Source organism: Scleropages formosus, chromosome 4 (genome assembly GCF_900964775.1).
Source record: "Scleropages formosus chromosome 4, fSclFor1.1, whole genome shotgun sequence".
Taxonomy (NCBI): domain Eukaryota; kingdom Metazoa; phylum Chordata; class Actinopteri; order Osteoglossiformes; family Osteoglossidae; genus Scleropages; species Scleropages formosus.
The window spans coordinates 4,678,182-4,750,270 of record NC_041809.1 but is presented as its reverse complement, the minus strand read 5'-3'; the positions used below and the strand labels follow the sequence as shown (position 1 = coordinate 4,750,270).

The following is a 72,089-nucleotide window of genomic DNA, read 5'->3' as shown; positions in this document are numbered from 1 at the left end:
GTTCCCGCATTGTCTCGTAGCCGTCGGGCAAGTCGACTTTCGGCGCACCGTTCCGTTGATTCTTTTCGTAGTTAACGCTCCGCTTGTGTCGGCGGCTGCGCGCCGCGCCGAGCTGCCTGCGAGCCACATGAAAGATCTACATTTTCCCTTTTTGCTTCTTTCTAAGTGACAGCATTACAAAACTGGAAGAAAAGCGAAGCGCACCTTGAAAAGAAGCATCGCAGGTCGCTGTCATTGCAGAGAGCTGAAAAACACTAATGGCAGGGTGAATGGAGTAAAAATTACCCAGCTGGTGTACAAACCTGGTACTGTAAGCGGCTTTGGAAAGAGGCATGACAGATATTCGTGCTTAATAATAAGCGACAACTCAAACTGTGCATTTTGTCCGGCGCAAAGCGTTCGGGTGATGGATTAATTAGAACTACTGCCTGCCCGGCCCTCAGTGGACCCGGGTTCGAATCCGACCTCCTGCTGCGGTACCCTTGAGCGAGGTACTTACCCTGAAGTGAGAGTGTAAAAATGACTCAGCTCTGAAAACAGGGAAATTTCTGTGAGATGGTTGGGGCGAGCAGGGGGGCGCGGTGGTGCAGTGGGTTGGACCGGGTCCTGCTTTCTGGTGGGTCTGGGGTTCGAGTCCCGCTTGGGGTGCCTTGCGATGGACTGGCGTTCCGTCCTGGGTGCGTCCCCTCCCCCTCTGGCCTTATGCCCTGTGTTGCCGGGTTAGGCTCTGGCTCCCTGCGACCCGGTATGGGACAAGCGGTTCAGAAAATGTGTGTGTGTGTGTGTGTGTGTGTGTGTGTGTGTGTGTGTGTGTGTGTGTGTGTGTGTGTGTGTGTGTGGTTGGGGCGAAGCAAATAAAATAAATATAGACAAGTAGAATAAAATAAATCCATGAAAATACATGAAATAATTTCGTTACGGTTCATGAGTTTCGAAAGGAGTAGCATCACGTGAGAAAATATCGGGGTGGCAAACCACAAATAACTCAAAAGTCACACTGTCGGTTAGTGACCGAACGCTCACTTACTCATGCGTGCCTAAAGCACTCGGAGCGTGTGTATGCTGATTGCTCAGATAACGCACTCACGCACACGCGCACACGCACACACATAAGTGCAGAATCAGGATGTCGTAACACAGGGCTCAACTCGTGAGACGGTCCAGGCCGATGCCCCACGCGGTCGCGCTCGGAGAGCCGTGCTCTTAAGAGCAGGAGCGGAACGCGGGCCCATTAGGGACGCAGCGGCACCTTTCGCTCCGTTTCTCACGACGAGGGGTGGAAAACACACGAGAGTCGCCGTGTGCGGCCCTGCTGCTGACCTCCCGCCGAGCGGTGGAAAGTTCCACCCAAGTCTAGGCAGCTCGGCGCTCGCCCCTGATGTCCGCTAGCGCCGGGGCCCCGGAGAGGCTCGTTCACGCTCACACACACAGATTCGCAGCTGACAAACACACCGACGCCGTGTGCGCCGTTGGGATGCTGGTGTCACGCGGTCAAAGGGCTTCCGCTTTATCGGTGCTCTGACCCGATTCTGGTGCGGTTGGCACCGGGGATGGGAAGTGATGTCGGGGAGGGACGTGGGGATGACGCTGAGGGACAATGAGGGACAATGAGGGACATCTCACGCTGATCCTGGAATAAATGTGCGAGATCTAGATTCAGAACTTTTGGCTTGGTCGCGCTCAGAGGTCTCATCGAGGGTCTTGAAAGTCGGTTTCCTGCTTGCTCACTTTTCCCTCTGCTGAACCTCATCTCTACCTCGACACAGCGGTTTTGACCCAACACAACTGTCCCACTGGCTTAATGCTGCGGTACAATTTACCGTTACTCGTTTAACAGACACTTGCCTCCAAAATGGCTGGGTGTGAAGCTGCTTACACTGATTTACCTATTTAAACAACTGGGTCATTTTGACTGTATCAGTTACAGGTTAGTACCTTAATCAAGGGCACTACGGCAGGATGTGGGATTCAAACCTGGCTCTTTCGGGTTCAAGGCAGTAGCTCAACCCACTGTGCTGCCAATTGCTTAATTTTGATCACTTGGACACGAGGGTTTAGAGCTGTTGCCTTGAGATCAGACACAGTACCATAGTACATCATAGTATCCTTGAACGAGGCACTTACCCTGCTTTACACCGGTGAAACCCCCCCGGTGTGAACATGTGTAACTTATTTTAAGTTCCTGACACTTATTCATTTAGCCGATGCTTTTCTCCAGAACAGCTCACAGCATTAAGCTACTGACAATTACTTGCCTATTTACACAGCTGGGAAATTTTCTTTACCCCAGCAATTTATAGTAAATACCTTCGCTGAAGGGAACTACAACTGCAGGTGGGATTTAAACCTGTGACCTTTGGGTCTAAAGGCAGCAGGGCAAATCATCGTACTACCAGCTGCCCCTTTGACCACTGCCCTTTGGAGAAAGCATCAACTGTATGAAATAATAATAATAATAATAATAATAATAATAATAATAATAATAATAATAATAATTCAGCAGTGATTGTGCATTTCGAAAGAATGGTTACTGTCCAGTCCAACTTACCTTAGAATCTATTGGAGGGATAAGACCTGCTGTTGGACCCCCCCAGCGGGACACGTCTGGTGTCACAAAGGTCACATTTACTTGACACTGAGAGCCTGTGTCCTTTGACGGCCCGATAGCAGTTGTAACCACTACGCCCCCTGCTGTATGCGCTAGGTTAGTAGGCGTTCGTACACCTTGCACGTGACCGAGTGCCCTAGTAATTCCAACCCGAAACTTTTGCACGATCCCAAGGAAAGCCCGCCATCAGGAGAGCACCCACCCGTTACTCCAATGCGAGAGGAATAATGCAGAGGAGCACGGCAGATAACCCGACGAGACGGATGATCCTCACATTCCGCTCGCCACAGATTTTTCCATAATAAAGACTCCCGGCCGGCGCACTCAGGGCGACGCATTATCGGCCCCCCAGGAAGTCCCACTGCTGATAAGCACCTGAACAGTTTCAGCACAGCAGTTTCTGTTTAGTTACTCGGGGGGGGCAGAAGAGGGGATTTGCATAGGATCAGGAACACCCAGGTCAGGAGTCCAGGCTCCCTGCTGTTCCAGCTGCCTCCCCCTCAACCGCCCCGTCCACAGGACCGCGGGGACGGTCAGCTAGCGCCTGCGGTCTTCGAGGCGGGTTCGCCGGCCCGCTTTGAACGGGCAGCGGGGCTCCATTCAAATTCGGAGACTGCTCCCGCCGAGGGACGGATCCGGGGAGCGGCTGTTGGGTGTCTCCAATTTCCCGCAAATGGAAAAACATGATCGATTCAGCCCCCTCCCCCCCCCCCCCCCCCCAGTCAGTCAGTTATGTCCAAGGGCCCTGCACAGAGTGCGGAACCCAGGTTTGTTTACTCTATTCTGTTTTTTCCATTCATCTCTTTCATTTTCCCTTTGATCTACAGCGGGGGGTTTCTGAGACAAATCCCCACTCTGCGCAACGAGTGTTACTGTGGCCGGATACTCATGATTTTTCCATCTGCTTTGTTTCCTTCAAAATCTCCCGAACCCCCCCCCCCCCCCCCCCCCCCCAAAAGCCGTGCCCGCAGACCCCCATCCCCATCCACAGACAGTGAAAGAACGGGACCCACGCTGCCCAAAATCCCTGCTCATGGCTTTTATTCAAGGTGCCTCTACCTGCGGAGTCGCTGAAGGAGATGCACTCGAAGGAGCTGCTCTTGTACCCTTGAGAAAGGTCCTTACCCTGAATTGCTCCAGTGACAAACCTGGCTGTACTAATGAGTAACTAAATCATTGGAAGTAGTTTAGTACACAAACCTATCACTCTAAGTGGCTTTGGAGAAAAGTGCCAAATAAAGGAGCAAATAATTGCAGTAGTAATAGCATGTTAACGCACGTGATGAAGGCGATACCGTCTTTGCCATGTTCCTGTCAATAAAAACTCGATCGTATTTATTGTTCGCAGTATGGTAAATGACAGGTCGAAAATTCTGATGGGCCATCGGATCTTCTACGCTTATAGTTCAAACTCTTAGGTGCTGGCAGCCCTTAGTTATACATGAGAAGACATCTAGCGAACGGCAGAAATACGACTAGAAACTTGTGTCAAGCCGTGGAGAGGCTGTAGAGTGATGCAACCTGTGGCTGTTTGTTCGTACAAAGCAGTTGATGAGTGCGGTGTTCTGTTGCTTGGCTGTTCGTTCTGAGGACCTTTCTGCTCGAACCGTGTCCACGGTCCCTCTGATGTGCGTTCGAATGTTTCACCTGGGGGGCGGGGGAGAGCTGCTGTCGGAGCAGGAGACACATCCATCCGTGGTGCCACATGGTCCAGTCCTTGGACCCTTAAAGATTTAAGAAAAGCCTGTCTGAAGGGGTGGGGGAGGAATCGATAACAAATAGGTGGTAATGTTCGTGAAAGTGTGACCAAGCCCTACTTAACCTCACACACACACACACGCACACACACGCACACACACGCTCACACACGCTCACACACGCTCACACACGCTCACACACGCTCACACACGCTCACACACTACAATGCTCCTCTTTATACTGGGTTCGAGCCGCTTCTCATTGCGTATCACTTTGCTCTGACCGATGTGCTGTTTGCCCCCATTCCTCCTGAGTGTTTGGTGCTCATTTTGAAAGACCGGGTTGTAAAAGACATCTTTATTTCCCCCCGTCTTCGATTGGATAACTGACTCGGATCGGTGACACGCCTCCGGGGAGCCTTTTCATCACGCCAGGGCCACCTGAGGTGAATCCACAAGTCGTAGCCCCTGGCACTGCCTGCGCCAGCCTTGTTTTTTTACACTCAACAACACACGGATGGCAACCCGATTTAGCTGGAAGTTATAATTACCAAAGCCTAAAAATAGTACACACCTCCCCCGACAAACCCCGGCTTCTCCACAGTGAGCTCCGCAGTTCAAACCCTGAGCCAGGCGGCTGTTGTAACAGTTGTTTGCAGCTGAGCGCCGCTACGCGGTAAAGGGGCCGGCGTGTCGATAGCCTGCAGTCACAATCCGGCGGGCAGGTGAACACGGCGTCCTTGCCGGACGCTCCCAAACTTTAGTCACACAGAGGAGACATTGTTGAAGGCTCTGGCTTCGTCGTGGTGGAACGACCTCCCCCTCTCGCTCAGAACTGCTGAATCTCTGGCCGCATTTAAAATAGGTCTTAAAACTCACCTCTTCCAGACTCACTTTGCCCATCATCTCTGAAACTGATGTAAGGTGGGTGTGCAGCAAGTAGCGCTGCTGTCTTACAGCGCCTGGGTGGTGTGAGAGGGCATGGATTTGATCCCCGCTCGGTCTGTGTGGAGTCTGCATGTTCTCCCCGTGTCTACGTGGGTTTCCTCTGGGTGCTCTGGTTTCCTCCCACAGTCCAAAGACATGCTGTTCAGATTCACCCATAGTGTGTGAGTGACAGAGAGTGTGTGTGTGTTCCACTGACGTATGGATGAGTGACCCAGTGTAAGTAGTGTATCTAGCAGTGTAAGTCACCACGGTGAATAAGGTGTGTGGCCTGGTAGCACTACATAGAGTTCACTGGAAGTTGCTTTGGAGAAAAGCATCTGCTAAATAAATAAATGTAAATGTTCATGCACTAGAACTTTAAGATGATGCCCAGATAAACCTTTATACAGCTACTCTTGTAATGTAAATGTTTATATGCATTTAAAAAAAAAAAAAAAAGATTACTAGGAAGGTGATTAGTAACTGTCGATATCTGGATCAAGTTTTACGCAGCTACTCGTGTGATGAACACTGGTTCATATGGTGGAAAGAAACAAACTGCACTTAAGAACCACACGTCTGCATCTGAGTCTCTCTTTCTACTAGTGTAATGAACACATCGTATTTTCTATGATCTGTACGTCGCTTTGGAGAAAAACATCTGCTAAATAAATACATCTAAATGTCTCACACGCGTACAATCGTAACCCTACCACGGTACTAATTATTACTGACCATATCAAAGCTTGAACTTCAAAGGCAAGATAAGATCTTGTTTCTATGAACACATCTAGTTCCTTGGGCTGAGGTGAGAGAATCTATATCTCCACTTCACACTTTTTGTTTCCATTCACTTATTTTTCCTTTAAAGGAAACTAATTACATTCTCTCATTTACCTCACACTTCTCTGCAAAGCACTTTACACTTATTTACCCCTTTATACAGCTGGTTTATTTTTACAGCTTTTGGGTAAGGACCTTACTGGGTGCTATGCTATTGGGGGGATGTGAACCTATAACCTTTGGGTCCAGCAACAGCAGCACTAACCACTATACTAGCAGCTGCCTCCCCACTTGCATAACACTGTAAACATGGTCAAACACTGCTTTTTGAACATCTCTGTGCATGAAGAAATCATCGGGGAAAAATTTCTGCAATATACTGTTTCCCAGATTATTTAATTTCTTTTTATGCTTTAAAACAGAGGAGTCATAATAACAGAACCAGTAAGCAGAGAAAAGCAAATGCATTCAGATACAGGTAAACAGCACGAGGGGAAGAGGTTAAAATGTTCAGTAGGAATGTAGCCCTGTTGAAGAAATTAGAAAATGGTGACAAAATCTTGCAAAAATTCATTATGGATTCATTATTCACTCATTATTCATTTTTCGTCATGATGCAGGTCAAATGCTCGCTTTTCTAATGGAAAAAAAAAAAAAGTTAAACTTGTGTCAACCACACATTTGTAGAAGGAACTTCTGGTGTGAACCATACAAGTAAAATACATTTCCACGGCCAGCGTGTAAGAACGATTGACATCAGTTCTTTAACTTTAGCAAAAATTAAATTTGTATTGTGGTTTGACAGCATTTTTTTTTTTTCTTAAAGGTCTTTTGAATGGTTTACTGAAAGCCATTCCAAAACACTGAAAATGCACATTCCTCGAAATACCCTACAAAGACATACTGGAGTGTGGTAAACTCTGTGAATTATTTTAAAATTATTATCATCATCTCTGAAAGGCAAGGATTATTCTTATAAATAGCACTGGTCATATACACTGCATTCTGTGGGAGAAGGTCATTCTCCAAGCTTGGAACATCGGTCTGTTCCTCTGCGTTCCTTTAAATCGAGCCTTAAGACCAACATGTTTAGACACATGCGGATTGACACAGTTCAGTGCTTTTCCTGCTCTCGCATTATCTGTTTTACTATTATTTTCCCTTTGTATAACTTTGTTTTGTTTGTTCTTTAATTCTGTTGATGTTTTATTATTGTCATTTTTATTGTATGTTTGTCCTTGTCACTTTATTATTGCACCATATATGTATGTATATGTATATGCATATGTATATGGTATATATATATATATATACATATATATCTTTCTTTTTTACTGTAAAGGGTTTTACGAAATGGCTTTAAAATAAAGTTTGTCAAAAATTAATAAAAAGGTTAATACACTATAATAAGAAAGGCCCCTATTTTATTATTTATTTAGCTGACACTTCCTCCAAAGCAAATCACAGTGTGAGGTTTGCACACTATTCTTGTAACTGTTATACAGCAGGATAATTTCTATCAGTTCAGGGTAAATACCCTGAACAAGAGTACCGCAGGATTTAGGATTTGAACGCGGATCCTTCAGGCGTGGGAGAGCAGCTCTAACCGTGACGGAGGCCCCCGGCCCTTTGGAAATTCACCCCTGCGTGTAAGAAGAGCGAACGAAAGCGACACGCGATAAGGCAACAACAGCACGTCTCTGCTTATCATCAGACTGCCCCCGGTTTTGAACAAGCCATGCAGATGCTCATGTTCCCGCTGGCCCAGACTGGGACGGCGTCACGCTCGTTGTGACCGCGCTCGTATTTTTAGACAGAAACCACGGCGTAAAGCAGCCGCACTGCTTTTCCACGTGTGTCGCCCAGTCAGGGAGAGGATCCGCGCTGTAAACACGGGGCCGCGACCCACATCGGGGGACTTTGGTGCGCCTGTGGGAGACCAGGACGCTCTCCGGGCGAACGTCAGGACGAGGACCCGTGGGGGGGTGCGGGACGTGTCCTAGGCTGCGAAGAGGACCAGGGCGGCCAGCAGCTCTTTGGACGCAAGGTGGTGATACTCACATTCGGGGTCCTGTGGCTGCGTGTTGTGGTGTTTTACCATGCAAGTGAGGATGCTGCATTTCTACTACCCTACACGTCTGCGCCAGAGATGTCCCACCCCCCCAGCGTTAAAGCGTTAAGTCAGTCCTTGCGACGTCTTGTGATTTACATACCTGTCCGCCCTGCCATTCCAACAGAAGCGACCTTAGATGGGCACGCAGGGGTCAGCCAGTCTGTTATCCTCACTCCTCAGGGGTCCGTTTTAAGGAAAGTCCCTTCCCCCCCACTGGGAGGAAAGTGTGTGTGTGTGTGTGTGTGGGGGGGGGGGGGGGTCGCATGTGAGTGTGAGTTTTCTCAGCGCACCTCCAAGCGCCTGGGGTCACGCTGCCATTGTGGGCCCATCATTCCTGTCAATACTGGGCTGCAGAGCAGAAGCCGACTTCATGGGAACCCGGCGGAGGGTGTGTGGGGTGTGTGTGGGGCCATTAGGTGAGTCACAGTCTATTCAGACCCCCACCCACCCCCTGCTGACCAGCGATCCTCCCCCCGCACACACACACACACACACACACACACACACACACACACACACACACACACACACACACCGGCTGAGTTCAGGAGGAGTACAGGTCCTGACAGGCTGGAGTTGTGTCTCACTTTGGGACTCAGTGCACCCCCCACCCCCAGGGTGGGGTGACCTGTTTGCACGGCGTGCTCGGCTCCTCGGCGGTCGTCTTTTCATCTCCTCTTTCAACAGCCGGCGTCATCACGGTGATGGACAGAGAGCAAAACTCGGGGAAAGGAGAAGAGAACGGAGGGAGGACGAGGGGAGGAGGACGGCGGGCAGGATGCCAACGCTGCTGGGGATGGGGGCAGGGGGTCACCCACAATGGCAACCTCCCAGGGACCTGCAGCTCACACACCGTCTCGTGATAAACCACTCGCTCCGGCGGTTACACGGATTTGATCGTGGTAAATGTATGCCGCTGGGTTCGAAAAAGGAACATTTAGTGGGCGACGAGAACTGAAGAGGAACGAAGGCAGCAGGTGGAGCAGAGACTGAGGACGAGAATATGGGACCTGCACTAAATATGAGATATGACACCTGAATATGAATAGTCCAAAGGGCTGAACTCAAAGGAGCTCAGCTGGAATCCCCGCTCCTGCTGTTGTACCCTTGATTGCAGTAGCTACCCTGAATTGACAGAGTAAAAGTTACCCAGCTACATTAACAGGTAAATCATTGTAAGTAGCTTAACGATGTAAGTTGATTTGAAGGAAAGCGTCAAATAAAGTAAAAAAAATAAGGTGTAGTGTCTCCAGGTCTTTACCTACAGTTGTCCCACATGTAGAAGGGGGTAAAAACAAAAGTCATGGGTGTGCGGACGAAAAAAGTGCAGCATTCGTTCCATCATTCATTCATCCATCCATCCATCGTTAGTGAACGCGAGGTTCAATGGAGGGTCACGGTGATCCAGAGCCTATCCTGGAAGCATGGTGTGTGAGGCAGGGGACATCCTGGACCATCTCGAGGCAAACACGCTCTCTCGCACATACGTAGGTAATGCAGAGTCACCGGTCCACTTGAAATACATCTCTTTGGACTGTGGGAGGAAACCAGAGCACCCGCAGGAAAACACGCAGACTGAGCTGGAGCGGTGCCCACGCCGAACACGCAACCCAGGAGTCGTGAGGCGCTGGTGCTACCGGCCGTGCCTCCGTCTCATAGAGGTCAAAGCGGGGATGTTATGGCTGTGATTTTCACCGAATCGCTCGGACTGAGAGGCGTGCAACGGGGGAACTCTGACCAGCAGAAACAAACATTCCCCTGCCTTTGAGCCCAGAGCGCAAACACCACGCAGATGCTGTGAGCACAAGCGAGTTCCTTATTCCCTCTGTCCTGCGTGTTAACTTTAACACGGGAGTTTGAAACACAAGTGCCCCCCAAGTCCCGACACAGAGAGAGGTTTACAACAGCTCTGGGAACAGAGAGCGAGGCGCGGCCGTGGAAAGGGTCTCTCTCGCTGGGACTTCAGCACCATGTGGATGCCGGACAGTTCCCCCCTCGAGCGGCCGCCACCAGCTCACGCACTCACCCACACACACGTTCACACACGTATACACTGATGGGGCAGAGAGGGGCAGCGGAGCGGGAGAAGAGCGCCGCCCTGCTGGACAGGCCAAATACCACGGCGGTCAAAGGGGAGCCAAGGTTGCGTTCTCGGAGAGCGAGGGTCGCAACGCGGGTGAGGGAGCGCCCGTGTCGGCCAGGGCCAGGATGCAAGTTCCCTCGTTTTACGCTGGAGGTGTAGGTGTCAGGATGGTGCCACTGACAGCGCGAGGCAGACCAGGGGTTCGAACATGTTGCGACAATGAGTCCCAGACAACGAGGTTCCCGGAGGCCTTTCCGGGGGGTCGTGGGAGCGCGCTGGAGGATCGGGTGGGGCTCCACGCCAGGGCTGCGCTCGGCTCCGGCGTCTGGGCTCAGCCGAGATCCCGGTGAGGGGCTGGTGACTCATGACACCTCGTCTCATCTAGAAGACAAGACACGATCCCTCTGCAAACAGCGCAGAAACAATGCATCCCTGTGGAAAAGCCATAAATGCCCCAAGCAACAAGGCACTGAGTGATTCTTTTGTGTGTGTGTGTGTGTGTGTGTGTGTGTGTGTGTGTGTGTGTGTGTGTGTGTGTGTGTGTCCCTCCAGAGGTGAAAAAGAAATCTTTATAAAATTCATGCTCCAAGACAGTTTTGGGACACTCTTCTGTGAGAAACCACTAGATGGCGTTGTGCTCTCTGCTCGCTCTCATAGGCCCGATGATCCTCCACAGCACAAGTCCTAGCTCTTTCATTCACTCTGCTTTTACTCATTTTTACTCTCTGGGACTTGCACTATTTATAGAGTTAAACTGCCGACAATCTCCCGCGCCACACAGCTCAACTCTTTTTCGTACTTCTGTCCCACCTCCAGCTGTGGTACCCTGGAGAAAGCCGCTTACCCTAAAATACACCAGTAAAAAAAGCTGCATAAATGGCTAAATCAGCGTAAGCATCTGAACGCTGCAAGTCGCTTCGGAGAAAAGCGTCGCCGAAATGAATAAATGCAAATGTGCTGCACGTGTTTAGTGACTTTAGGTAAGTTCTCCTTTCATTGCTAATAAAAGCAGCCTTGAAGAGTCCCTGCTTTATCAGAGCATAAGACATATTGCATTTTCCACATGAGCCTGGATTACTTCCTCTGCGCTGCTGCAGGAAAGGAAGGCCCGCCGAAGATAATCATTAAAAGTCACAAATAGATCACAAGATCAATTTGCCTGTTGAACAAAGACATAAACTGAGAACAGATGTGTGGACAGTGACCCAGAAGGTCATTTACAGCCACTGTTCCACCCCACCGCTCTTTATAGTTCCCCCGTGGACACGGAGAGGCCTCCGCAGGCGACCGTCTTGCCCTTTCGGGGGCCGTTTCATGTCCTCTCATCTCCTGCAGCGGCGGCTGGTTCTTCTCCCTCCGTCCGGCGAAAAAAAAATCAATGCAGAAGTCGGTAAAAAGAGCCGGCGGAGTCGAGTCGGGCTCCCCGGCAGCTGCGAACAGGACGAGACCCGCTTGCTCGGAGTTTGGTGGGCAAACAAAGCGGTTCGTCCGCATACAGGGACCCGGCCGAGCTACGACGCGGTTCGGGTCTCGTCGTGGTGGGAGGAAACCAGAGCGCCCCTCAGAACACGTAAACTCCACGCAGATTGGGTTCGGATCCAAATCCGAGTCTAGTCCCACAGAAGAGGAGCAGCGAGGCACCGGCTCTACCCTCTGAGCCACCGAGATGCCCAGCAGGGACTTGAATAAAAAACTGAGCAGAGACAGTGCTGGTGTTGGGAGTAAAACCCCCCTGTTCGATCACTTTGAGGGGTGTTTCTTCAGTGTGGAAAAGGGATATCAGTGTCAGCCGTCCCCCCACAACGGCCACCCGATGGCGGTTTGACACAACTGCGCAGAGGAACCTCAGAGGCGCGCTGCGCTCACGCTCCTATTTGCAGAAGCGGGACGAGAACATGTAACAAGACTCCACTACAGATGGTAAACAAGATCAGTCCTCAGTTTACACTGGTCATTTCTTCCTCCTTGTGGGTTCTGAGAAAATCCCCCGAGCGTGCCGGCACCTTCTGTGGCGTAGCGAGCCGCCCCCCCCCACCCCCCCCCCCCCCCAATCCATGTCAGTGAGAGATGCCCCCGGAGGAGCCATGCGGGCTCCCCCTCCCCCGTCCCAGAGGAACTGCACGTTGCTAAAAATTATCTCACCATCTAGTCGCGAGCCAAGCCATGGGCGTGTGCTTCGGAGCGGAGTCACTTCAGGTTTACGTCATCTCCGCCGGGTGGGGGGTCGGGGGGGGGGAGTCGGACTGGATGTCGACCAGTTTCATCACCTTCCGAGGCACCTCTTACGAGCCCCGTACACCAGTCGATTAGGGGGTTCCGCCACGGTATGCAGGCCCACCTCAGAGCCCCATCGGGGGTAAAACTGAGCCCCAGAACAACCACCTCTCCGTGGCACCCTGGTCCACGACGCTCTGACCTCAGTCCATACGCTGCGTCTTGCACATCGCCGAAGCCGTGCCATTTGGAGGCGACCAGGAGGATCACGCTGACTTCGGAACCTGCGAGAAGACAATCCTCCCCCCCGGCTCCCATTACTTACAACGTCAAGGTAAATACAGTTATTTACCCATTTACACAGCTGGGTAATTTTATCGAGCGATCCCCGCCCCCTACCCCCCCGAGACTGCTTTTAAGAATGGATGGGTTCATTTCAGGTACATTGTCAAGAGCTTTCGCTTCATACTCGGTTCTTGGAAGCTTTCGTGTTAAAATTTGCCTCAAGTTGTGTTGGTTCGTGACCTTTGATTCTGAGAGGTCGCAAAAGTCTAATAGCTGTCGGTCATTACGGAAAACGCCATAGTTTTAATTGTTGGGTTACTATTTAAGGATCATGGGAAGGAGGAACAAAAGAAGGGACAAAAGGAAGAAATCCACCCACCAATGCTCCCCGCTTGGTCGCTCCTGAACCCGACATGGCCCGGCCGGTCACGCTCACTGCAGGCTGGTGTCACCCAGCTAGTGGACACCCTCATCCTGAAGGACAGCCCTGACTCGGGAATTAGAAGAAGGAAAGACTCCGGAAGCAACTGAGAAGCTGCTGCGTCTCGGGCTGGGGGTGTGGGAGTTGGAGGAGAAACAAGTAAGAGCTTCATCGGTCTGGAAGCAGATGGTTCAGGGTTCGCTACCAAGTGCTGGGAAGCTAGAAGGTGGAACAGCCAAACCAAGAGCTCCGGCCAGTAAAGACGACACATCTGGCTTCATTTATTGCTCATATTGTCTTTTTGTGGTAACATGTTTAACCCTTTTGGAGCTTCCTGTCACTACCCCCCCCCACCCCCGCCCCCCCACTTTTTTTGGTCTGAAACGCTGAAGGAAGTTGTGGTCTTGATTAACGTCAGAGACATTAAGCCAGCTTTGAGCGTCTTTGCCACATGAACACACACAATGCCGTCTGTTATCCCTCAAGCACCGATGCTCGGCTTCCCCTACACAGGTAACTTGTTTTGAGTTAACCAGCGAGAAAAAAAAAAACTGTACATATCACAGTTTGTTGGGGGAAGTCTTGCTGTTTGCTTTGAGATTTCGAGAACCACCATATCTGATTCCTGGTACATCCTGACCTATATCATAACTGACTGGCATTCAGCTCGTTGTGCTGAGACTAACAGCTGTAACCATCATTCCAACGGATGCCCTGAATTGAGATGCGGGATGTTTAAAATCACGAGCTTTCAGTCCAGGACCTGAACATCCAAAGCACTGAGAAAGCGAGACTGTAGCTCTTTGTTGGTTTGTTCTCGTCCCAGGCAGAACCTCCAAGCACACGGCAGCAAACGTTGGGTGAGATGCAAGAGGACATTGCGTTTTTTCATCCGTTCCACGTAGAACCTAGACCTGGAACCACCACGTTGCAGGTTGCGCTCTCAAGCTCCTGCTCCCTTTGGAGAAGTCTTTAACCCGCAATGTTCAAAATCCTGAGCCGTGACAAGAGGTGAAGCTGCGGTATGTAAATCGTCCCTGGTTGAGGACATCTGCCAAGCAAATGAGGAGTCAATCTCCTCATTGACTCAACGTGTGCTGTCAAACGCTCCCGTGAAAGTCCACGTTGAAGAAGACAACGGTGAGGGTTCAAAGCCAAATGGGCATATTTCTAAATATGACTTTATTGGGCAAATCTTACGAGGTGTAAAATCATTTAACAGCTAGTACGTGCAGACTGCCCAAGACAAAGGTGAAAATGTCAAATCTGATGAGGCCGAGGCACATTTACCAAATATGTCGATGTCTGTGGGAGTCGAGTGTAACTTCAACTGCTTTTGTAGGAGGAGGTTTCAGAACATGACACATGACAGCAAATAAACCAAATAAACCCCCACGAGAAGAAAGAGGTACTGAGTTTCCTCCACCGTCACACTTTTAAGAGCTTCGGGACACATGTCAAATTGGTCTTTCTCAGGTGGATTACGGTGCCTTGAATCTTCGAGCAAAGGCTCACAGGCAAGTGGTGGAATTCAGAGAGCACCTACCTACACACACACACACACTGTTCCTCAACCTGGCACTTCTCACGCATCTCACACTCCATGTCACACACAGCTTTCACCAACTCTTGAGCGTAAAGTCAGCACTTTAAAGCGTGGTCTCACCCATGCTTTTGTAAAGTTAACACCCGCAAGTTGCGACAATTTCATTAACATGTGCCACTTTCTCCAGCGCCGCGTCCTCAGCATGGACTCCATTTTTTTTTCAGAAATCATGCACCCTGTTTATGAAAACAAGACAGGACAGTGTACCGGGTAAAAACGAGAAGACTGCAAAATTTAAACTCCTATCAAAGCGTTTGGCAGACACTAATATCTGGAGATATGATGCAACTGATTTTAGATTTTGCAAGAAGGTGATATGAATGCAGTCAGAAATTTAACAACTAATACAGTTTTTCTAATGTGGTTTTCGACTGGCTCCAAATGAGATGTCGGCTGAGTCAACTCTCGCCGAGTAAAATATTGCACAAGCTCCTTTAGACCTCGACATTAAAAAAAAAAAATACACAAATACGTGTGAAACCTCTGCTTGTCATCAATGGTTGTTCAGAGCTTTTGCCACTATTAATAATTCAATAATTTTATTACCTTTGGTCTTTTTTTTATCTCAGAAAGGTCACATTTTGCTTTGCTTCTCAGTGACTGAGATGCTCATCACACGTGAATAGTAATTTCGCATGGTATGTATGACTCTGTTGACCTCATGTTTGGGACCTGGGCGTATCACAGATGATGGGCAGAGACAGGAGTGAGAGAGTGCAGCCGTTGTTTACCCCAACAGGAGTGTGACACCTCCAGGTTTCGAACACCTACTCTTTCTCATTATCTGCAAGACAAAGTGCTGCAGCCTGGAGGCTCCATTGATTCATGTCTGCAAGAGATCTTTCATCTCAATCACATTAAAAGGCCAGCGATGATAATCCGAATTCACAACTATGATCTAAAAGGAAATGTGTTGTTCTGGACAGGCGTGTTTTTAGTAAAATATCAGAGAATAATAAAATGACACGGAAGGCAGACTCAGAATGTCCAAAGGAAGGATCTTGAGAATAATTCGGAATTTTCAGGACCCATATAATATTTCCCCAGGGGAAATATGCAAATATGAGGTGTTTATTGAATTGTGTTCTGCTCTTTTTCAGCAGCAGGCCCTCCGCACTTTCAGCGTCGCAAACGCAACACCTTCCACTCAAAACGTTATCTGTTCATCTATCTATCAAATTCTGAGAAATAAGTTTCAAAGTGAAAACGACTTCATAACTGAGACTTTAGTGACCCTGAGACGGATTAACACCCTGAGGGCTATCCTACATTAAACGGATTTATGATGGACTAATCCGTTATTATTTATACATATAAATAATGAATCCATTATAGGGAAATTCAATCGATCATGTAACTTCTATTTTTGTGTTTTCTTGAGAGACAAAAACTCAGCATTTCATCATTGCTACAACTTGAGAGACATTAATTATATAGTAAACTTTGTTTTTCTTTTATTAAATATACTTTGAACCCGGCAACGCCGGACAAAGTGTGACATCACTGAATGAACGTAATACACTCATACAGTCGTTCGCTTTTTTATTGTTGGTGAAAAAAAAACAACTAATAATAATAAAAGGCTGTTTGTCTGGCACTTCACCCAAAGTGACGCATAGCGATAGACGCACGCGAACAACGGGGTATTTTACTGGAGTAATTTAGGGTAAATGCCTCGATCAGGAGTACTGCAGCAGGCGCGCGCTCCGCGGCGGCGGTAACTTCGCGTATCGATTAAATAACGCGGATCGCGCAGCTCGGTTCACTCCTCCGTCGGCCGCGCGCGGCGCGACGACGGTCACGTGGCCGGCGCGCAGGGGAGGCGCGGTGGGAGGGCCATAAGCGGGGGAGGGCGCGCGGGAGGTGGTGCGCAGCTATACGCTGCAGTCGGCCGCTCGCGCGCTCACACTTGTGAAGACGCTCGGACTGCGCGAGAGGTTCTGTGTGCGAGGACGCCGCGTGCGCGTGTTGGGATTACTCGCGCTGCGCTGCGCTGCGCCGCGCCGTGCCGCGCCGCGCACAGACGGCTCCTGGCTTGCGCGCTTTTTTTTACTCGGGCTCCAGCTGAAGAGGAGAATCGCGGGTTTTCGAGAACACCCACACGGTTTCAGTGCGCAGCCGGGGGTGTTTGTAAGACAGCGGCGCAGCCTGGCATTTGCATCAACTCTTTTTCTTTTATTATTCTGTCATTTCTGAAACGGATGAGTCCCCCTGAAATATAAGGATCATCTTCGGATATGTCCCAACGGTAAGAGCACGCGCACTGTCATCATAGCGCAGGGAAGCGCACCGCCGCCACGCACGAGATTACGGCAAATGTAATCGCTCAGCATTATGTGATGTAATAACGATATAGTATGCAGACATCGGGCACATAGCGGTGACTCAAAAAGCGGAGTTGCACCCACATGCGAGCGCGAGTTTTTTTTTTTTTCCATTTTTATTTCTTAATTCCCCCGATTTTATTATAAATGCAAAACCATGCCGCATGCGCTTCGCTTGTTGTTATGAGCTTTGCCGTGTTCGTATTTTTGGCCTTTTAATGCAGTTCAAGTCTGGATTTTTAGCAAGTTTTTTTTTTTTTTATTACAGTCCTGACTGCCGTTCTCTATTAAAGTATAACGGGCCGCAGCTGTTTATTCGCGTTATTGCCGCAAAGCGCGGAAAAGTTTCTCAGATCCCCCTCCAGAAACCTCTACTACTTCATCCTTAGTAACAATATAAAAAAATGGCTTTGTGAAATTACTGTGAGCGTGCGGTTATTTAACTTTTTCTGTCCGGCGGAAAACTTTTTTTTTTCGTGTGTGACAGACTGCAAAAAAAAAAAAAAAAACGCAGTGAAATGCAGTAAAATCCGGGTAGCCACACGTGAGCCGTTTCTAGTGTGTTTGTGTACAGGACAGGGTGCCGTTTCTGACGGCTCTGTAATGTAATTTTCTCGGCGGAGGCGCCAGTCCAGTTGTGGCCTGTAGGGGGCATCGCAGAGCTGAGTGAACACTGGTCCGAAGGATTTTTTTTTTGGACGAGTTTCATTTGGCGAACGAAGTGCCAATCAGAGGCGCGCAGATCCAGCCCACCGAGCCCGGAGCGCGTCCCCGTCGCCTCTGAAGTTTCAGGAACACATGAAGTTTTTTTTTTTTTTTTTTTCTTTTTTTTTTTCATAACGCACTCAGCCGGGCCGACATGTGGGCAGCGAGGGGGCGACGGTCGCGAGGACTTTCTGACACACCATAATCAATATTTGGCAGGGCGTCCAATGACAGGACGTTGATTTTAATGGAGAGTCAGAACTGCGCTTGATTTGAAAGAGTAAGTATAAATACAGCAGGTAACGGGCTCGATTTAATAAACAATGCCGAGAAAAAGGCAAAACAATGAGCGGTGTTATTACCCCTCCCCCCTCCCCCCCCAGTTTTCATAACTTGCACAGAAATATTTGGGGAAAAAACTGACAGGTATTTATTTTTAGAGCCATGATCGGAATGGTTTCGCGTTGTGCGATTGCTCATCGGTGCAGATGGTGTCAGTGCGCGCGAGTGTTAACCCTTTGGGCAGAGGCGCGCTGCGGCGCGCGCGTTCAGGTGGACTTGGCGTGTGACGCACTTACTACGACTCGCACCCCGCGCCAGCGCCTTTGTTCGCGCGCAGAAAGTGCTGCAGTCAGCAGTTCGCGGCGGACAATGGAAGCGAGGTGGAGTGGAGTGGAGTGGAGTGGGGTGGGGGGGAGCAAGGATCGGGGGGCGCGGCGGTCCAACAGGAGGACACCGCGCACACAAAAGCTGCGCCTTTGGGGGCCGATTTCGACCCGGCAGCGCGTGGCTGCTCACTTTACTCACTCCGCACATGTAGACTCCGCATGATAAACAAAAGTTCAGTGACACATTTTGGCAGGAAGGGGGGGGAAGGAAAAAAAAAAAAAAAACATGCTGCATGGGATGAATTAAAGAGCATTAACGATCCCTGCTTTATCTGTTCCGCAGAGGACAAACTCGAGCCAATGGCCCGACCACCCTAAGTGAGAGCGGCGAAGGCAGAGAGGCGCAGCCCGGCCGGGGGGACCAGGCGCGCGCCGTGGTCGTGCCGTCAGATAGCCGCGCGGGCGCGCAGGCCCGCGCGCCGCGATTTAGCGCGCTGTCCACGTCTTCCAGCGGATATCACTCTCTCGACTACGATTCCCTGCCCAGCTCTCCACTCATGACTGATAACAAGGCGACCCAGACTCCCAGTCCGTCTAGCCAAGCCATTGCCCACGCGCAGGAGCGCATATCCCGCGCGCACGACGCCCTGCCGGATGATGGTAAGAGCTCCGCTGCGGTCCGGTCGCGCGCGCTGTTGTGCATGGCGCTGCGGGTGTGCCGCTGTACCGAAGTGTGTGGGAACGTGATGCCCGGCGTGCCGTAGTCCGCTGCGTGCGCTAACGCGGCGCTGCCCGACACGCGGAGTCGCGCGCACACGCGTAAACACACGTGCCTGACCTGTGGATCGCGGTCCCGGAAAAAGTGCGCGCTTCTTGTTGCGGTTTGTGCGCGCGGAGACCCCCCAGTGCCGCCTCCCTCCCGGACCCCGTCCTCCGCTCCGTGCCGTTTTTGTTTTGCCGGGTTCCCGCTCGCGCCCTTTGCTTACTGCTCCTTTCTATTTTTAACCGGCGCCTGCGTCACTCGTCCGCGTGCCGCGTTTGTTTGTTTATGTTTTGTTTTCAGTTTGTTCCTTGAACATTTATTTGAACAGGACGCATGCTTCGCATTCGCATTCGTCATTTTCTCGATGTTGCGATTTATGCATTTATTTTTATTTTTTCTATTTATTTACTTTTTTCTTCTTCTTTTTTTTTGGTGTGTGTATGGTTGCTCGCCGGGTCGTGGGCGCGTGCGCGCCGCAGCGTTTCTCTCGCGGCGCGGTGGCGCGCTCCGAGGAAGTGCACCCCACCTCGTTCTGCTCCGCTGAGTGTGTGTGAGTGTGTGAGAGTGTGTGAAGCACCAGCGACCCAGGGTCCTGGATGGAGCTCGTCTGATGCCATGGGGGGCGTCACACGCACAGTTCCAAACAAAAAGCTGCCTGCAGACAAACGTTTATGAAAAGATTTTTAATAAAATAAATAAATAAACAAACAGCGATCAGCTTTCGCTGTCCACATAAAGCGCTCAGAGAGATTTGTGATGGGAGAACTATTGCCATTTAATTATCATTATGGCACATTGAGCTGTGATGCTCTACCTGGTCCCACCTGGCACCTGTTCTCCTTCCTTGCGCCTTTCTTAGGTGGAGATGCATGGCTGCTGCTTCATTAATGTGCAGACCCCGACCACATGCCCCCCCCCCCCCCCCTCCCCAAAATGGGGCGAGGACGCGCGTGCTTTGGCCACGGCGATCTGCCCCAGAGGACGTGCCCAGTGCCACGCTGCCGGATGTTTGGCGCTTCCCCGCATAATAGATGTGATGGAGCCTGCTGATCTTCACGTTTCCTTTTATTTGCGCTCGCCGCTGCAAAGGTCACGCAGAGTGATTCATGGCGTGGAAGCGCACGCCGCAGTCAAAATAAAGATGGGTTTCTTTTGTATGCGGGAGCCAGAGGTACCGGGCGAGAGCCTCCTCTCCATTGGCTGCCTGATGAGCAGCGCTGATAAACCTGTTGCGCTACACCTAGACACGCACCTCCGAGGCTTTGGGGATGTGGAGGAGGACAGAGGTATACTCCCCAGGGTTTGCCGGACCCGGGGTGCGGGGCAAACGTGTCCGTTCGTCGCACCAAAAGCCTGGCTGTCGCCTTGGTGAGGCAGTGCCTCGGGTGGGAGTCCACAGTCACCTGTCTGTTGCTCCGTCATGAATATTCAATGAACACGTTCATGAATATTCAAATTTCCCCCAATGTTAAATGTTAAAAGTGAGGCTTTTTTTAAAATTTATTCGAGAAACTGGGAATCTGAGAATCCATGTGCCAAAATTGTATATCTATAACATAAACAGACGACTGTTGGTGGTGTTATTTCTACAGGCAGCCGCACTGTAAGTCCTAAAGGTGTGCCTAGAAAATGCAGCAGGGGCATAGTGGTTACAGCTGTCAGCCCTTGGTCAACACACCCAAGTTTAAATCCTTCCCTCTCTTTGATACACTCGATCAGAGTACTTAACCTGAACTGATGCGGTAAAAATTACCCTGCTGTGTAACTGGGTCAACTGTCGTAAGCAGCTTGTGGTAGAAACCTAACGTTGTACACCACCTTGGAGAAAGGAGTCAGGTTAAGGAATGAATAGAAATTTTTACTAATGAGAAAGTATTATAATAATAATAATGGTCATAGAATTATTATTATTAAGAATAACGTTAATGTTTTATTTTCCGCAGGCTTGCTACAGGTCTTCGATTGTCTGAAAAAATTAGTGTGAATTTCTTTCTCACTCTTAGTGGTGGCATAGACCCATGTGTAGTACAAAGTGTGTTTTGCCATCGTGGTGCAATGTGTGTGTGTGTTAGAGTGTGTTTGTGTGTCCCGTGCCCAGTTTTAACATCGGCCGCCCCGTCACCGCATTACCGTCCCGGAGCGCTGCGGGCCCCGCCGCTATCGTGCGCCGCGGTGTCCGGAAGAGGTCCCGCAGCATGGAAAGTGTCGCGGCAGATTATACGAAAGCTCAATATCATGGAATGGAGACGAGAGAAGCAGAAAAAAAAAACAAAACAGTAAAATCAGTTTCTCACATGACTCATAGCTGGAGACGAGAAGGGTGCGCGTTAGCGCGTCGCTCAGGCTAGCACGGATAGCATTAGTCGCTAACCTCAAGAGTTTCTAGGCTCCGCACACCGTTGTGACTCTTTCTAGAAACCAGAGGCGCTTTGGGCTGCAATCGCATTTCTGCACTAGAGACGCACGTCGACTGAGGAACCTGGAAGGGTTAGGATGTGAAGGGTACGCGCACTGCCGTCACGCTCCAGTCCCGGTTCTGCGGTGCAAGGGTTTGGTCCAACCAACCGTGTGGAGCACATTCGTTCTGTGGAACGGGACCGAAGAAGGGTTAGATTTTGTAGCACCGATCAGTGTGGAATAAGGAACCTGTCCTGCTCCGCGTTGCCCGTAGAACCGTGGTCCCTCAGCCTGCGAATGGAGCTGCTGAGATCTTCGGGCGCTCGCTCGTGTTGCGACGAAACGCCGCCGTCTGTCCAGGTGACGCGTGACTGACGCGCTTCTGGTCTGTCCTTTGTTTCCCTCCAGAAATGCAACCGGCCCTTAACCGCTTCAGACCGCGGTCGCTGTCGATGCCGGTGGACATGCGGCCAGAGGTGCTGGTTGCGCAGGAACTGCGGCGCATCGGCGACGAGTTGAACAACCTGTACATTGGGGTGAGTATTGTTGCCGTGGCGACAGCTGTCGTGTCGGCTGTTTAACCGAACGAACCGCAGCTCCTCGAAATCCTTCGGAGAGTAAACGGGTGGAGTAGTGGTTCGAGTCTCATCGCCTTGCAACCGCAAGGTCCTGGGCTCCCCCCCATAGTACTTTCAATCAAGGAACTTACCATGAATCGATGGAGTAAAGTTTACCCCGTAGTATTAAATGAGTAAATCGTTGTAAGTAGCTTAGTGTACAAACCTAATACGGTAAGTCAGTTTGAGAAAAGGTGAAAAAATACATGTGAAGTTAAGGGCCAGCTGGCAGTGTAGTAGTTAGAGCTGCTGCCCTTGGACCCAAAGGTCAAAGGTTCACATCCCACCCCTGACCATAGTAGCCTGGAATAAGGCGCTTACCCTAAATTGCTCCAGTAAAATTACCCAGTTGTACAAAGGGGTAAATAACTGCAGGGAAAAGGGATTGACTTAAAGTAACTGATGCGTCTGAACGACGCTCTACTTGGCGTTGCCTCAATTCCACTTTCGGCATTTTGTTCTCCAAAGATCTCATTGCATCTTCATCGTCGTCACACTCTGTGCGGATTTCCTTTGTGCGTCGGAAAACCAAAAGAAAAGTTCTCGGCTGCACCTCCGCGGAAGTTCTTAACGGCGCATTGTTGAAGCGACGGATGATTTTTGTCTCAATATTTGTTTGCAGTCCCTTAATTTCTCAGCGTTGCATCACCTCTCAGCGCGGAAATATGTACGCGCCTCGTTTCTTCAAGGTAAAGCACGAGGGCTGGAGCGAGCGTGGCGGTTAAGGTGTGCCGTGTAACGTTCAGGTGTAAGTCGCTCAGCTAAGTGCACCAGCGCCGTGACTAAGGCAGGCGATGGCAGAAACGCGTCGCTTTACGTAATCGATGAGCGGCAGCGACGAGCCGCAGTGGAATCCCATACCAGGAGTCACCCGCTGAAAATGGAACAGAGCCTGAATTTATTTTAAAAGTGAATCAAGTCTGTTTTAGTCACCTGAATTGTACCGATGCCGTGAAGCTGAAACGCTCATCGGGAGGACGGCCCCGCTTCTCCGTGGCTCGCTGTCATGTTTCGCTTGTTTGGCCGCGCTTATTCTGGAGCGTCTTCCATGTTTCGGCGTCGCCGCGACCTTGCGCAACCTTCTAGAACATTCTCTTGGGGAGGTTAGGGGGATTCTGCAAGCGTCGACACTTATTTTTCGTGTGCTTTCCTTGCTGCGGAATCCCCTTCTCGGCACGGCGCATATTTTGGGCTTCAATACGAAAAGTACGATTAACGAGGCCGACGAACGCTCGAAATGAGCTTCTCGGCATTTCCTGCGACCCGGGATGTTTTGCGTGCGACCGTAGCCCATTTACAAGCGATCGTTTTGTTTGCCCTCGTTCTTTTGTGATCGGATGCGCCGGGCCTTTCTGAGGGCGGCTTCTTCTTCTCGTCTGCCCACCCTTTTCCTAGCGGAGGGTTACTCGAGTGCTTTGAACAAATTCTCGAGCATGGCACACAACAATGTGCTATAAAATATTTATTAACATCTGCTCCAAAGCTGTTATTGTCATTATAGGAGCGGCATGCGATCCGCCGTTGCCTCTCGGTTGCGAAGCTCTCGGACGGAGAGCGGAGCCAATAAAAAAAAAAAAAAAAAAAAAAAAAAAAAAGACACGTGATGGTTTCTCCAGTTACTCGCATGGCACGAGCCCTCGGCAGGGTTGGGGGGAGGCTCTCTCTGCCCCAAAAACGTCTCAGTTTTGACCTTCTTTAGCTTAACTCCACAGATAACCCGCATCTTATTTCTGAGCCCCTCTGGGAACTGCTCGGTTTAACCCACTTCTCCCACGTTTAAATGGAATCGGGTCTCCTGTGTGTCGGCCTATTTCACGTGCGAGCGACCGCTGCTCAGCGAGACCCGTCGTTTCCTCCCTGGCGTGGAGAATCCGGGCCGTCGTGTAACACACTGACCTTCTTTAGCCGGCAAAATCCACTTCCTGCCTGGCAAGCGTCCTTTAGCGACTGAGGCGGTCATCTTGTTTCCATGGTCCCCGTCTGCATTCTCTTCACGAGGCTTTTCCGGAACAATGACACAGGTCTCCTTCTGAAGCACGTCTTTCAGATGGTGGTGGCACGGTCAGAAAACACTATTAACCTCCCTTGACCTGCTTCTTGAGGTCTTACGGGTCAATGAAGAAACCCAATGAAGAAAGAAAAGTTGAAGGACATGTTGGAACTGCTTGACAAGGTTCAGTCTTTGGCATCTTTGGGATAGGATGAGGATTGGCCAAAGTTAAGATGTCATGAGTTACCTCCAAAGGCCATGTAGGTGCTCCTAGAAAGTCCATACTAAGACGTTGCTATGCACTTTACACAGTCTTTGGGTCCGTTGGGGTACGATAAGGATTGGCCATGGTTGAGATACTTTGAGTTACTTGTGAAGACCACACAGGTGCTCCATGAAGGTCCATACTAAGACTTTGCCATGTGCCCTATGGTCTTTGAGATTTTTGAGGTGAGGTGATTGACCATAGCTGAGATATCTTGGGCTGCTTGTGAAGACCACACAGGTACTGCATCAAAGGTCCGTACTAAGATGTTGTCATGTACCCTACTGCGTTTTGTATCATAGAGTAAAAATGAGGATAGACCATAGTTGAGATATGTTGGGTTCCTTCTGAAGGCCATGTACTGTATGTAGTCCTTCAAAGTTCTTACTAAGGTGTTGTCATGTCCTGCAGGATGGACAGGTGAGGCTGTGACTGAAGCCCCACTCAAGACAAGGTCATAATGAGGTAGTTTGGGGAGGGGGGCAGTATATTTTATTACATCATTTGATGGTCATCTCTCATTTCCTCTTGTCTGAGCAAAGCACATCGTGTTCTCTGAAAACAATGATCCAGATTTTAAAAAAAAAAAAGAAAAGAAAGCAGAACCTAATTGCAAAGCGCTCCATGTCACCAGGTTCACATGAGAGCGCGGTGCCCGGGTGCGAGGAGCTGATGCTGAAGGCCAAGTGACTCCGATTGTATGACACATGACCCTCTCATCGTCTGCACATTAATCTTACAAATGCGCAATGTTTGCCAGCAGCAGGAGTACCGCTAATTATAATAACTGCAATAATGCGACATGTGCTTCTTTCGTCTTATGCCATCTCATTATTGGACTGGACAGCTTGTTTCATTTCCAGCTTGAAAAGGCACAGACGCCGTTGTGTGCGTTTGCGACAGCAGTTTGTTTTGACCTTGTGCCTGAATTAAAGCCAGAAATTTTTTTTTTCTTTTCTTTTTTGAAAGAGGAGTTTCTTGCAATGTTTGTTTTCTTCCTCTTTTTAGAGTGTGGGCATTTCCTTCTTACATTTACATCATTTACACTTTGGATCTGCAGATTGGATCTTTTTTCCTCTTCTCTGGCCAGCAGGGGGAGCAGTGGTTAGAGCTGCTGCCTTGCACCCAGAGGACCTGGGTTCACATCCCATATCCTGCTCTTGTACTTTTGATCAAGTTATCCTTAAATGACAGTAAAAGTTACCCGGCTATGTAAAGGGGTAAATCGTTGCGAGTAGCTTAGTGTAGAAACGTAACGCGGTAATTTGTCAGAAGCATCAACTCGATAACTAAAAATAGAATTTTTACATCCTTTGTCACAGCTGTGCTGCACTGTGTTTTCCAGCTGTTTCCCATAATTAGTAAATCCTAATAAATTAATAAACGCAGTAAATGCGGTGGCCTGGCGTTACTTTGTCGTCCTCTAAATAACGGCTCACCTTTGGACGCGCGTAGCAATGTGTCGTTGATCGAATGCAGGTGCGAGTCGTTTGACGGAACGTGAGCCCACGAACATCAGCCGGGAGCGGCGTAGGTCTCCAGGCTGCGGTCATCGTGTGCGCCGTTCCTACGGACACGAACGCCTCGCCGATCTCAGACTTGCGGTCTCGGGCTGGACGGTCAGAATGCGGTGGTGCCATCGAGCGGTTCTTGGACCTTCCCCCACGGGCCTTTTTAACAATAATGACCCCTGTTAGGACGTACCAATGGCCTCGCGGTCAAGAAATGACGACGTGCGTCTCTAGTCTCGGCCAGTGTGGCGGTTTTGTTTTCCTCTCCTCTGTCGCCAGCTGGGACCTTCATCATCAGCGCGTCGTCATGAAGCAAATCGACCGTTTACGTTTGTTTGTTCATCGCTGGGGGTTTGGAGACGGTGTCCTGGTTAGAGCCACGGCCCTCGGATCCTTGCTGTAGTACCTCAGCGTGAAAACTACCCAGCTGTATAAATGAGTAAATCAGTGTAAATGCCAGTAAAATGAATGAGTAAATTACCTTTACAGACATTCAACATATCTTGCATGTCATGCGGAGACAGCGCTGTGCTGTGCGAGAGTAATTGCTGTATGGTATCCTATGGTATTATAGGGTGTAAGCGTTTATTCTTGGGGCTACAGGTACCGCAGTGCTTGGAGGTGCAGCCTCTGTACTGAAAGGTTGCAGGTTCGAATCCCATTTGTTGCGGTAGTACCTTTGATCAAGGTACTTGACAATAAAATTACTGAGGTGTATAAATTGTAAATCAGTGTAATCCGTCTGAGTGTAAGTTGCGCTTTAGCTGTGTGTTCTTTCAGAACTGGGGGTACTGGTGCATCACCAGTTCAATCAGTAGTGAGACGTGTGTGATGTGGGTCCGAATAATGGGAACCCGTGGCGCCGGTCCGGACGGTGGGTTTTTAGAACCCGGGTTCGGTCATGTTCATAGGGGCCGGTTGTTCGCAAAACGAGCGGAAGGAACGGTGGGGCCTTCGGCAGGAGGGCGCCGTGGGGTTGGCAGGGAAGCGGCCCTGGGGGGGTGGTGGTGTCGGGGACGACTTTCAGAGGCACGTTTTCAAAGGGTGACTGAAAGAATCGGAAGAGCTGAGGCCGAGGTGCCAGAAGCAGGGCCCCCTGTGGGAGGGGAGGGGAGGGGAGGGGAGGGGAGGGGGGCGGGGCGGGGCCAGCCCATCAGCGCCCACTTCCGTCTCGCCTGGGGTCACTGGGTTTGGGAATTCTGCGTCGCTCCACCCCGTAGTAAACAATCTCACTCTCTCACACACACACACACACACTTCCTGGCTCCTTTTACCCACTGAGAAAGAGGAAAAAGCCGGAGAGGCTGTGAATCATTGGCCATCGTTGAGTGGAAGCGCCGGCATCCCCTGGGATCGCATCCCTTCGGGCCTTCGGGAGGCGCTGCGATTACGCAGTGGTGACATTGACGACGTGTTGACTGAGGAGTCTGGGCACAGGCACTCTGGGGGGCGGGGGCGGGTCTGCAGGTGCGAAATGTTGTACAGGATGAGCTGCCAACGAGAAGCAGACGTACTCATCTGACACTCTTGCCCAGAGCGGCTTACCCTGATTTACCCTTTCGTACAGCAGGCCGGTTTTTAGTGTAGTAACTCAGGGTGAGCACTTTGGTCAAGGGTACTGCAGCAGGATGTGGGATTGAAACCCGGGTCCTTCAAGTGCACGGTGGCGGCTCTAACTTCTACGCGAAGCTCCGCCCTGCACGTGTGAGTCAAGCGAGGGTCATTCGGCTGCGAAACACTTTTGCGGGACGGGAGTCAGGAGCGCGTGAGCTGTGTCGTAACGCCACGCCTCTTCCCTCTCAGTACCGCGGTACACATGTGCAGGCTATAATAATTGCTTTGTCACCCTGCGTTTTGTAACGCTGGGAACTTTTTTTTTTTTTTTTTCTGTTTGGCTGCTTCTTTTCCTGCATTAAATATGACATTTTGCATTTAATTTGGGTTACTGGGGGGTTCGTTTTTTCCAGTAGTTTCCGCGCAAACGGCAGACCCCTCCCTTTATACCCTGCGCTAAAATTTTGACTGAAAATAACGAAAAAGTGCAGCAATGAAAAATTCGACAGGGCGGCACGGCTACTCAGCGGGTAGCACCGGTGCCTCACAGGATCGGGGCGGCGCTCTCGGATGCGGGTTCGAATCCGACGCAGCGTCCAGTTTGTATGTCCGTCCCGTGTCCACGTGGGTTTCTTCCACATGCTCTGGTTTCCGCCCACAGCTCAACAAAGATGTGTGCGTTGCATTTCTGCAGCTACAATATTGGTTGCTTTAAGTCTTTTTCCGCACAAGTCTGTGCAATGTGGGCGGAAATAAACTGTGTGTAATTAAAGGGACGGCGCCCCTTTTATTTTTGCCTCTCATCATATTTCATCCTATTTGGGCACAACATGAAATACAGAACAGCGTGTAGCAGCCGGGAATGGGGGGGCATCAGAGATGGTCCACTGTAATGTCCCGAGGACTCATAAGATGGTTCAGATGGGTTGCAGTGTACTATAAACTCACACTCTGACCCCCCCCCAAAAAAAAACACCAAGGTTATGCAAGCAGCAGGGGGCGTAGCGGTTAGAGTCAGCACCTTTTGGACTTGCAGGAACCAGATTCGAATCGCACCTCCTCTTTGTAGTCCCCAAGGTCAAGGTACTTACCATGAACTGATGCAGTAAAAAAATTTCCCGGCAGTATAAATGGGTAAATCAGTGTAAGTGCCTCACACTGGAACTGCGCCTGGGGAGAAGTGTGAGAATAAATGAATAAATAACTAACCAGTGTAACACTGTTGGCAGACAAGTGCATTAACCCTGACACCAGTACACACACACACACACACACACACACACCTACTGTGTGTCGGGGTTAATGTACTCGCGCTGAACTCCATTTCCGCAACACCTGTTTCCCTCAGATTGAATACACAATCGCCCGCCGGGCCGCTGCTGTTTTCTGGCATCGCTGTTAATGAATTAAAAAAAAAAAAACATCTAAATATGAGCGCGTCCCCATGTTTACCAGCTGGAATTCAAAAAAGCGTGTGGAGACGAGGCGCACGCTCTCGCCCGCACAGCGCCTATCGCGCAGGACCGTGTCCGGTTACCCCTCCGTCCACGGAGCCCGAAGGAACGATTCGTCTCCCGCTTTTCTCCAGAGCAGTACAGCGTTCCGAAGCGCTTACCGTGATTTACGTCTTTTCGTAGCTTCGGTCATTTCAGCCGGGCCCTGATTCAGCGTAATTGTCTTCGTCGAGGGGAGTGCGGCAGGAGGTGGGGTTCGAACCCGGCTCCTTCGGGTCCCGACAGCCCCGGCGTTAACTGCTACGCCCCCTGCTGGCCCCTGGAGTAGAAAGGCCAAAATGAAACAATGCCGACTTCCGACGATGGAGGTTCGAGCTCCCCCCACCCCCCGGCTTCCTCTTCCCTCTTCCTCAGCTGTTAGTCTCTCACCGTGGGGACAGGTCGGAACAATGGCTGCTCCCCGTAGCGCCGCCGCCCCCCTCCCATCCCCATCAGGGTTCACATCCACGAAGGGGGGAGCTGAGCGGGTGGAGCCAAACCCGTTGAATCTGAAGAGCCCGGGTTCTAATCCAACCCTCTGCTGTAGTACCCTTGATCAAGGTACTTACCCTGAATTGACAGGGTAAAAACTGGCACTCGTCACCACATGGTACATGTCCTGGCCAAGCACCCTCTTTTTTGTGTGTGTGCGTGTGCGTGCAGGTGGTTAACTGTCAGTGTGGCCCGGGGCTGCTCTTCTGTCCATCTCAAGTGGACCGGAACCGGAAGGATCTCCACGTTTTCACAACCGATCTGGAGCGTTGAGCTTGTAATTAGTTTCTTTCGCAGTAAACAGCTTTACAGTATTTTTACAGTGTTTGCGGTATTTTTTTTCTCTTTTTTCTTTTTTTTTTTTTTTTTTTTAGGTTTTTGGCTTTTTACGACAGCGGGTGGCACAGCAGTGAAGGGCCGTCACCATCCAGTCGGGTTGGAGTCCCTGCTCCTGCTGTTGTACCCTTGAGGAGAGTAGTTACCCTGAGTAGGTAGAAACAATTACCCGGCAGTGTAAACAGGTGCAATAGTGTAAGTAGCTTTGTGGACAAGCCTGAGATGGATTGATCGATCGCCGGAGCGATCGATCGAGCGAGGAAACTCTTGCCTTGGACACGTCCAATAGACCAGCACGTGCAGAGGGGTGTAGCCGGTGGCCCTCGGCCAGCAAGGGAAGCGGTTAAAGGCGTGGAGGCCAGGTGCCCGGCCAGCAGGACGCGCTCCGAGCTCCTGCCGGCAGTTCCTGCGAGGGGGCGGTTTCCTGTCGCAAACCGAGAAGCGGTCGTGCGCCATTTGCGGTCATTAAGGGAGCGAGCGAGCGAGCGCTCAGTGCCAGGTGGGCCCCGGGCTGTGTAGCGCTCACGTTGGACCCATTTGGAGGTTTTCTCCATTATTAATGCGGTTTCTCTCACCTGATTGCCACGAGGCTTCGTGGCATCGTCCACCAGGCGTCCGAACACATAAAGTTAACGATCTCCGGTTTCGTTGAATTTTCCTCGTTTTTAATGGGGTTTTTTTTGTTGTTTGCGGTTTTTTTTTTTTTTTTTAAAAGCTTGCATTTTGTACATCTGCGCGTGTGTGTGCGCGCACACGCCTGCTCTCGTGTGCCTCTGACAGCTCACAAAAGAGTAGGAAATGCCAGATTCACGAGGTGAGACGCACGCGCGCGCACACCTCGTGTCGCTTCAGGTGAACGAGGTACGAAGTGTGAACCTGTGACGGTGACCGCGAGTGAAGCTGTTTAGAAGGTCGCGCACATTTCGGGATCGTCTGTCCTACGGTTGCTTTTTCGTCAGTTCTTTTGGGTCGCCCAAAGTTGGACGCGAACACCGGCAGCATCTCGAACCCGACCCAGGGTCGGTTAACCGTGTCCCTTTCTAAGCGCGTCGTGCTTTTTCGGGCCCGCAGATCAGGCAGCAGGGTGACCGACGGGAGCGCGTTCCGGGTTCCGGAGCTTCGTTTAACAAGCGAGCCCGTAAATCGCCGTCCCTTGCGCCCGGAGGTCATTAGGACGCGCCCCCCGCAGATGATGGGACGGGAGGTGAAACGCCGCAGATCTCGGGGGCCAGAAGCAGCACTGCACGCGGGGGTGCTGACGCATGGAACCGCCGAGGGATTTGGACGTTTCAAAATCGAACGCTCCTGCAGGGCGCCGGCCGGATCTTGTGTCGGAACTTGTCCTCGTCCACCCCCCATGTCCCCTTCTGCCCGAGAAATCTCACCAAGGCTCATCGTGTTCAGGGCGTAGCACTGGGGCGTCGCCGTGACCCCAAATGACCCTAACGACCTTAACGACCTTAACGACCCCAGCGACCCTACTGGCCGTGTCATTCCTCCACCGTACCGGTCAGCTGTACTGTGGTATATAGGGGTCAGAGTTGCTGCCTGTTGAGTTGGAGGTCACAGGTTCAAATCCTACTTCCTGCTGTAGGACCCTTGGTGAAGGTACTGGATTGATCTTGTGAAAATGACTGACTCAGGTGTGTAAGTGGGTAAATCGGTGTAATCAGAGTAAATCTCCCTTTGGAGAGAAGAATCAGAATGGAATAAATGTAAATGTGTTATAATGGCGGGGCGCGGTGGCGCAGTGGGTTGGACCGGGTCCTGCTCTCCAGTAGGTCTGGGGTTCGAGTCCTGCTTGGGGTGCCTTATGACGGACTTGCATCCCATCCTTGGTGCGTCCCCTCCCCCCATAGCCTTACGCCCTGTGTTGCCAGGTTAGGCTCTGGCTCCCCACAACCCCGCATGGGACAAGCGGTTCAAAAAGTGTGTGTGTGTGTTATAGCAGCCAGTTGGTTGTTGGGTTACACGAAGCCCCCTGCCCCAGCTCTAGCGCACCAACACAGTTATCAGCCCCCACCCCCACTGCACCTTTAAAGGGGGGGTCGGCTTTTGGTGCCTTTTTGTTCTGCAACACGTGTCGTTCAAACACATTATTGTTGTGCTGTTTTTCTTAGTAATTAAGAAAAAGGGGCCATGAATTAGTAATTATTACTCATAATTAATATTGTTTGTAATTATAAATAATCACGATTCTACTAAAACTACTAATATCTAATATTCCCATAATAATTACTGTGAATATTACATGTGAATGCATTATAAATGAACGTACTTACCATAATTGCTCCAGTGAAGTTACCCAGCAGCGTAGATGAGTAAATAACTCTGAACGCTGTAAGTTGCTTTGGAGAAAAGCGAGGCGAATGACTGTAATTGACCCGGTTCTGTCGCGTTCCGCAGAGAGCCGGGGGCTGGAACGGCGGGGCCGCGGCCCAGGAGGTGCGCAACGAGCCCGTCTTCGTGCTCTGGATCAACGCCCTGGTGGAACGGCTGCTATTGATCCTGAGGGGAAGATGATTGACGGCGCGTGACCCCACCCCCACCGGAACGAACCCAGCAGACGTGTAGCATCTGGAAGGTTTCACTGTAGATAACGTGTACATATGTAGGCTCTCCTTTTTTTAATTTTGACGATGATAACGCAGAAAGTGTTTCGCTTCGCCTCTGGACCCGGCTGCACGAGGCCGCTTTGGACGAACCTTTCGGGAACGCCGCGGCGTCCCTTCCCCCCGGCGGCGCTCCGCCGCGCCCCGCCGACGGCTTCCTCCTCACCTCACGACTGTTTCCTGCGACACTTCGGAAAGCTGAGCCTGCGAAACCACCAAAGAGAAGCGCGTCGGACGTCGGGCCGAACCCTCGTCCCCGGGACCTCCCGCGCGGGGTGCCCGTGGCGCCGCCTTCCCCCCTCTCCGCATTTCCTGTAAATAACCCCCCCCTTTTTTTTTTTTTTTTAAAACAAAACCCATTTCATTTCTCTTTCTCCCCTCTTTTTTGCAGCCATTCTTCCATCTATTTATTTTCCCTTTTTTTGTATTTAATAGTGTACTCTAAGTAATGTGTTTTTTTCTATGTTTTGATTTTAAGGTTTTATTTGAAGTGGTAATTGATCAGTTCTCCATTACTCATGTCCCAGTCGTCCCTGGCCCTGGATCTTTGGTCCGCGCCGCTCCCGCCTTTCCGAACCCAAGCCACTTACGCCAAACCAGCGCTCAGATCGCCCCAGACGTTTACACTTCTGCTCTTAATTTTTCATTTCAAAATGACTCACCATCCTCACTGTACTTTCGCCCCCCCCATCTTCCGCTGTAAATTGACACCATCCTAGACCGGTGTCCACACCTCGACCGAGTCGTGACTGTCGACCCCCGTTGCCGGGGAAACCGCTGTGTGGCGTGGAGCCTCCCTTCGCCGACATACTGTAGCCGTTGCGAGAAGGACGGCGGGGGAGTCGGCACGCGGGTCTCGGTCGCGCCGTACCGTGTTACGCGGTGCGTTGCGCCGTAGGAGCCGCGGTAGGTCCACCCCCCGTAACTTCTCCATCTACCTCCTTGTATCGACACCTCTAGTGTTCGTCCCCAGAGCGGAGCGTGCAGTACCAACGGCTCCCCCCTGCTGGCGGTCCTTCTGCGGTCATCCGATCCCGCGCTGGACCGCATGGGCCGGGGGGCCAGAGCCGCACCGGCCTGGGGTCCGCGCTTCGGCGCGTCGACGCCTCGCCAGTTTCGGGCACTTTAAATCCACACGTGCCAACGTGCTTCCTTCGAAAATCGTTCAGGGACTTTTTTCTACCAGTGTTACTATTCTGTGTTATTAATAATAATAATAGTAGTAGTAATAATAATAATAATAATAATAATAATAATAATAATAATAATGGTAATACTAAGAGGAGCCAGAGAGGAACGTTGCGAGGAGATGAATTTTTAAAGTGTCGCTCGTCCCGGTTGTTCTGTTTTGCCCCCTTCGGATGAACACGTCACCGCTGGAGCTGGTCTTGTTTATTGTCATTATTGAGGAGCGAGTTAAGTCGGTCAGCTCCTTTTTTGGACGCCGGACCGTTAAAAGCTCATTCGTCGACACTGCGGCCCAGATGTTATGCCTAGGGTATGGTTTCTGTCAACACAAGCCAGGGTGTGTGTGTGTGTGTGAGAGAGAGAGAGAGAGAGAGGGAGGCAATAAGCTGAGCGCAGTTTTTAAGATCACGGTCCTTTTTGGCAGACGTGCGAATTAAGAGTATCCGCCCGGTCCCCCCCAGAGAACGACATTCCATTCGAGTGCGACACTCGGCGGTGACCCACTCCCACGTCACCTGGCACTCAGTCACTTAATTATAATTACAAATTTTCAGTCATTCGTTTCCATTCAGATGCGTTTTTTTGTTTTTTTTTTTTTTTTTTTTTGTGCCGGTATATCAGGGTTTGCGGTCAAACGTTTGCATTAGCTCTTATGTGCATGTTTGTGCCAGCAGATTAATTTCAATGGCATTTTTAGGATGGTATCAATGGTTGAGGACCACCCACGGTGTTGCTGTCAGACTAGACTGGAAAGATTCGCACCGCTCACAGTTGCATTAAACGGAGTTTATACCATCGGAATAAATGCCCCGGGGTAAATTGGGGGCCGGAAGTTCTTAGCGATGCATATCTTGCACGGAAAGTTATAGACAGACTTGGAGAATATGCAGGCGTGTTGAATTCATCGCTGCGTGTTGCAGCGTTGACCTCGGCGATGCCTGTCAACCAGAGATCACCGCAGGGATTAGACGCACTGAGCCTCTCCTCTTGTAATACTGGCAGAAAATTGAAATTTTAAGCAAAATCAACACTTTCCGTTTTAATAATGTGGAATTTGTTATCGTTGGAATGGTTTGACATTTTCCTTTTTGGAGCAGCAAAGCGATCATCACTGTCGCGGTGGCAAATATCATCAAGGGGGACTTTTCCATCAGCGGTGTCCGTTGCTGGATGCCTCCGCAATCCGGCGCGATCGGCTACGCCAGAGCAGGTCATAGGGCCGTGACTTTCTGCACATGTCCTAATTACTCTACCATTATTACAACCTGATCAATAGCACTGACCACATGCAGAAACTGATTTCATTCCACTTTACAGGACCCAGTACATTTGTAGCAAAATGTTTTTATTCTTTTATTTTATTTTATCATTGTTTTATTTTTTTTTTAAATTTTGCACTGAATTTTTTTGCCAAATTGAAATTGTGCAATATTGCTGTACATACTTGCAATTGATTTTTTTTTTTTTTTTTTAAATTTTCCTCTAAATAAAAACCAAAAGACAAACTTCATTGGGAGTTTTTTTTATTTATTTTTAAACAAACACATGCCATGAGTATTTCTATATTCAGACATATCTAAAGTTCCCATGGAGTTCTGAATCACACAAATCATTTACAGTTATCTGATGTTTTTCCTCCAAGGCAACTTACAATGTTAAGGTCACAATTATTACAGGCTTACAATTATTTACCCATTTATACAGGTGGGTAATTTTACTGGCACAATTTAGGGTAAGCACCTTGTTCAAGGGTATTACAGCCAGAGGTGGGGATCAAACCTGCAACCTTTGGGTCTAACGGTAGTAGCACTCGCCACTACACAACCAGCTCTCCCCTCATTTAGAGCTCTGTCACAGATGTGCACACCAGTTTATGAATGCTCATGGTACTGATGCATCACAACTGCTGAGGGTTTTACAACTGAGTCTCATGCTCAAGGGCTTCTGGCCAAAGGGGATGGAGGGGGGCGTTGGGAATCTTAGCCCTCCTGAATCACCTATTATTTCAAGTGAGAACATAGCAGTTTTTCACAGAACAACTGCATATCTTGGAGTTCGCTGGCCCACTCTGGGAACAAGTCCATTTCCCTCCACGTCAGCATTAATTCATTGCTTAGCTGAGTTGTTCGTCCAGAGTCGTTTGCACTACGGAATTCCGCTGGAGTAATTCAGGGTAAGGACACTGATCTAGGGAATCACAGCAGTGGTGGGAGGAGGGGGAGGTCTCCAATCAACCATCAGGCTTCAAGTCCTTGACCTTAACCGCTATGCCATGTCCCTTTACCGAGTAGTAAATGGTGTGACGAAGAAGGGTCGACATACCTTACGCAACCTGAGAAACTCGCTGTATTTGTGCTGCAGCAGGAAAGGAGACCAGAGCGAAGCAAGTTACTCGCTGTTGTTAGTTGCGTTGATGATGGGACGCTCTTCCTACGTGTTGAATGAAAAAGGGCTTCCTGCCCGGCCGGTATCCACAGGCTTTGCGTGACGCCGAGGGACGGAACTGAAAGCATCCTTGTGTTTGTTTCTAATCGGAAGCACATGGCAGCCTCATATAGACCAACCGTATAACCAGCGGACCAGAGTAACAATATCTGCGGCGGCGTGCAACCATAGAGCTGTCAGAGCTCTGACTATTTGGTCTAACGTAATAATACGAGAAAAGTGCGTTTTTGTACTGTTTACACTTCTTGGAATACATGACAGCGGCATGTCATGAAAATACATGCAATAGCTTACCGAGGCTCACTTAGAAATAAATCTTCGTGACATGACAAGTCAGATGAGAACTTTCTCTTCCCCTGTTTGCACGACCGAACTCAGCGAAAGCTCGCTCTTTGACGCAACAGCGTGGAAAGTACGGTGTCTTCCACAGCTTGGAACAAACATCTCGAGATAATTACATATTCCTAATTCCACCAGTCAATGCTCAGCACTTATCAAGGTGACCTCATAAATGCATAAATACACAGCATGGTTTTTTCTTCCTGCAAGACCAGGGTGAATTCCAGTGTCTTGACAGGAGTAGACAAGTTTTAACGCTTGTGTGACTTCTCAGACCAGTGTACTTGCAATGAACTCTTCACTTTCTAAAGCACGTCATAAATAGAAACTGTTTTTTTAAGTGCGATCACATTACATCTAATTACATACAAGCTATATTTAAGGATAAAAAAGGCATCAAATATGCAAAAACAATTAAATTTCCAGGGTTAACCAGAGAGTGAATGGCAGTCAAATTATTTATACCTCGGCCACCGCACCGGAGTACCAGACGCCGCTGTGGCGACTGAACCTGACGACTGGAGGAGAGGAGCCTGCTGTGTGTCACTTGGAGTCACCCAGAGTCTGAGTCAACAACAAACTGCGGGAATCGAAGGGCGCTGCTACCCCGAATCCCACCGCTGACACCATCGCATCATCTCGATGTGTCACACACCACTGGCAATCGCCAGACCATGGTAAACCACCAAAACAGCACTTTCTGTAAGGCGTCCATAGTGGCCAGCTGGTCAAAGCTGTGAAGCCTTGGCTTAACCTATGGAAAATTCACTCAGGCTCCATAAGTCACAGATGTCTTGGTTCACCACTTCACCCTGGCAAAAAAGACATGCCGTTAAATATCAAACGTGATTTATTTGCCCCGAATGTGTACGATCTTTAGCCCTCGTTTTTCATCGGTATTATGATGCGGGTCTTGGCTGCGAGTTGACAACCACTTGGTAACTATGCGCAATGTTGGTTCTCTGAGTAATATCCACATGTTTCATTATACTGTGACACAGCCATGAGGCCAAATTTTTAGGGAGAGTGGGTGGCGTTGAGGGGGGGGTATCCAAAACCAGTGCAGTTCTTCGAGCAACCCACTGACCAGGCCACCCAGGATGCATCCAAAACCAGAGTGAGATGTTGGAGGTTTACCGCAAGGGACTCAGAAGAAAACCATTTAAAAGGGCTGTGTGTTGAGTGGGGTTTTCTCTGGTTTGGCTTCCTCTGGAACTTGCTCGGCAGGACTGCTAGGCCAGCTGTGTCTCACAGGAGGGGTTCCTCCCTGTCCGTCCACCGCTGGTGCCAGAAATTGGCTGGCTCTCCCATTGCCAACACAACAGATCAACGTAGCCATAGCAAACGCTTCCTACCAAACAACTGTTGTTTTCCATGCTTTGCGAAACAAAGGAACTGTAATTAGATTAATTGATTAGAATTAAATAACATTATCTTTATACTAATTAGGAAATCTTTTGTTTTTTTTGATCGCTACTGCTGTTCTTATTTGTCTTTGATGACATGTCTGCAGAGCTCTGGATCCTGCATAAGCAGTGGAAGAAATTTTAGAAGATTTCCATCCATTTTTTTTTTTTTTTTTAAAAAATCTCACTGGCAGTGTTTGGTGGCATGGCAGGTTCAGCCGGGACCTGCTATGTGGTGGGTCTGGGGTTCGAGCCCTGCTTGGGGTGCCCTGTGACAAACTGGCGTCCCGTTCTGGGTGCGTCCCCTCTCCCTTTGGTCTTGCATCCTATGTTGCCGGGTTGAGCTCTGGCTCTCCTGAACCCCCGGGGCAAACGGTTATTGACAATGGATGGACAAAGTTTGGTTCGCTGTCGCAGCATTGATGGATGCAGCGCTCTTCATTCTGGAATTCTTAGGGTGGGTAAGGTGTTGGAGAGAGGGGGAAACAGAACATACTTCATTCTCAATGTCACCCAGGGACTTGAAGAGGGGAGTCATGGCAACTAGATGCTTTAGCGAGCTGTAGGCGTCAGGGCGGCATGTTTGCCGGCACGGTAAGCAGGTGTTGATTTCTGTGTGCGTGATGTGCTCCGTGCCCTCTGTATGTGTACATGTCCTTGAATACTGTATACAGTATGTGTGAACTTCGTTTACTGTAAATGCGCACAAACTCTCCACCGCAGGATGTCGGCGTGTCCTGCACACGCGCTTCTTCCATGTGCCGCATCGTACTGCATTGCTGCAGAGATGCACGATGTGTTCCTTGGTCACGAAACAAAGCAAATCATAGAAATGCAATGTGTCTTTGGGACTGGCACGATCAAAAATGGTTTACATCCCGCCGTGTTGCCGCAGAATACGCTGAAGAGGCCTGTTTAGGAAGCTGAAACACACTTCCTTGCTGCACCTCTGACACTCTGTGGTCCTCCTCTCCGTCCACAAAAGTAGATGCGTCTGACAGCTCTAGGCTGTCGACAAGCCCCAGGATGTGTGTTCAGGATACTGCGGTCTCGAGACCACAGACGAATGTCTTCCTCTGGTGAGTCCCTCTGAAAAACGCGGCTCCCGACGGTGCCTGCGTCGCGCACGCGTTTTCTCCACCCCCTCTGCCAGGCGAAGCCCCAGGATCTGCTCTCGCTGCAATTGCTCCATGGGGCAGGCAGTAGGAGGTCAGCCCTGGGGAAACTCTGCTACGCTCACCCCAGCCTTCTGTGCCCCGCGCTAGACGGCCCTGCCCTCCGCCTCGCTTTGCAGGATGCCAAACGCAACTCAGCCACGAACTTCCAGGTCCTTTGATCTGCGCTGACATCGGCTGGAGCGAAACCGTGCATGCAACAGCGGCGTCTCTCGCACCCGCCGGCACGACACAGAAAACGGAGAGGCGACGCAAGACGGGCTGTTTTTCTAACCTTTCATGTTGCGCCGGTTTTTTTCTAAAGTGGAGCTTCTTTGTAGTTTCCATAACAAGAGGACAGACAGACAGAGAGGCCAAAGTGGGAGGGGAATGTGGGGGTGGTAAACAGTTGAGCACAGGCTTTGCACAAATAGAGGAGTCTGGGCCTCTGGGCGCTCCACCGCCAGCCAGGAAACATCAGTCTGAATCACAATAACACAGCGATGCCTTTGGCACAGGTAGTCAACTGGGGACAATCCGACAGGTCCACATTCTGCACGGGTACTCAACTGAGGACACTCTGGTAGGTCCACATTCTCCACAGCTACCCAGCTGGGGACAATCCGACAGGTCCAAGTTCCGGACAGGTACTCAACTGAGGACACAGTGACATGGCTCTGCAGAGACACGAACTTTCCCCATCTGGGCTGCAGCTGAGCTTGTGATCTAGTTAGTGGTTCATGTAAGATATCTATTTATTTATACCTATAGAGTTATGCTCCAAATGCAAAAAAAACCCAAAATCGCACACATACTGAGACACACAACAAAAATCTCAGCAAAGCAATTAAAACACAAAAAGATGACTGATTGATTGTTGAAAAGACAGCATTTGGCATTGACGTTTTGTGGAACTGACGCAGCCTTTCTTTGCAGAGCGAGAAAAAGCTCGAGGGCAGATACTTCCCCAAAACAATTCTTAACAGCGCAGTGTTTTCTTCTAATGGAGGAAACAGGACCTTCTGGAAATGAAGAGAGAGGGAAATCAGTCCCAGAACAACTCGGAACACCTATAGATGTCTTAACTGGGAAGCTCACCATCATTACTTATGTCATATTTTATCTTCTTCTTGACCAAAAAAAGATTCTTATACGCAAAATGGTCAAATTGATTCCAGATCTTTCTACGGGGTTTTTTTATATATATTTTGGCAGAACAGATAACGTGGCAAAGCACCCAAAATCCACAGGAGTCTTTAGAATATACCTTCCACTTTGGGGAAATAAAAATAATGGTCAGTTTTACTGGCATTGTTAGATGAGGAGTTAAAGGATCTTCCAAACTCCTGTTTATGTTATTAATATCCTTTCCAGCTTTCAGCAAACTGGTGATATATCATTCTATCTGTCCCTGCGGGGAGGGCCGCATGCCAATCTAAATTTGCTTTAAAAAAAAATATAAGCAGATGGCTGAAAACAAGTGTGCAATCATTATTAAAGATCTCTTTTCAAGGCTTATTTGCAGCCAATTTATATAAGTTGCAGAATTGCTTTAAACAGGACCTTTATAGAATAATAAACAAGATTACAGGCAATATGTAGGCTTAAGATGTTGTTAGTGTGAAGGCTGTTAGCAAAGGGTATTTGATTTAGGGCACTGAATCTCAAAAGGGTTTTTCTTTATCGCTGGGGAGGCGGATTGATGGCGGGCGCTTGTTCGATCGCCGCAACCTCGCCGGCCTTGCTTGTTCTGCCAGCTCCCCGCGCCTCCAGCCGTTCCCTCCACACGTCCGTGTTAGCGTCAGTTAGCTCAGGTTGCATCACATTTGCATCAACCCGGTTTTTAAAAGCACGGCTTTCGAAGCGGCGCCGTGGCAGGCACCCTCCGGCGCCGATGTTGCCTCCGCGTGGAGGCCTGGTACCGGCGACTCGCCCTGCCGGTGAACCCTTATCGTTACAGCAACGTCGTGGGAGCGCTGCGTGTCAGCGGGACGTTGCTGTTTCCAGGCCGCGCCGTTTAGCATGTAGCGACCGGGCGGCTATGCTAAACGCGGCACCCTCACTCATTAGCGCGAGTAAACAGAAGCACATCAAATGGGGAAAACTGCCGTCTGAACAGGCACGGGGTCTCAATTCTCTAAACTCAAAGCGATGTTTGAATTTCTGATAACACTACATACAGAGAGCTGCGAGCGGAGGTATTAAACTGCTCCGTGTCTCCCGTCGCTACGGAAATGCGTTCGCAAGTTTGACCATGTTGCTTGCGCTGCTGACTTACAAAAACATTTAATTAGTCAAAATTGAGTGCAGAGCAGTTTAACACACCTCATAAGGTGTGAAACCACAGTCTGTCATGAGCGATCCAGTCAAGTAGTAGGACATACAGCGAAACGCCAATCATGCGCTAAACTACATAAAACAGGCCTTGTTAAGTTGAGGTAATAAATAATGGGCTAAGTGCTGCAGTTACTGGAACAAAACAGATGAGGTCTAAAAAAACGCAGTCTTTTTTTTTCCCCACAAAATCACGACCTCACACTTTTGTTGGATGAAGGCGTTTCATTGACCCTAACGTGTGTCCATCAGCTTGAACGTAGAAAGATGTTGAGATGCTGCTAATGGAAGTACTTGCTCATCGCTCTCAATATTGCTCATGCTGCAACGGGAACTCGTGAGCCTTTCTTGGAACCCGGCAGTGCGGTCAACTGCGTTTTCGGAAAAGCCCCCCGAAGGATAGCGTCGGCCTGGTAGGAAAGCCGGCGGAGCGGCGAACTTCGCGGGACCCGGCCACCGGACAGCACCGCAGAGGAGAGTGGACCGCATCAAAATGCCAGAGTCTCCGTGTCGATGGTGCAGCTCTACGTGGGCGGGAGTGAGTCAAAGCCGCCTTCCGCTGAGCGTTTCGGTGGCCAACACTTTCCCCTTTGCCGCCTCACTACTTTCCTAGGTCGGTTCCCTTTCGGTGGACACGCTCTTGACGTCTCCATCTCCGAAGAGACGGAATGGTAACCCGGCCCCGACCTCCAGCTCCAGGAGCGGGAACACCGCAAACAGAGGGCCTCGCTGAGCGTAAAGCAGGTAAATAGGGGCGTCAGCCCTGCGCTCGTGTTCCGGGAAACCTCATCGGGATCCTCTTCGCTACAAGTGCTAATTGTCCCGTCTGATGATCGTAAATGTTCGGGAGGTGTTTGCTCTGTCTGGACGCTAATGTAACTCACAAGCTACGGTCATGGGTGCCTTCAGGCTTGTTGAGTTTGGATCTGGTTACTTTGGCCGGGAAAGTTTCGTACGAGGCGCCCGCTCCGTTCGGCGTGTAAAGCTTAGCGTGGAGGCCGATAAGAATCCACGGGGACAGAAGGAGCGGAAACAGTGCATTTCTTTCTCTTTGCTCGTGGAGTCGATCGTTTCTCGCCATCATCTGTGGAAAAAAGAGAAACCGCGAGCGCAGCCTTGACGCGGCACTTCTGCGGGGCTGTTCCTGTGTTTTGTTGACGCGACGCCCAGGGCTGAGGGTCCCGCGCTCGGTTTCACACTGCCCCGTGCCCCTCCTTCGAAACGCAGCTCACCTACACACTTCCTCCAAGCGGTCGGCCTTTGTTTTCTCTCGACAGCTCAAAACAAAACGCGTTCGCTCGCCCATCCCACCCCCCAACCCCCCACAGCTGGTGACAGAAAGGGGTCTTCTTCTATTGTTCCTACGAAGAACAGACACTCCCCGAACTGGACCTGGGGGCTGACGCACGCAACGCACCCAGCCTCTCTTTGCGTGGCAGTAAGTGAGTGTGTTCCCTGCACAAGGAAGTGCAAAAGTAATTTCTTGTTTCTACACCAAGATTAGAAATAGAAGTACTATAATAGTACAGAGCAGAAATATTGGCCAACTGACAACACATGTAATCCAAAGTTCAGCTGGAGTCATGGTTTCCCTTGTTTACTCAGAAGTTACCTCTGTACATGGAGCAGTTTTCTTGCCATCCAGAGTCATCATTATTATTAATCACACTTTCTCATTCATCAAATCGTCACCATTTCTTCATTTAGAGGGGGGTGGTGGCACAGCAGGTTTGGCTGGGGCCTGGGGTTCAAGTCCTACTTGGGGTGCCTTGCAGCAGACTGGTGTCTCATCTGGGCTGTGTCCCCTCCAGCCTTGTGCCCTGTGTTAGGCTCCAGTTCCTCAGGACAAGCAGCTGAAGATTGTGTGTGTGTATCTGTGTGTGTATTTAGTCATTTAGCTGATAAATTCATTACTTGTGACCCCATTAGGGGGCAGTAGGTAGCATTGTGCTTAGAGCTCCTGCTTTCAGATCCATAGGTTGCAGGTTCAAGTACCTTTACACGTATTTATTTAGCAGACACTTTTCTCCAAAGTGACTTCCAGTGAACTCTATGTAGTGTTATGAGCCCACACACCTTATTCACCACAGTGACTTACACTGGGTCACTCATCCATATCTCAGTGAAACACACTCTCTCTGTCACTCACACACTATGGGTGAACCTGACCAGCATGTCTTTGGACTGTGGGAAGAAACCAGAGCCCCCAGAGCAAACCCACATAAACACAGGGAGAACATGCAAACTCCACACAGACTGTGCAGGGATCGAACCGACAGCCTCTTACACCCCACAGGTGTTGTGAGACAGCAGCGCTACTTGCTGTGCTGTCTGCACCGCATCATACTCTAGAATTGATTGAGTAAATACTACCCAGATGGACAAATACATACTAATTTATATTTAACTTTCTGGAGAAACAGGGGTGCGGTGGCTGGCGTCCCATCCTGGGTGTGCCCCTTCCCCCTCCAGCCTTGAGCCCTGTGTTGGAGGGATTGGCTCCGAGTCGCCACGATCCCAGTTGGGGCAAGCGGTTTGAGTCACTGTGTGTGTTTCTGGAGAAATGCGTTACATTACTACATTAAGCCGACGCATTTCTCCAAAGCGCCTTACTATGTAAGACTCGTACGTGAGGGTATTTACACCGATTTAGCCAATCGCAGAGCCGAGAAATTTTTACTGTATCGGGTACCTTAATGAAAGGGACCAGAACATGAACAGGGATTTGAAACCGGTTTGAGTGCAGGGCAGTGGCTCCAACTGGCGCATCTCCCCCTGCTGCTTTTGTGCCTGGGTTCTGGACAGGTGAAGTGTGCGGCCCGATGGAGAACCCAATGGAAACCCCTGCACGGGGGAAGGTCTGAGTCCCCAAACACACCTCCATCGTGACTGCAGTTCGCCGCCCCAAGGAATCCCTTCGCCACATCGCGCTGGGACCCGACACCAGAACACACGCTCTTAATGACACCGCTGAGTCGCCCCGTCACAAATGGGAAAAACATGAACGATAACGTTGCGATAACGTCGTTCCTTTTGTGAAATCAGTGAGTCAGCCTGAGCGACATTTGAACATGGGAAGGCGGGGGGGGGGGGGGGGGAGAGAAACCAAGTGCTGGTAACTCCAAACCAGAGCAAACACCCCTCGCCCCCCCCCCCCGAAGGCTTTCGGTTTTATTACCTTCCCTTTTTTTGTTTTCAAGCGAGCGCGCTGTGCTCATCAGCTGTTTCCAGGAAGCAGGGCAGGGGTTAAACTCAAGTTCACAGTGCTTCTCGAAACGGCCCGGCGAGACAGACCACATCAGTGGCACTGGCTCCCCGTCGGGGGGTTATGGAAAATATGTGTCATTTGTCAGATGAAGAGGAGAAAAAAAAAAAACAAACACGGCAGAGCGAGTTCTGCACGTGCCGCATGGACGGTTGCTTCTCCGTCACAGAGATGTCACCGGGTTCTCCCGTAACGCCCGGTCGTGTCACTGTGGGAACTGAGCGCAGGGGCCCCCCGGTTCTGTTTGGCACTTCCATAGATTGATTGCGGAACGGGGGCACACGTTGCGGGATATTTTATTTCTCCTTCTTCCCTGTGTAGTACATGCTGTTCAGAGGCACTGGCTTGTAACCTGTATGTTGCTGGTGCACGTCCCAGGAAGGTCCCCGTTCTTGTACCCTAGGGCAGGGTACTTAATCTGAATTGCATCACTTAAAAACACGCAGCTGTACGCGGCAGTAAAGGCGTAAGTCAGTCGAGTCCCTAATTAAGTTTCTCTCTCTCGGCTGCAGTGTTATGAACGCACGAAAATATAGCTATGGTAGCTATGGCAACCGCTCACGGATGGACAACAACAAAGGCGGCAGGCAGGGGGCCGCAGGTGAAGTAGTTGTCAGTGCCGCCGTCTCGCATTCGAAAGAGCCAGATTCAAGGCCCACCTCCCGCCGTAGTACCTCCGAGCAAGGTACTTACCCTGAACTGACACAGTAAAAATTACCCCGCTATCGAAACAGGTACATCATTATAAGTGATTTAACACTGTAAGTCGCTTCGGAGAAAAGTGTCAGATGAATAAAGTTCGTCGGCGAGACCCGGCTTCGGTTTCAGTGGGGGACGAGCGCGTGGTGACGAAGCAGGTCGGGCCAGCGCGGCCCGGAGTCGTTTCGCACCCCGGGAGGGGAGCGCCGAAGCGGGCGGGGCAGGGCGGCCCCGGGCTCCCATTATTGTCACCTGACCCCAGGGCTCACGGCGGCGGCGCTGGGGTACTTTCCTGACGTGTGAGTCAGCCGCCGGTCGGGCCTGTTACTTAACCCTTGCGGCGCCACTGAGGAAAAGTCCCGCGTGACTCAAAAGCCTCTAAATCGGGCAGGTTTCCTTGCAGCCGGAGTCAAGCAAGGGAGAAGCGACCCATCGAACACCGAGCAGATGGTGAACTCGGGTTAGCGTGGCGGGGGGGTCCGAGACTCGAGCTCAGCCACGGCTGCAGCTCTGCCTTGCAGTTGGTTGACATTATTTCACTGAAACACGAAGGTACACACACACACACACACACACACACACACACATTTTCAGAACTGCTTGTCCCATACAGGGTCACGAGGAACCAGAGCCTACCCAGCAACACAGGGCGTAAGGTCGGAGGGGGAGGGGACACACCCAGGACGGGACGCCAGTCCATCACAAGGCACCCCAAGCAGGACTTGAACCCCAGACCCACTGGAGAGCAGGACTGTGGTCCAACCCACCGCGCCACCACACCCCCAACACGAAGGTAAAATAAGGTAAATAGAAAACTTGGATGCTATTAAAAAATAAAACGGAAGGCCCACTTATATCAGCGGGATGGAGTCACACACACACACACACACACACACACACACACCTGACTTCACTGGTGTGACTCGCTGGTATGAAAGCACTGATTTAGGTATGTCGGGGTCAGAACAGTTTTTTTTTTACATGTTACTGGAAATGATCTTTTTTTTTCAAAACCAAAACTAAACATATTTGCATATGCCATACCTGCGCGAGTTTCACATCTGCTGATAAATGTCACTTGTTTGTGTACCGTCAACGTCGGACACTTATCACAATAGGGATTCCTATCAGCAGCTCTGTTATCTGCCGGTCAGGGACACGGTGTTCGCGAGCACGTCTGGGCGGTGCCGGCACGGCCTGCGTCACGCAACCTGTCCGTCCAGTCGGCGCTGACGGCCTCTCTGTTTTTTTAGACGCCTATAAAACCTGCGGAGGGTGAAGTCTGGAAGCACCCTGAAGGGAACGGGAGATGCGAACGTGTCCCGTGCAGGGCAGGCTTTGCCCATGCCCGCCTTCTCCGTGACCGAGATGCTTAACCGTCGCCCCACGTGACCCACCAGGAAACACACTTTCAGCTTTATGCAACCATTTCTGTTTGCTTTCAGCTTCTGTTGGTGTGTATTAGCTGCCAGCACACTGCAAAGAATGTGTGTGTGTGTGTGTGTGTGTGCGCGCACATGCATTCAGAGCTCTTTGTCTGAGCCACTCAGGACACTTTTATATTCTCTTTGTGGAATAGCTTCTCTCTGTTATTATTCACTATTTATTACAGTGACACACTCTTACAATTACTGACCTATTTATACAGCTGGGTAATTTTTACTGTTTCACACACACTGTCTGAAAGCACTGGGAGGGGGGGGGGGACACACCCAGGACGGGACGCCAGTCCATCGGAAGGCACCCCAAGCAGGACTCAAACCCCAGACCCCCCGGAGAGCATGACCCGGCCAAACCCGCTGCACCGCTGCACCAGCGCACCCCTTTACTGTACCAGAGCAGAGTAAATAGCTCCTTTAATCAAGGGCGCTATAGCAGGAGGTGGGATTCGAACCTGGGGCTTCAGACTGCACTGTGTCACTTGCTGCTCCTGTGAAATTAACAAGTATGAACCAATAATCAGTGGAAAAATGGCGTGTCCCGCTGAAAAGGCCTCTAAAATGAAACACCCGCTGTCAGCCAAGAGTGGAAACCACAAAATATATTTTATAAAGCAAGCAGTATGTTGTTATTACTGTTTTTTTGCCAATTCGGCTTTCAATTATTACTTTCATTTCTGTTGTATGAACAGCACAGTTCAAATACATTTGCAATTATTCGTTTAACAAAATGTATGATGAAAAACGTTATTTGTTATCGCTGGCAATTGTTTGAATTCTCATTTGCATGACGATTGAATGGAATTCCGGAATGTCTGGATCCTCTTCTGGAATTTATTACGATGATATTATGACCGTACCTGTGAAATACTGTAACTTTTTGACCTTCGGCCCTTGCTCCGTGTACCTGGATGTATTTGTAATTTCTCGGTGTGTTCTCTCTACCTGTACGTTGCTGTGAGCCAGTGCCTCTCGTAAAACTTTTTTTTTTTTAATTAATAAAAAAAAAATTAATTAATTAAAAAAATAATGAATAATAACATTTTTTTCCCAAAGAGAATTATGTAGTATCACACGCAACCAGGCAAACCGAGAGCTGTTAATGGAAATACAGACGGTGCTCTTCTTGTCAACGTGTTGCGACGATTTAGCTGTGAATGTTAATTAATTGATATTAATTAAGAGTGTTAAGTGTTACATTTGATGGTTGAAAGGGGGGAGTTTTGCGCGAAATGCCGAGATCTCGACAATGGCAGCATCTGTCGGCTCCTGACCAACAAAGGCGAGCGTGTTTCCTCTTCCCCATCTGTTTTCTGCGGGAAAATCGGCGTGAGTCACCGCGCTGTGAGTCACCCCCCAACCCAACCCAATCCAACCCAACCGCCCCCTCCCCCCGGCTCCCGCACGCCATCGGCATGCAAAGCCGGGGCCTCTTCGGTCCCGTACGCTCCGCTCGGAGGCTTGCGGAAACTCGGCGGTAGCTGCGTCACAACGTTTTGTTGTTCCTAAAAATACAACAGCGGCAAAAAAAAAAAAAAATCATACATGGGTCGTGTTCTGCATGTTGTATGATTTCCTCCACCCTTGATAAAGCGAGTTTTATCGCAGCAGAACAGAACCATAAATACAGAAATTAAGAATACAACAGGAAGTTCTACTAAGGGGAGCAAAGCACATCACAATGGCTATTTTTTGTGTGCTCAGTGTGATCGTTTACAGGGAGCGTCGTGATTCACGGCGCTCTACAAGCGTCCTACGCACGCGTTCGGCAAACCCCACCGAGGGGACGGGGACAGAGTTCGCGGGCCGCCGGGCGAGGAGCTCCCACGTTCGAAAGAGGCCAAGACTGCCTATAAATGGTGGAGAGTCGCCGAAACAGCAGGGAATCGGGGAGTGTACGACAAAACCCCCCTAGGACAATACCGCCGTTATTACTCTTTGTATATTATTAATATTTCTCTACTAAATTTATATACTTAATATTTCTCATTAAAAATTATTATTGATAATGTTTACTTTTGTGATTATTCGTAGTGCATGAACACTTCTCTGAGTTGTAAAATACATTTATCATATAATGAGACTGCAGTAAGGAAGGCATTATAAATATTGTATAGTAGCATGCATTAATACTTGCATTATAAATTTACAGCTCACTGTTTTATTAGCATTGTAAAATTATTTGCACAATCATAAAAAAAAGCATAATTAAAAGAACATCATATCGCGTGTTTGAAAAATAAAAGAGCAATATTAAAAACATCATTGGGGGTTGAGGTTTATTTAAATTTCATTTTCTGCCACCTGATGCTGTGTCCTACGCCATTCAGAAATGAACCAACACAGAGACAGATTGAAATATTTTATAGGATTACGCCACTATTAAATTACTTTATATTTTTCTTCCAATTACAATATATTAAATGGCATTAAGTGAAAAAAAGAGAAAAAAACGGGCTTTTATCATTTTTATTTTATTTAATGAAGAAGGTTTTGTCCTACTTTGTGTTTCAGAAGAGCGGGTTTTGTCCTAGGGGGGTTTCTCTGGACCCCGGAACTGGCGGTCCCCAATGAACGACATCTAGGGGTATTGTCCTAGGAGGTTTGTCCTACACTCACGCCCAACACCCCTAATCTCCAGAGCCCCGAGGAAACTGGACAAAACCTGGAGCCGAACCGCGGTCTGCAGACGGGTTCCACCGCGCCGCCATCCAGCTTCCAAGTGCCACCCTGCATTTAATTTTACTCAGCTTTTATCAGCTTTGTTTTGCTCCACGTTCAACGTTAACCGTTCATATCAGCTGTAAAAAGGAGCTGTTTTAACCCCCCCCCCAGCCGGCCTTATCTGCAAGCATCACGGACGGATTTGGAGACTAATAGAGAAATAATGAGCGAAAGGAGGAGAAGGTTCAAGGCCGCGGTCCGGCTCTCCGTGGCATGTTTACGCTGCGCCGCAGCCGGGCATGTCTGGGCATATTCCCCCGCGCCCCGCTCCTTGCTCCCTGCTCCCTGCTCCCCACCCAGCTCCAAACACACTCCCTGGGACACGGGCCACCCTCTGGCATGTGCAGCGCAGGGAGAGGGGGACGCGCAGCGAGACAAAAGGCCGACCCTGGAAGCAATCGCACAAGGGTGTGTGTGTGTGTGTGTGTGTGTGTGTGTGTGTGTGTGTGTGTGTGTGTGAGACAGGCGAGGAGCGCTCACACATACCGCCACACTCATACTTACTTATCTGACATTTTTCTGCGGGGAAACTCACAGCTTTAAGCTACTTACGATGATTTACCCTTTTAGACAGCTGTGTGTGTACCTTTTACTGTATTCATTCAGGGTAAGTACCTTGCTCAAGGGTACTACAGCAGGCAGTGGGATTCAAACCTGGTTCCTTCAAGTGGGAAGCTGCAGCTAAATCCAGCCCCGTACTGTTTTCTCTATATAGTTTTGTCTGTATACATATACAGTGCCTCGCAAAAGTATTCAGACCCCTCAAAAGTAATCAGCATTGCCTGGATTACAAATGGTACTTACATACATTTTAGGCACTACACATTACCAGTGTTTGTGTTGTGAACTCATATCTCATACTGCACTATAACACTAAATTGTTGGAGCCAAAATAGGTTATTTGTTTGCTGATATTTTAAAGAAATAGAAAAACCGAACTACGCTGCTTGCATAAGTATTCAAAAACCACACGTTAATAGCTCCAGAGCCACCTTTTTCTGCAATAACAGCTTTAAGTAACTTGGTGCACTGCTTAGTGTGTGTATGTGTATAAGTTTTCTCTTTATATGTGCATATTTCATAGACAAAATAGTTAATTTAGAAAATTTACACACAGCTTAGAAAGTACTGGAAGATCCTGCCTCAACTGCGCTGTCGGCAGGGTTGCAAAAGAAAGGCTCGAGAGACGGGACTCTGGGAACATGGGCTTTATTGTGTCTCGGCATGTCTGAGCAGCACGCTCCACAGAACAGGCACACACACAGCGGTCAAAGCCAGTTAACACACAACACAGTATGGGGGGCAGCAGTAACAGCACAGTCCCCACCCAGTGGTTCCCAAACTACAACACACCAATGAAACTGTATCTATGAATCTAAACATGCAATATATTAATACATTAACTGTTGTAATTTCATAGCAACGGACACAAAAACTTTGTGCAGAAACTTGAGCAGCAATGCATTGTGGGAGAGCCACAGCTCCATCATCGCTGGTCATGAATTCTAAATTTGAAGTCTTAAAACTGTGAAAGGATGTATGCAGCTATACATTTTGTGTGTGTGTGTGTGTGTGTGTGTGGGATTGTCCTGCAATGAACTGGTGTCCCATCCAGGTTGTACCATGTCTTGCTCCATATGGTTTCAGGATAGGTTCTGGACCATGGGGAACCTGCACTAGATGATACTGTTAATCCAGTGACAATATGATCGCTGGATAATTCAGAAAATAACAGAGCATGGACAAGAAGTATTTTTTGGGTTTTAATGTTAAGTTTTAAAATTGTCCTACGCAAGGACAACCCATCGGAACGTGAGAGGAATCGGTTTGTCCCCGGGGTATTTCTAGTGTAGAGCGGGGCGGGAATGATGGGTAGGTAAAGTTAATGTTACTGTGCCTCTAAATGCATGAGTCACTCGAGGGGAGGTCCATGTGGCGGGGTGAGGAAACATTAATCACGCCTGTGTCACCGAGTGCCGCGGTCCAGGTGGTCTGGGGTTCATGCCACGGAAAGGTGACGCGCACTGGGGCCCCCTCGCCACGGGCCCCTAACGCACAGAGAGGGGACCGCCGCATGTGACCTCAGCGCGGATGGGATTCCGCCGCGTCGCACATCACGAACGTCTCTCTTTACGTCAAGGGGGCTGAGCGCACCGGTGCCGCTTTCGTTTAAATTTATTTATTTATTTCATTTACATTTTTAAAGAATTTTTCTCCAAAGTGGCTACAGTGTTAAGACGCGTACAATGATTTACCTGTTTATACAGCTGGGTTACTTTCACAGCATCACTTCACGGTAAGGGCCTTCAACAAGCTGATGGGTGTGATTCGAACCCTGGCTCTTTGAGTCCAAAGTCAGCAGGTTTAACTGCAGGTACCTGCTGTATTTTTACACCTGTATTTTGAGGGAGCAGGTAGGCCAACTCAGGGCACACGTACTATAGAGTCTGCGGAAGCTCGGGCCCTATGAGATGAGCGATGCTGTGAAATAATTCATAAATTATGGGAGGCTTTCGGAGAGGGATCTTCTGATCGGCTCCTGGACGGCCAGCCATCGTCGTTGCCGTCGTCCTTGGGGCGGCACGATCGTGGGGAAATGCTGACGGTAGCGGCTGAAGTCCACCGACGGTCGCTGGAGTTCCGCTTTTACGGCACCGCAGTGTCACGGCGCACGAGAGACCCCCCACCCTGCCCCGCTGCTGCCAGGAAAGACACCCAGCGTTACATCACATCGAAAAGCAGACTGTCGTTCCACGGAAAACTTCCACAGCGCACAAGTTCCTCGTATGAATCACACAGAGATTTTTTTACAGAAAGCACAAGATCGTGTTGGGTGCCCAGTGCCCCACAGCCAAGAACAGGGTCTGGACCGTGCTTCACGTTCAAACCGCGGCACAAACACAATGTGGGGCGCGACAGCCAGCGCGTCCTCGCTGAACTGCGCTCGAAGCCACATTAAAAGCTTTGCAGAACTGGTGTGATTAATTGTGACACCAGCAATGAGGGAGCGTTCATCGCTCAGCGCACCCGCTCTTCACATCTAGCCCTATCACCAATCCTAACCCTAAGTCATGGGTGCTTGGTGATGTAGTCATTAGAGCTGCTGCCTTTGAACACGGAGGTTGTAGGTTCCAGTCTCACCTCCAGCTGTAGTACCCTTGAGCAAGGTACTTACCCTGAAGTGCTCCAACACAAGTTCCCCAGCTGTATATATAAATAAATAAATAATTGTGAATAGCCTGATGTTGTAAGTCATTTTGGAAAGAAGCATCAGCTAAATGAATAAATGTGATTATAAAAGCTGTGGAAGTGGAACCGGTTCTCGGGACGGCTGGTACTGTAGTGGTTAGAGCTACCACCTTTGGATCTGAAAGTTGCAGGTTTGACCCCCACCTCTGGCTCTAGTACGTTTACATTTATTCACTTAGCAGATGCTTTCTCCAAAGCGACTTCCAATGAACTCTGTGTAGTGTTATGAGCCCACACACCTTATTCACCATGGTGACTTACACCGCTAGATACACTACTTCCACTGGGTCAGTCATCCATACATCAGTGGAACACTCGCTTTCTTTCACACTCTGTTGGTGAACCTGAACAGTATGTCTTTGGACTGTGGGAGGAAACCAGAGCACCTGGAGGAAACCCATGCAGACACCACCCACGGTGCCCCCATGCTGCCCCTGAATTACTTATTCCCAGCTGTATAAATGGGTAAATAATTGTAAGCTTGTAATAACTGTACCCTTGACACTGTAAGTCACTTCAGAGAAAAGCATCAGTTAAACTAATAAACGTAAATGTATTCGTAAACTAACCCAAACGCCACCCTTATCCCTGACTTGAACCCTTAAGTGACCCAGCTGTTCAACATGCAAATACACTTTGTATCACAGCTCCTTCTTTATTTTATTCTAAAAACCCTCCAATATTCCACATCACAAATCACAAACACAAAATCACATCCAAACATTCCATCATAAAGACATAAACACGACAGAGCTTATTCACTCATCTAAACACCATCTCATTTTAGTAATACAAGGAGCAATAAATATCAGAGTTTAAAGACAAGCATAAATATCCACTATGACCCTTCACCATTAAAAGTATTTTATAAAAAACAGCAAGAAATAACACATCAGTGTATTACACCCAGAATAAAAGTACCCAAGCGCCCATTGCCAAACCTCCTATACTCCGATTTTACTCTGTCATTATAATCCATAAATATTCATAGAATACCCATCCAAAACTAACGCCCCTCTGTCTTGTTCAGACAGCTCCTTCTTTAATATCAAATGAGAACTGAGGCTCAAGCAAACCCTCCAAGTCACCTAAAACATACACACAAGCTGCTCAGCCTCTCGAGTGCCGCTCAGATCGCAAACGGCTGAGCCGAACGAAGGTGGCGGAACTTCCCCCGTCGCCACACCGTGAGTCATGTAACATGTGATCCTGTAACAGCTGATGATGCGATCACCCGACGGCAGTCTCCGGAGCACCGGGGTAATGTCAGCACGCGATACTGCCTTTGGGCACGGCTCTGAAAAGGTGCCCATAAACAACACGCTCAGCTCCAGCCGTCAACGTGCAGCAACCCTCACAAGCATGGAGTAATTTTAAATGTATTCTATAGAGGCCGATTTCAGCGCTCGGACCCCTTCGCGACGACCATCCAAGGAGGTTTGTAATAAAAATAACTGGGCCTGGGAAGAAAACAGTCATCCTCAGAGCAGCGGTGGCAGGGTCGGCGAGTCGTTCGAAGAACGCCCAGAAGTGTTTCTTCACTTTGTCGGGTGAGATAAGAGCTCCACAGCCTGGGACGCCAAGATAACGTTTAAACCGAGACACTTTTCGGTGACCCAGCCTGGTCCGCCAAAGTGAACCCCACACACACACGTACACTTCACGCGGGATCATCTAACAGGACAAAGTGACACATAGTCCACACGCAGGGGCCGGACCGCAGCTTGGCCTGTATCTGGCTGTGAGAATTCAGTGCAGGAGAACAAGGATAATGAACTTTATAGACGATCCCTAACTTTTGCAGGCAACTGTGTGCAGTCCCTGGAATGTTGAGGAATTTAGGGACGAACCCTTGCAGAAGAAGGTCCTCCTGGAGGAAAAACTGGACCGTAGTAAAGTATAGCACAGGATAGATAGATAGATAGATAGATAGATGTCCATATTTCATATGTGCAGGGGAAAAATCAATAGCTAATCAATAATATGTAAACCCATGACACTGTGTCACAGAACGCCAAGAATGACATCCTTACAGCAGAGCAATTTCTACTGTTTCAGTCGAGACTACGGGAGCAGAGGGGGGGACTTGAGCCTTGAAGCACAAGGCAGCAGCTCTAACCACTGCGCCACCTGCTGCCTTAGACATGAAGAGCTTGTGTTTTGGACCCCCTGCAAAGTGGAGGAACTGCAAAGGAAGCACGTGGTGGACGTGTGCCGCTCCGCACGAACCATGTCTCAGCGGAGGCCTACAGGGCGTGCACGGGTGGGTTTTTGGGTCAGCGCAGCGAATCCTCCCACTGGGTGACCTATGATGTGCCCCCCTCCCCCTTCCCACTTCGAGTGGGACCCGCCGCGCTGGAATGCATGAGAGCAAATCTCCGATGGGGACGGGTGTAGAATCGATGGTTAAGTGGACTTCAGAAATGAGTAAACTGGTCTCTTTCGCACTCCCACACTCCGCAGACCGGTTCGCGGCCGATGCAAAGTGACAAATATAGCTGTGATCTATACGTGACACCAGTCCGTGACATTCAGGCGATTAGATCAAATTTTCTGTTCCGGTGTCACTTTGAGGTGGAGGCCAGAAGACTTGGTCAGTGATCAGGCTCCTTTTTATGTGAGCCAGCGAGGCGTTTCAGAGACGGAGGAGCGTGGAGATAAATAGCCGAATGATGGGTAAAGCTTTATGGTGCTACTCGTGTGACGTACACTGTTTCATACCACGGTAAGTGACAAATGAACGGTACTGTAGAATCACGCGTCTGCATCCAAATCTCTCCCTCTGTTCATGTAATAAGAGAGAGAATAAATGTAACTGTAAATTTACCGGAGTGCGCACACACACACACACACACACACACACACACAGCGTCGAGTGGAGGGGAAATAGGGGGCAATGGAGTAAACCCGGTCACTGGGCCGGCAAACCTCCCCAGCCTGCAGTAAAGCAGCGTTTTCTTGGCTTCCTACTTGTGGGGGGAGCGCAGCGGCCGTGATGCACTCTCTGGGGGAAGTTTACGCTCTGAGTTTCCACGGTTCTTACACAGCGCTGACAAGCTGACACCACATTAAAAAAAAGACAGCTGTCATTTGTACCCAGCCGACGCTCTCGGCCGTCGTCACCTCCTCGCATTGACCGTGATGGAGCGCCGGCGCTTAGAGTCATGAGCAACAGCCCAGAGGAGGTAAAAAAAAAATAAAATACAGCTTATTTCACTCATTTGTGCTCACACGCACTGTTTGAAACCGCTTGCCTTAAGGGGTATTGCAGCAAACTGGAGCCTAACCCTGGCAACACAAGGCTGGGACACACCCAGGACGGGACGCCAGTCCATCACAAGGCACCCCAAGGAGGACTCGAACCCCAGACTCACCAGAGAGAGGAACCCGGGCAAACCCGCCACACCACAGACTGGCGTCCCGTCCCGAGCGCGTCCCCTCCCTCTTTGGCCTCGTGCCCCGCGTTGCCGGGTTGGCTCCGGCTCGCCGCGACCCCACTCGGGACAAGCGGTTGTAGAACTTGGTTGGTTTTCTTCACGGCAGCTTACAATGATGTAACAATTCATGCAGCTGGGTAATTTTTACTGTGTCAGTTCAGGGTAAGAGTGTTGATGGAGAGAACTGCAGCAGGAGCAGGGATCTGAACCCGGGGTCTGTCGAGTGTGACCGCAGGCTTATCGTCTCAATTAGACCGTGAGCATTTAGAACAATTTGGAAACCGGGCAAAGGCGTCAGATGAATAGCGATCGATAATAAGCAACTCGCTCAGGGGTATTATAGAGGGAGCAGGGCTTCGCGCCCAGGTTCGTGAAGCGCAAGGCAGGAGCTGCTCCAGAATGGCGATGGGTTGTGAACCTACCGCATACTGGTGCACGCATGAGTTTGATGGCATCGCGCAAGTACACGTGGACCCCTTGCGCACTTCAGGCGGAGGAGGGCCGGACCCTCGACGGCTCAGCGTCACCGAGTCCCTCCGTCCGCTCGCATCGGGAGACCTGGGCGACCTCCCCACCGATGAGGCCCACAATGGGCTCCTTTCATCCACAGGCGAAGCTGCATCTTGTGACTGCGTCTTGGGGGGGGGGGGTCTGTTTGTTCTGGGGAACTTCTTAGCTCTCTGATGCAGCGAGCCTAAGGTGCCGGCTCTGGCGCTCCTCGGACGGGGGCCAAAGACCCCCCGCGCGCACGTCTCGGGGATCACGGACAGCGGACGAACGGCGGCAACGGCTGAGCGGGAAGAACGAAAGAGATCTTAAATTACGAAGGAACTGAAACTATTATTTTTATTCCATCGCAAGGCCAGCACCTTTATCCAAAGCAGCTTCGAGCCGAACGCAAACGGATATTTTACTGGAGACGTTCGGCTTAAGAACCTTCTCGAAGGTAAAACGGGAGGGCCCCACCGTGGGACGTGGACGGGAAACTTTGAGAGATTGTGCCTTTTTTTCTTTTTCTTTTTTTTAATTAAATCAAATACGGTGCATTACAGGAGACGGCAGACTGCTCAACATCTGCGAGTGTCTGGAGGTGAAGAGTACCGCGGTGCAAACACTTCTGAGCAGGTTTGGCAGAGCTACTCGCTCCAGCTACCAAATAATAAGAAATGTCTTTTGCCAAGGTTGTCCTACGTATTTGACGGGTTTTTTCGTCTGAAAAGTGAAAACTAAACGTCGTTTTTGTGGTTTTGCGATTTCGAAACGTACCATAACCTGCCTCTTGTAGTGGACGATCTGTAACCTCCACTGCTCTTCGGCGTTTCATTTGCATCATGGATGGATAATTATTTTAATTAATCATAAGAATAGCGAACGAAGTCTGCCTGTACAAAACTCGCTCAGAGGCGTCGCCTCTCACGTTGCACGTCAGCGGAAACGGGGAATAAATATAAACACGGCCCAGTAAAAATTCCCACTCGCTTTATTGTTTATGGTGTCAGTGGAATGTAAAACAAAATACAAAAAGCAATAATGAACTTTTTTCCCTGGATCGCTGATCGGTCCACAGTATCGCTGGACAAACGGTTCTTTCAGCCACCTGTGGACGTGACGACTGCCCTCCTAATCCTGGCACCGGCTACGCGAGCGACGGCGATTCCTACTTCCGCCACTTCCGGGTCGGCGCGTCCGAGAAGCCGGTCACGCCGAGCGCCTCCGCGGTCGCTCTGCGGTCGCTCTGCGGTCGCTCTGCGGTCGCTCTGCGGTCGCTCTGCGGTTTGCCAGCCTCCCTGAGCCGCTCGGTCCGGGTCACCTGCACACAGGGACACACACTTCAGTGACACGGCAGGCTTGCAGACAGAGCCCTCGCTTCCCAGAAGCCCCACTCGTTCTCCAGCCATTTATCTCCATCTCTTTCTACCTGGCAGCAAGAGCAAGGATTTACAGGAGTGCCCTGTCACCTGCGCAGCATCTCCATCCAGCTCAGCGGAGCTGGGAACCACTCACTGTTATTCCTGCTTCCATTCATCTTACTCGCCACACGCACGATTTTCTCTTGGTAGCAAAAGTAAAAACTTTACAAACCAAATATACGCAGCAATAAAAACGTTTAGGGAAGTATAAACATTATTATTATTATTATTAGATGATGACTTTGTTCAACGTGACTTACAGCAATAATTACTTGCTACACAAAACTTTTTTTCCAGCTTACCAACTGCAGCTTTTTGTTTTCGGAGGGAGTGGGATTCGAACCGAACACCTTCCGGTTACAAGCGCACATCCTAAAGCCACATGGTGCTCCAAGAAGGACTCCAGTTCAGCAGCGGACAGCGAGGGGGCAGCGGGGGACGGCGCCCCACGTCCCGCAGGATCGGACCCGTATAGGATCCGGCGGAGATCTAGTCCACTGTCTCCCCAAAGCGCCCACAGTGTGTCCTGTACACACACCTCAGCTTTGCCTAAACGACACAAATACATACGAAGATGAGAATAAGAGACCAGAGGAGACAAAAAAACGCAGATGAAGCGCATCTATAAGATTCTTTAACTTCTCATCTAAACTTTATTTAATTGCTCGCTAACCGCAAAGAGTTATTTCTTTTTCCTCTGTGCTATATTTAATGGCGCCCAGGGCACGTGTGTCACTGACGGTGTCTGAAAGCCCGCATCCTAAATAAAGTTTTGAAAACGCTTCGGTGAGAAGTTACACGAAGAACAGCGAGGCACTTCTGGGGAGCCGCGCACGCGCTTCGCGAAGAATGGCTAGAGATGTTCGAAAATGCAGGGTTCGTTACGATGAGCAGCTGCGTACAGAGCGACACAAAACAGGCCAAACTTTATTATTAGTTTGTACAAACAAACATGTGAAAAAAGCAGAATGCACGTTGCAGATTGTTTAAGACAGACTGAGACGATCACGTATGATCGGCGTGGAGGCCGCGCTGCGCCACGTGCCCCCCACCCCCCACCGGGGCATCCAGCTGCGACTGACCCACACCCATCAAAGCACATTATTGGGCTCTTTTGGTGACCAGAATTTATGGGATAAAGAAGCCCAGCATGTGGTCTCTGAGGGGGGTGGGGTTGAAGCCTTGAAGCACAGATTGAGCCGCAGCCCACCTGGGGGAGGGGGGTGTCACAGGCCATCGCTGTGTCGCTACGTGGGGTGGGGTGGGCCAAGGCAGCACCAAATCATAGTTTGGTGACGTGACCCAGCTCCGTTGCGCACAAACAGCACTGGACAGAGTGGGACATATAGTATAAAACATATTATAGGTACATGTACAGTATAGTGTGTTTGCTTTAAGAGCTACACATTTATCCATATCTTAATGTAAATTAAAATACTGAAAATGTATGCAATTCATTACTAATTCGTGACTTAAATTTTTGGTTTTTCCACCAAACGTACAAAAAAAAAAATCTAAATGCAGAAGTAACAAACAATATGCGACTCCACTGATGGCATGTTAATAATTCAAAATTGAATGCTTGTAAATGGGCTCAAAATTTACGTTTTCCGTGCATCCCCTACGTTAGTTATGAATGCATCGGCACTACAAACACGCGAAGGCGTTTCATTAAATACTTAGTATTTTACAGTAAGCACATACAATCGATATTTTATTTTATCGAAAGACACCGGGTGCCGAGAAAACATGAAAATATCTACACGCGGCTTCTCTAAACTTTTCTCATTTTTTTAACCCTTGAAAACTGCCCATGTAACTAAAAAAAAAGTCGGGGCTGTCAGTAAAGTGACTAAACATAACAGCAGGCCGTTACCGTAAATGCACTACACGAAAACGATAAAGTATCCCTTCGCGAGGAAATAGTAAAAATTCCAGAAACACCCCAGGAATAATAGAGAATGCAATATATTTCAGTCTGTGAATGTGCCGCGGTAGTGCGGTGAGCAGCAGCGTATTCATTATTATATCACGCGGTGTATTTATTAGTCAAGTAGGCCTATACTTCCAAAGCTTATTTCTCATAAAAAAAAAATTGCTGTAAACTATCAGTTTTGAAGGAAGAAAACTCTGACCAAGATAGAAAAAAAGACTAACGGGGACAAAGCAAACTGGATTGGACATAATCTGGCTAAAGAACGGGCGAAATGTCATCGGGGAGCAGCAAAGAGATACACTGGGTCCCTTACAAGGGAACTTCTTTTCGCCACAAAGTGACGGATGTCGCACCCGAGGTCCAAGGAGGCCTTTGCGGCTCGTCTACGCCGCATCCTGACGGAGAGAAGGGCCGGAACGCGTCGGCGCCCCCCCGGGAGCCCGAGGCCTACGCCGTCACCGTCGGTCACCTGACGCAGACGTGTCGAGTGTCACCTGTTGTATCCCGGAGAAGGAAGTGACTGCGGTGGCCATGCAAACGAGGATGTTATTAACTGGGCAACATTTCCTACTGATTTCGTATTTGGCTTTGGCTCAAGGTTCACATTATGAAAGGCAGCAGCAAACATTTTGCCCAAATCGGACCATTTCCGGCGTAACGGAGGCGGCGACCGGGCGACAACACCCTCGCGTTCGAGTGCGAGACTCTCGCCGCTCTGTATTTCTTTTTCTTTTTCTCAAACCAGTAACTCCAGCTGTGAGCGATTTAAAAAAAAATAAATAAATAAGCGACAGTATAGACGATCTGATTTTACTAGGACAATATTAGCAGTACATTTTCAAAATTGAAAGTGTTCGCCATCGCCTGCACTGGCTGAAGAAAAGAAAAAAAAAAAAAATACCACACAACCAGAAAGTGATTTGTTTTTTTTTTCTCTAAATGAAAACAAGACGCACGAGGCTTTTTACTGAGTAAAATCAGTACTATAATTGTAGTATAATTCTTTCTGTAGCCATACTGATTTATAGCGCCGTGCGAACCGCCGCGTCAAGCGCATTGGGGGGGGGGACGAGCAAACTTTTCAGCAGCATCCTCTCAATGATATTCTTCACCATACTGTCCAGCGCAATGTTTGCAGGCCGCTTCCTATGACTCACCACAGGATGTTATGAAAATGATCGAAACAAAAAAAAGCAGCAAAAGACACTCTGCAAACCGTAATCACTCTTCCAGATACTTCAAGCCAGTCGGCATGTTCCGGTAGACGTCTGCGACGCAGGGACCCCCCCCCCCCCCCCCCGAAGGCTTGCTAGTAAATGAAAAATGTCAATTTGCGAAGAAAAAAACGGCACGGCCCTGAGCGCGGAACTAATGGAAAGGGAGGAAAAATTAAAAAGTAGTTCACTCGAGTCAAGCCCCGCATTAATTATCCCGTGCGGGGAAATGAAAAGTCCGGCAGGAAGCTTTTAAATGTGTCGCAAACGGCTCCGGAAACAAAAGGGACATTATTTATAATGGCGAGGGCAATCCGTTAGGGACACATTTGCTCCCGACAGGCAAAGTGTCATGAATTATTTATAGCGAACGCGGTAGATCACAGGGACTGGTCAGCAATCATGGGTTCGCGCACATCCGTCCTCGTGCTCCGATAGTGTCGCTTTGGGGACTCCATTACTTTAATGCCGCCCGTAGGGCTCCCCTCCTTATGTCACCTTTTAATTACATACCCGTGCTTGATTTAAAGAAGAAAAGAATTATTAGTTAATGTCTCGGTTTCCTTTTCTTGACTATAGTGCATCATTTCATAGGCAGCTGGTAGCGTAGTGGTTAGAGCTACTGCCTTTGGACCCAAAGGTTGCAGGTTTGAGGCTCACCTTTGAGCAAGTTCAGAAGGGTATGGCCTGAAACCGCTTGTCCCATACAGGGTTGCGGGGAGCCGGAACCCCACACTGGGTAAAGGGCTGGAGGGGGACACACCCAGGAGGGGATGCCAGTCTGTTGCAAGGCACCCCAAGCAGGACTTGAACCCCAGACCCTCCAGAGAGTGAGCCCAGTCAAACCCACTGTACCACCCCACCCCTCCTTTGAGAAAGGCACTTACCCTAAATCACTCCAATAAAGCTACCCAGCTGTATAAATGGGTAAATCATTGTAGCCTCAACACTGTAAGTTGCATTGGATAAATGTGAATTTCACTTTTTTTTTTTTTTTTTTAAATTCCTTTATTATTAAGTGCAAAGCTGACAGATTTTCGAAATCTGACTCTCATTCGGGACGAGTCACGTGAAAACCATTTTCGGGAACTGAGACCCAGCGCGCAATTTCACCTGGAAGTTCTGGGAGTTCATGCACACGCAGCGACTAAAGATTAAAAAGCAAATGGTCGCATGCGCACGACAATCTGGAGAGCCGGATGGTTAAAACGGCACTGTGACAGGAAACGGTTCCATGGTGTCCCTATTTATCCTTTGCGCTTTGTCCACCCGGTGCTGCTTTCGAGATAAGCCAAATTTAGAACGAGGCACCAGCGACATTTGGGATGGCGACGCAATCAGGCGGCCTGGATGTCACGCTCGCGTTGGCGTCAGCCCTGTCTAGCTGGGCTGCTGGTCGAGACGGACGTGCGGGCCTCCGCGCCGCCAACACGCGTGTCCTCTGGACGATTCCCGTGGCCGCGACGGTAAACTGGCGAAAAAACAAACGCGAGCAAACGGACAAGTGAACGTTTTACAGACGAAAAGGGAAAGCAAAGGACCACAGTGAACAGTGCTGTACTCGGTCACAGTGTGCAGGCGATAAAGGTTTTTAAACGCTGTTTTTTGCAATACGTTTACATTTATTCACTTGGCAGACACTTTTGTCCAAAGCGACTTACAACGGATACTGTGTAGTGTTACCAGCCCACACACCTTATTCACCGTGGTGACTTACACTGCTAGATACACTACTTACAAGGGGTTACTCATCCATGCATCGGTGAAACACACTCGCTCCGTGACACTCACACACAATAAAATCTGATAGTTGTAAAAAGAGTTTCTTTTATTTTTTTCTTCCACCAAAAAAAATTCTGTGAAGTGTACAATGGAAAAAAGATGGCACCATAAATAGTGGGATTTGTATGCCTTTCTCCTTATATACATATATATATATCATGTAAGATATAACAATAGATATATAACAAATGATCTATATCTATACATATATATACATACACAATTATGTAAAATATATATGTACATATATAATGTAATGTATATATAAAAAACAAGCATGAAAAAAGTATATATATATATATTATATATGCACACACACACACACACATATATATATACTATTTTCATGCTTCTTTTTCTACATATACAGGAACGCGAAATCAAAGTGTGATATTCTACCTATTTTCATGGAAACTCAACAATAAAAACCGCAGCAGCTCAAGCGAAGTTCTGCAGTCGGGCTCTTGGATTATTTATTTATTTATTTACTCACTTTTTGCCCACGCTGAAAAAAATCACCCGGACCGCCAATTTCCTTATTGGAACATAACAAATGAAAGAATGAAAAGGTCTTTGCCGGGATTTCTTTTAACCTCGCGTTCAATTTTCGTCTGCATATTCAGCGCTCGGCGGAGCCATTTAGCATCTTGTCGGGGGAAGCGAAGAACGATGGTCTCCCGGTGACACCGGCGCAGAGGGACACGGGACCGGGCCCCCGGCACTCTGTCCTCACGGCGCCGAACACACAGATTTATCAGGTGCCCTATTAAAGCGATGAGCTTCACTTTAAGAAATTGACTTGCATGGGGGGGGGGGGGTTGACATACATCCATTATGTTGTTTTGACCGTATGAGGAGGACGATTAGTAAATGTCTCCTGCGCGTTGCAGCCGTAACCGGGGCGGTGAAACAAAGCGAGGGAGTGTTTCACCTCTGTGACACGGGCCTTAATCACTGTCGGCATCCATCACGCGGTGGGCGGAGGTGCGTCATGCGAAGGAGGGCCGCGGTGCAGCTGAGAAGCTCGTCCACGTCGCCGCCGCCGCCGCCGACCCCTCCTCAGTCCCGCGGTCGTCCCGTAACTGAACTCCAGATGGAAGGAGCGACCCGAGAACCTCTCCCTCGCACTTCGAGCCGCGGCAAGACTCGGTGGGCGCCGACTCGAAGCCATCCTCATCCCGTCCTCCGGAGACCCGCATTTACTAACCGTGGGGCAAATTCACCCGTTTCTCTCCGATGCGAAAGCCCCGAGGGGCTCAGCTTCCTCGAAATGAGCCCGGGACAAGCGTCACGCTGATTTCATGTTTAAAAATGGCATCGCGTTCCGCGGCCCCGTACCCCGTCGAGCGTTCGGAAAGCTCGGCGAAAGCCTCGAGAAAACGGCGCCCGAGGTGACCGGAGGTGGCCGAAGGCCTCGGTCTTCGAGCCATGCGAAAAGGAAGTTGAGAAAACTGCCGAGGATCTCGGACAACGTGCGGACCGCACGCGCGCACCTTCGGCAGTTTTTCTCAACGCCCGGACTAAACCGAACAAAATCGGTTCGGCTGCATTTCACACACAGTCCACATCGCCACCCGTTCAATTAGCCGCACGGTTATTTTGTTTCCAGCGGGGGCCGAAAGCGCAGTTATTTACCCTGAATTGGGGCAGAACAACCATTAAGAATACCATCGTGCCATTAACCCTACCCTCCCGGTATGAAGAAAAAAATGAAGAAAAGGACAAATTAGAAGCCCTACAAGAGAACGTTCAAAGGAGGCTCTGGGTAAAAAAAAAAAAAAAAAAACGTTTAAAAATAGCACCTTTCGATGGTAAACAAAACAGCTTCAAACAGGAAGCGAGCAACTAATATCTGTGTGTTGGTTTAAAAAAAAAAAAAAAAAAAAAGAAGCACTGGTACAAAAAGTCCTGCAAGTTCCTTTCTTATGGGAAAGTGTCGTATTTGACTATGGTGAAAATGTTACGTGTGCGTGTTTTTGAAGACGTGCTGCGGAATCTGAACATCGTCCGTAGGGCTCGGCAGGGCCCGAGTTTTGCCGGTCAGACTTTCCATTCGTGGCACCATAATCCCGGGCGCGAGCCGGCAGCGCGAGAAAGGGAAAACGTGGTGCGACACACAGGTACTTTCGCAAACACGACCGTGCCCACCTTGACAAAGAGGCAATAACCATGCAAATGGAAATGATTCCCATTTGAATTGCAAACAGCTGAGGCCGTGCACAAGAAGCAGGATGAGAGAGATATGAATGGAAGAAGAAGAAGACACTTTGAAAACAAGCTGGATCTTTTTTTTTAATATATATATACACGTGCGATGATGTGTACAATTATATAATTTATGGAGGATCGGTTAAACCGGGCGACAGACATCCACATGCAGAAACACACACACACACACGTGTCAGCTTGCACACGAGGGTAGGGTTTCCTCTGAATAAAATTGAAAAATACATGCATGGCTCCCCGAACGAATTTTTCTACCATTTCTATGTGTGCAAAAAAAAATAAAAAAAATCGTTACTTCTGCGAGAAAGATTTTGTGAAGTGTGTCGAGACTCTGACGTATATGTGCGGGAGCTTGTTTTAGAGAAGAAGCCACAGAAACACAGATTGTGAAAAAAAAAAAAAAAAAAAAGGAAAAAGAAAGAAAAAGAAACCATGCTTGTTTTTTTATATAAGCATTTGTTGTTGCTGAAAAGGTTAAACATTTTTCCTATTGAAACTTGAGTGGGTTGTGAAAGAACATTTTGATGAGGCAAATTTCCCCTCCACGGCTATATTATTATCACCCATGCCATCAAGGTTTCAGAATGACTTTTTTGTATTTATTTATATAAAAAACAACCATTAAACAAGTAAAGCAAAAATCAGATTACTTAATTACTTTAAAATTGACATTCTACCAATAAGCCTTTTGCAACTATGGTGCTTTGCAGACATACTACTAGCACTTATGCCATAAAACTAAATTTAGTTTCAAACTATTTTTCTGCGGTCATCGATACATTTTTTCCTAAATATTTGTTGACTCACGTGTCGGCCTTCGTCTGTAATAACGGGAGCGCGCGCTAATCGCTCACAATTATTTTTCTAATTGTGTCAACAAAATAACACAGAGCGAGAGCCGTGAAACATTTGCGGAGATTTAAATGCAAGAGGGAAAATATGAGTGCGAAGGCCAAAAGGTAGGCATGTGTTTCACGGACATTTTCAGGCACATTTATTCTTTCCGCTGCATTTTTAATATCAGAATTAGTCAGACATTACTGTGCAGTTTGTGTCGCTCTTTGATGAGCGCCGTGGTTAAACAAAAGGCTGCTTTTGCTGCGGGGAAATTCGGTTTCCCTGTCGCTGCTCTAAAGAGAGAGAAAAGACATATGGATGGAGAAGAACAAATCTAGGAGTCAACATCCAGCTGAGGTCATTTTACAACTGCAAATTAGGGCTTGAGCAAAACACATTAGCGTTGCACTCTCGGGATAAAATACTACTGTCTGGACAAGAGGACTGAAATTAAACAAAATTAAAAACAACAGAAAAAAAAAAAAAAACCGTGTTAAAAATATCCTGAATTTCAATTGAGCAGGGAGGCAGGATATTTCCCTGCGTGTTGCTTCAAATGAGCTCTGCGGTTCAGAATAATTAAGCTGAAGGTAAAATAAGAGACGGTTGGCATTTGGCAATCTAGATAACAGTCAGACCGTCACTCCTACATATAGCCAACCCCAATATCAATATTGAAACTCACACGCATAAGAAAAAAATCTGAAAAGGATACCACAGCTTATTTTTCACAGGGTCCCGTCTGGCCTCCACGCACAAGCTTCAATGTAAACAAAAGGCAGCGCAATTGCCACAAACTCCTTCTCGAAACGGTCCGAGGTGCTGCACAGCACCGGGGCCACAAAGTCATTTCGATGCACACATTTATTACCGAAAGTGGGGAATTCTAAGAAGGCCAAAAAAAAAATGCAAACCCACATAAAATATATATATATATATATATATTAATATATATAATATATAATATATAATATATATAATGTGCATTATTTCCACATCCACATAATCATCTAAATATAAATAAACAAATTGCACTCTGGTACCCTGTACAGTATATTCCCATATTTGACCACAACAATCCGTAGCGGAAAAAAAAAGTAAGATTATCCCAACCGCATCAATTACATTATTACTAATTATAGTCCCAATTATTAACGACTGTTATTATTCTAACGCAGTCTATGTGAAAGAAAGAAAAAAAAAAAAAAACCCAGACTTCTCCTTGAGCCGTTGAGCCTGTTCTGTGGGCCCACTCACAATGTGTGTGTGAGGCTGAAATGACAAATTCTGAAACTGATCCACGCACGGCGTTTGATTTAAAAAAATTGTTCTAACGCAAACGAGCAGACCTAACCTCTTTTGAAGGTAAAATGTCTCACTAACCTACATGACTTGCACTTTGACAGTTAAAACTCATACTTGAGCCATCTAACAAGGTCAAATTACACATACATTATATACATTTATTTATATATATATACAGATATATTCATATACATATCTAAATCTAATTATCTATAGATCTGCATATTTATATATAGTCAGACAGATATTTTATTAGTGGTACAATGCTTTATAATTTGTTCCATATATAACTTGAGGATTTTTTTTTTTATTTGGAAATAGTACCTTTTTAATTTAAATGTAAATAAAGCACATAATAATTTACACATTTAAATTTCTCTGCTTTGTATAAATATGTGAGAATACAAATGCACTTGTTTAAGATTTTTAAATGAAATTAAACAATGTTTTTGGGAGCTAGTTTAATCAGAGATTAGTTCTCTGAACCCGGCTCACGCCGTCACGGACGAACCCACCGGTCCGATCGGCCGACAGGCCTGCGATTTAAACACCTCCAAATTGTTGGCTAAATTATATTTCATAGGCTGGCACTTTGAAATATTAGCTTGAAATATCGGACGCAGAGGGCGGGTGGAAGCGCAGCTTTGTGTTTGGCAATATTAGCACCAATAAGAAAGTACAAGAAGCGGGCGAAGACGAGTGAATGACACACACACACACACACACACACACACACACACACACACACACACACACACACACACACACACACACAGACACGGGCGCGCGCGCGTGGACATCCCAAACAAAAACACCGCGTTTCACATCGATTGACAGGAAGCTCAGCTGTGCTTCCACGAATGTGACTTTTCAAATATAGAAGATAACAGGCCGTGAGGTAGAAATTTACGCTTTACACCAGAAAACAAAACTGAAAAAGGACTTGTGGGTTTCACCGAGACTCTAACATTGTCTTCAAACCAGCTAAGCAATATTTTGCACAGGATTTGATAGTGTGACATTTAAGCGCTCGGCATCCTTCCGTGGGTGCGGTGCCACTTGCTCAGAATTCAGCCCACGAGCATCCCGGACCGGGACCCCTCTCCTCGCGCCGCCAACCTCCCCCCCCCCCCCCCCCCCCCACGAAGGCCTGTCGCATTTACCGCGTTCACCACGTCTACTACTGTGCGTATCCCGTTCTGCCGGCAGCGCCGCTTTCCCCTCCTCACCTAACTCGCATATTAATAATATTCAGGATGCCGCCGCATCTATACTCATAAAGCATCAAATGCAACTGATTAGGGAGCTCAAATTACTCAGGTAATTTACCTCAGTTCAGGAGGGAAAATACAACGTTCCACTTCCAGTCAGAAATGTAAAAGCAGTCACAAACACTCTTTCCTGAAATGTATTATTTAAAGGGTTTCTCACAATAATGGAACAACAACGACAACAACAATAATACTAATAATAATAATAATGAGAATAATAATGAGAAGAATAAGAATAATAGTTTCCCCAACAGGCCTTATGCACAAATGTCACTTTTTCCCACAAACAATTGTTTTTACAGCTATAGTGTCACCAACGTGCAGTCGACTTGTGTTCGATTATATTTATATACATTTTACTTTAGAAAACAACTTGAAAAAAAAAAAATCTGTTTCCTTTTTCCTGTTGTCTGAACAGGGGACCATTTATAGGCGCATGACATTAGAGGAGAGACTCGGCGCACCGTGGAGGCTATTTGTACATTAGGGTAAAGGTCAGAGGTCACTCACAACACCTCCCTGCTCAGCCTTCGCGAAGCACCGCAACATAACGCGTTGCTTTACGGCGAAAAGAAGAAAAACGCAACATGATTTCTACCAGCGGCTCGTGTGACCGTGCGAGAAAAGCAAAAGTAGGCCTTGACCACGACACGCGTGCGTTCTTCGCGCTTCGCGAGAACCTCCCCGGTTCCCGCGCGGCCGTCCGAAAACGTGACCTTTTGCGCGGTTTCCTGGTCTGAAGGAGGACGGCCGGCAGCGGGGCAGCGCCGAAATAATTCCGCGGCTCCCTTCCACGTCAGTTTCGCTTTGTCTCATCTTTACATAACGCACAATGGCTTTTCAGATCACCAGTTTCATGAACGTAACCAGCCCCGGCTCTGCGTTTATGTCACCTTCTCGTTTTTGCTCGTCACAATCCGCGCACCTCTCGGCGTGTCACTAAAGGTCTCCTCCCTCCCGAACGCGGAACTAACCCGACGTGACGTTCTCGGAACGCTCCGGCGTACTTGCGCGCGTCCGGCGGCGAAACGCGCTTTCTGTCCGAACGTCGCTCGGGGGGAAAACGAGGCTAAGGGAATAAATGTAAACTTAGGCGCCGGGCGCTGCGAGCGGCCTTCACCGGACAGCTGAGCTACGGCGGAGCGATGAGTCCGGGAATGTGACCTCGCAAGGCCGACTGGCAACGGCCGAGTGTCTCAGACGTGACAAAAATGTACTAACTACAGATTAAAGCGCTCTTAAAACGCTTGCAGGTTCCTATGGATGCTTCAGCGGCGTCGATTCAAATTATGCAGCTTGTACTGAGCTAAAGGAAAAAATGTGTGTAGCGCACTACTGAAACGAGGCTGAAGAGATGCAACGAGGAAAAGACACTTATCGCTCTTTTCAAAGCGGATCCGAACGAACTTCCGCACGGAGGCCACGTGGGTATCGAGGCCTTGCCGGCGCAGGCGCCGTTTCCCAGCATGCCGAGCGCGGGGTTTCTGGGAAAGGCTTACGCTGGCGCACAATGCGAGGGAGTTCCCTCGTTTCCCCTCGGCATTCTGGGAAACCGTCCCTGCTTCGACAATGCCTCGTTCCTCATGCGTATCTGAACGACTCGAGTTAGATCTTCCAAAGGAAAAAAAAAATGCATTGTTTTTGAACCAGAAGCGGCATCAATGGCTATTTGACTCTCAGGTGAGAAAGCAGGAGTAAACTAACGCCCCAGAGGGCGCCCGACTCCGTCGACCTTTCGGCTCAGGGTGCCCTTCTGTCCCGCGTTTCCCCCGAACGACCCCGCGATCTCGCCTCTTCTTCCTTACGCCACGTCTCCTTTCCGCAACTCAGATGACGGCGAGAGTGCCGGGAGAGAGCGCTGCGGACGACTCGGTCACGAGGTCTCCGGAAACCCCTCGGCATTCTGGGAAATAGCGCCGGCTTTCACGGCGGCCCACCCTTGACACGCAAGCAGGCCTTCGCACGAACAGCCCGGTTCGGTGCGGACGGGGATCCCACGCCTTACGTGTCCCGAGGCACCGCGCACAGCCGAAAGTGGCAACTGCAATTATGTCCTTTTCCTAATGTGGGGCTCAAATATCACCGAAATACTAATAAAATTATAACGTTCATTTCAATGAGAATATGACCAGTGTCCGGTTTTATGAGTGAAAATTTTCCATGATTCCTTCAGGCGACTTTTGTTTACAGACTACTTGTCCTGTTCACAAACAGTCGCAGTTAAAAATTTGGGGAAAATTTTCTTCTTTTTTTTTTTTTTTTTTGTTGTCTGATGCTGCAAAATGTGCAGCTTTTTTTTTTTTTTTTTTGCTCTTTGAAATTTATTTTCATACACAAAGCAATTTTACTTTGCATTAATGTAAACGGCTTCCTCTGAAGGCAGACGGCAGCCTACGCACAATCCAAGAGAAGATTTGCAAACCTTTAAAGAACGGAGGAGTGAGAGCACACGGACACATTCGAACGTGCAATTACGGCGCAGCGAGAGGGAAGCGACGGCGCGGAGGCCGCTCCGGAGCCCGGCAGGCCCAACCGGAAAGGAGTTTCCGCCGCAACGGTCGGAACGGTCGGAACGGACGGACGTATTTACCCGGGACGCTCTCCGCGCGGCTGCGGCGCCTCACGACGGCTGGAGGGATGCAGCCGTCAGACGCTCCTTCCGACGTCTAACACAGACCTGCGCTGGCGACGGCCGCTCTTCTAAGCCGGCAAACGAGCTCGATATTTTCCAGTGACTAAGAATGAAATAAGTGAAAAGGATAAGCATCTTCTTCTTCTTCTTCTTCTTTTTTTTTTTTGTTGGGCAGCAACCACAAACCGTGGAGCTGTGGTGGAAGGCTGATTCATTCGTAGAGGACAGAGGCCACACCGGCCTATGTTACCCCGCCACCGAACCAGCGATCGGGCCCGGTGGCCACGAACTCACCAGGGGAACTGACAAACCGCTCGGGCCGCTCACCTCCTAACGCAGCGATTGACCCGCATCCGTCCCCCGTCCCCGACCCTCTCGGCATTAATTATCACCGGGAAAGAAAAAAAAAAATCACACGCCAACGTAAGGGCAGCTATAATTTGCGAATTTGACCTTTTCCTCTCTTTCCTAACCCTACCGACAGCTCCCGTGACTTCGAAGGTCGTGGTGAAAACTGTGGGGAAAACCCTCATCCCTGTTCAGGCTCGAGGATCGGTGCACTTAAAACGGGACCGCAAAGTGTGAATCGTCAATGTAGCCAGTGAGAATATGTCATTTCATACCGACTCTACAGTCTTCACACACGCGCGCGACATATTACTTCGATTATTACAAAGCCACCGAATCTGCGGGGACATCGTGCCCCAGTTTGTCACCAAGTCAGTTAACTTGGGTGTTTGCGGCAGGTTCGAATCAAGCCGAGAGACGAGTCACAGGGGAGGCAAATGAGAACTGAATCACCGTCTGGATACTTGCAAATACAAATCCACATTCAGAGGTGAAAAACACAGAAGGGAGAAATAGAAGTACATAGTATTTACAAGTCTATTTTT

At 49.1% G+C, this 72,089-nt stretch overlaps 1 protein-coding gene across 1 annotated transcript; it reads left to right on the top strand.

Annotated features, from left to right (window-relative positions):
- Positions 1-16,571: 16,571 nt before the first annotated feature.
- bcl2l11 (BCL2 like 11) lies at positions 16,572-35,019 on the top strand. Its single transcript, XM_029251213.1, has 4 exons — positions 16,572-16,985; positions 18,718-19,034; positions 21,943-22,070; positions 32,199-35,019. The coding sequence occupies exons 1-4, from the start codon at positions 16,975-16,977 to the stop codon at positions 32,313-32,315; spliced, it is 573 nt and encodes a 190-aa protein (XP_029107046.1). The 5' UTR covers positions 16,572-16,974; the 3' UTR covers positions 32,316-35,019.
- Positions 35,020-72,089: the final 37,070 nt, after the last annotated feature.

Bases quoted from the DNA above. Each gene is read 5' to 3' on its own strand.
- bcl2l11 (XM_029251213.1), top strand. The intron at 19,035-21,942 runs GTAAGAGCTCCG...GTTTCCCTCCAG, and splicing joins CGACGCCCTGCCGGATGATG to AAATGCAACCGGCCCTTAAC. The intron at 22,071-32,198 runs GTGAGTATTGTT...CGCGTTCCGCAG, and splicing joins TGAACAACCTGTACATTGGG to AGAGCCGGGGGCTGGAACGG.